The sequence below is a fragment of the Marmota flaviventris genome, chromosome X (assembly GCF_047511675.1).
Source record: "Marmota flaviventris isolate mMarFla1 chromosome X, mMarFla1.hap1, whole genome shotgun sequence".
Lineage (NCBI taxonomy): Eukaryota > Metazoa > Chordata > Mammalia > Rodentia > Sciuridae > Marmota > Marmota flaviventris.
This window is the reverse complement of record NC_092518.1, coordinates 80,085,691-80,157,779: the sequence shown is the minus strand read 5'-3', so window position 1 is coordinate 80,157,779 and position 72,089 is coordinate 80,085,691. Positions and strand designations below refer to the sequence as shown.

General features: G+C 34.4%; 1 pseudogene; it reads right to left on the bottom strand.

Annotated features, from left to right (window-relative positions):
* Positions 1-23,914: 23,914 nt before the first annotated feature.
* On the bottom strand, positions 23,915-41,666 carry LOC114091430 (large ribosomal subunit protein eL19-like; annotated as a pseudogene).
* Positions 41,667-72,089: the final 30,423 nt, after the last annotated feature.

Here is a 72,089-nt window from a genome sequence, read left to right as displayed (position 1 = left end):
ATTAATAGAGATCTTTGTGTGTGTGTGTGTGTGTGTGTGTGTGTGTGTTGGGGTCTAACATTCTGAGGTCATGGAAAGTGAACCCTGAAGAATCTGAATACGGAGTTCCTCTTTATTAGCAGAAGTCAAGGAAGTTGGGATGCTGAATATGACAGGAAAGCAATAACTCCTCACATTAGGCTAATTCTTGTACGGCATGATGATCCTGTTTTAGAAGAAAAATAAAACCCCAACTGTGCTACTGCTGTGTACTTTCGGTATATGTTTCCTAGTGGAAATTTTGTGAGAACATATACTGTTTTGTCACTGGGAAAAATGTTTTCTTAGTATTAGCAAACAAGAGTTGTTTTCAATATGTTATGCCATAGTTAATGTTTAACTTCACACTGCCCTATAAAAGATGTGCTGTGCAAGAACAAAACAGGCTACAGCTTTGCAGGCTCCCCAGCTCTACCCAATGAATAAATTGTCAATTGTTAGACTCAGAATCTTCATGCATAATTGGAGGACTGAACACTCAGCAGTAATTCATTTGTGGCATGTGTGTGTGTGTGTGTGTGTGTGTGTGTGTGTGAGAGAGAGAGAGAGAGAGAGAGAGAGAGAGAGAATGGGAATTAAATAATCTACTTAGAAAAAAATAAGGTGATTTGTAGTTCTAAGGAAAGCCAAGATGAAACAAAGCTAATTTATCCATTTTATCTTTGAAATAACAGAAAGGAACTGCATATTGTAATGGAGTAGAAGGAAGAACGACAAGAAATTAAATTTCACAAATTGCTGGAGGATGGGTTATGTATATTTTTGTAGGTTGTTGACAGAGTTTGAATATATGTTAAATCTGATAAAAAGATTGAAATATACAGAAAAGAAAAATATTTTTAAAGGATGTTATTTTAGTATATTGATCAGATATTCAAATAATCTGTTCTATGTAAAATAGCTAGAAGTTTAGTTGTAAAATCTACCAGCAATGTAAATTTGAGATTTGGCAGCATGAAACTGTATTTGAAATTATGTGAGAGGATTTGATTACTGAGGGAGGAAAAAATAGACAAAGTATAGGAAAGTTTCAAGGATTAAGCTTTAGAGACTTCAACATTTATTGGTCATAGAGTTTAAAAGAAAACAGGAAAGGAAGATGAGAGGAAATATTAAGTGAAACAGTAAGGAAACCTTTACATGGGGCCTAAAGCCAAGAGAAGAATGCATTTTAGGAAATATGGTGTTATGATTGTGCCTAAGGCCCTTTATCAGTCAATACGATAAAGATGGAAGTGTGACTATTGGGCTTTGTAATATAAAGGTAATTTTTGATCTTGAAATGAGAAGTTTGATTTTGGTAGAATGATCATTTTAAAGATAAATTAGAATATATTCAAAGGAGAATAAAAAGTTGCTAATTAGGGAGGGTAATAATACATTGTTATCTTGGGTAATTTTTCTTTAAAAGACAATAGAAATACTGGCAGTAATAGAAAAACAACAACAACAATAATCACATTAAAATTGATTCTAGACAAAAGAGTCCTAACAGGATGTCTAACAGAATATTCCACCCAAAAGCTATGAAATATGCATTCTTTCTAATTACACTTAAAACAAATTCTGGAACAGATCATATATCAGTCCATAAAGTAAGCCTTAACAAATTCAAGAAGACTAAAATTAAATGTCTGCCTACAGTGGTATAAAACTAGAAATCAATAACAGGAGAAACTTCAGAAATTTTATAAATAAATGAAAATTAAACAACTTGTTCTATACCCAAACCTATAAGATTCAGAAAAAGCAATGCCAAAAGGGAAGCTTAGAGCAATAAAATGCCTACATAAAAAGATAAAAAAAGATCCCAAATAAGTAACTTAACATTTTACCTCAAGGAACTAGAAAGACAAGAACAAGCCAAACCCAAAATTAGTAGAAGCAAAGAAATAACAGAACAAAAAATGCAAAAGATCAGGAAAATTAAGAGTTGGTTCTTAGGAAAGAGTTGGTTCTTTGACAAAGATACCAAAAATATATTTTGAGAAAGGACAGATAAACCTTTAGCTCCGTGGGGGAAGAGGGAATACCAAAAAAATAAAATCAAAGATGAATAAAGACATATTAAAACTGATCAAATAGGGGCTGTAGCTGTAGCTCAGTGGTAGAGAGCTTGCCTGGCATATGTAAGGCACTGGGTTTGATCCTCAGCACAACATAAAAATAAATAAGTAATAAAACATTTCCTAGCAGAGGAATTCAGGACCCAATAGCTTCACTGATGAATTAATCCTAATATTTAAAGATGAATACAAATTGTTCTAAACCTGGAAAAAAACAATAATTGAAGAAAAAGGAACACTTAAAAACTTACTTCATGAGGCCAGCAAGATCCTGATACCAGGAGGCATCACAATATCTGATCTGAAATTGAATTGTACTATGGGACTGTAGAAAAAAAAAAAAAAACAGAATGACATTGACATTGGCATCAAAATATATATATGAAGACCAGTGGAACAGAACAGAAGACAGAGAGACAAATCCACATGAATACAGCCATCTGATATTTGACAAAGATGCCAAAAATATATTTTGAGAAAGGACAGCCTATTTAACAAATGGTGCTGGGAAAACTGGATAGCTATATGTAGAAAAATGAATCTAGTCCCCTATCTCTCACCCTGCACAAAATTCAAATTGAAATGGACCAAAGGCTTAGGAATTAGACCAGAAACTTTTCAACTACTAAAAGAAAACATAGGATCAACACTCTATCATACAGGTACTGGCACTTACTTAGTTAACAAGATCCCACATAAGAAATAAATTCAAGAATCAATAAGTGAGATGCCATCAAACTAAAAAGCTTCTGCACAGCAAAGGAAACAAAGCATGAAGAGAAAGCCTACAGAATTGGAGAAGATTTTTGCCAACCAGTCCTTAGGACAGTAACATCCAGAATAAAAAAACTAAAAATTTTTAACACCAACCCAATAAATATATGTGCAAAAGTGCAGAATTTGTAAACCATACTTTCTCAAATGAAGAAACACAAATGGCAAAGAAATATATGAAAAAAAAATTATTCAACATCTCTAGCATTCATAATAATGCAAAGCAAAATTACCCTATGATTTCATTTAACTCTAGTCTGAATGGCAATTATCAAGAATACAAATAAATGATGGTGAGGATGTGTGGCAAAAGGTACACTCATACATTGTTGGTGGAACATCAAATTAGTAGAACCATCCTGGAAATCAGTAGGGAGATTCCTCAAGAAACTAAGGATGGAACCATCATATAACCCACCTCTCCCACTCCTTGATAGTTTCCCCAAGGATCTAAAATTATCATGCTACAGTGATAGAGCCACCTCAATGTTTACAGCAACCCAATTCACAATAGCTACATTATGGAATCAAGCCAGTTTCCCACCAATAGATGAATGGATTAAGACATTGTGACAGGGGCTGGGGTTGTAGCTCATTGGCAGAGTGCTTGCCTCACACATGTGAGGCACTGGGTTCGATCCTAAGCACCACATAAAAATGAATAAACGAAATAAAGATATTGCATCCATCTATAAAATATTTTTTAAAAAGAAATTGTGATATATATATATATATATATATATATATATATATGCAATGAAGTTCTACAAAGCCATAAAAAAGTATGAAATTATGGCATTTGCCAGTAAATGGAAGAAATGGAGAATATCATAATAAGTGCAATAAACCTATCAGAAACTCAAAAGTCAAATGTTTTCTCTCATATGCAGAAGCTAGAGTAAAATAGGGGAAGGGGTGGGGAGGGATAGAATAACAAAGATAAAGGGAAGATAAGTAATGTAGAAGAGGGAAATGGAGAGGCTGAGTGGATGGAAGAGTATAGGGAGTCACTTGCATGATAGTTCTTTAAAAATCATACTATGTACATATATAATTATATCATGGTGAACTTCACCTTTAGGTGTAGGTAAAAAGAACCAATCAAGGGCTAGGATTGTGACTCAGCAGTAGAGCGCTCGCCTAGCACATGCGAGGCCCTGGGTTCAATCCTGAGCATCACATAAACATAAATAAATAAAGATATTGTGTCCAACTACAATTAGAAAATAAATATTTTTTAAAAGAAAGAACCAATCAAATATAAACAAATATATGAGTGAAAGAAAGTCTAGTAAAGTAAAAGTAGGACATTGGAGAGGGGAGCAAGGATAGGATGAAAAAGAGGGAGTCATGAACTGAAATTGAATTTCATGCAAATATGCGTTTGTTGGGATGACCCAAACTACTATATGTAGTTATAAAGCTCTAAAAATAATCTGATACAAAAGCCAGACAAAGATATAAAAGAAAAAGAAAACTATAGGTTAATACCCCTGATAAACACGTATTCAAAATTCAACAAAATACAGGCAAACCAAATTCAAAAGCACATTTTTAAAAGATCATTCACTGTTATAAAGTGGAATTTATCCTAGAGATGCAAACATGTTTCAACATATGCAATGTGTTATGGTTTGGACTTAAGGTGTTCTCCAAATAGTCTTATATTAATGTCAAAATGTTCATGGGTGAAATGATTAGACTGTGAGAGCTGTAACCTATTCATTCTATGATTGGTTGAATAGACTGAATGATTACTGTATGCAGGTGAGTGTGGCTTAAGGAAGTGGGTTTCTGGAGGTGTGCTCTGAAATTTTTCATCTTCCCTATAATCCCTTCCACTCTTCTCCTTTATGTTTTTGGCTGCCATGAATGGAGAAGCACTCCTCTATCACACTCTTCTGCCATGATGCTCTTCCTCACCTTGGGCCAAGAGCAATGGACTCAGCTCACAATGGACTAAATTTATAAAACTATGAGCCAAAGTAAATTTTTCCTCCTCTTGATGTGAGGAAAAAGTTATATTCATACATTGCTGGTGGGATGGCAAGTTGGTACAACCACTCTGGAAAACAATATGGAGATTACTCAGAGAACTTGAAATGGAACCACCGTTTGACCCAGTTATCCCACTTCTCAGCATATGCCCAAAGGAGTTAAAATCAGGATACTATAGTGACATGGCCACATCAATGTTTATAGCAGCTTAATTCACAATAGCTAAGCTATGGAACCAACATAGGTGCCTTTCAACAAATGAATATATAAAGAAAATGTGAGATATATGTGTATGTATGTACACACACACATACATACACACACAATGAAATATTACTCAGCCTTAAAGAAGAATGAAATTATGGCATTTCTTGGTAAATGGATGGAACTAGAAACTATCATGCTAAGTGAAATAAGTCAATCTCAGAAAACCAAAGACCAAATGTTCTCCCGGATACACAGAAGCTAACTCACAATAAGTGTGGTGGTGGGGGAATAATAGAAGTTCTCTGGATTAGACAAAGGGGAATGAAGGGAAGAGATGGAAGATGGAATAAGAAAAGACAGTAGACTGAATCAGACATAACTTTCCCATATTCTTATATGAATACACAACTGGTGTAACTCCATATCATGTACAACCACAAAAATGGGAAGTTATACTTTATGTATGCATGATATGTCAAAATACATTCTATTGTCATGTATAATTAAGATGAACAAATAAACAGTTAAATTCCTCCTTTTAGTTGTTCTTACTAAAACAGAAATTGGTACTAAGAGTAGAGTTGTTGCTATGATATATGATGTAGTTCAAAATTCTTTGAAAATGGTTTGCAGAAGGAATTTGGAAAAGTTGGAGATGAAGCCTGGAAAAGCCTCAGAATTTTGTAAGCACAGCTTAAGTGGTGATTTTGGTGGAAGCTCAGAATACCAAAATGTCAATAAGAATGTGAACTGTGCTTATGTAGATTCAGAGGAAAATGAGGATTCTAGGAAATGGAAATAGAGGTGATTTATATTACAATTATGGCAAATAATTTGTCTAAATTTTATGCCTATCCTGAGACTCTGTATGAAGCTGAATTTAAGGGTGATAGACTAATTAATCTGGTAGAGGAAATTTCAAGGCAAAGTAACATTTAGATTGTGGCATGAATATTGTTGGGAGTTCTTAGCCGGTTTATTGTGAGAATGGGGAGGAGAGAATAAAGCTAAAGGATTTTTAAAATTTGAATTTGGCTAGAAAGGTATGTGTAGAGCTAGGGCCAAGGAAGGTGTGCTTGTAAGTGAATGTAGCCACTAAGGAGATACTAAGTACTTTGTACAAAGACAAATAGGCAAGATGCCTCAAGGGCATCTCAGAAATTTGAGTGACCACACCCACCACAGGCTCAAGGATGTAGAAGGGAAAATTCCTTTGAGAGGAAGACCTTGCATAGGGGCCCTAGAAAGTTGATGCACCAGGATCAGCCATTCAGGTGCTCATTGGCCATAGGATTTGTGATTTCAGGTGATCCAGATACTGCAGGAGCTGGCAGCAGACCTTGACATTATCCATGTAGTGCTGGTTCTGCAAGGAAATTGGATGCTAAAGATAAGATATCATGTAGACTTCCACCGATAATTCAAAAGAAAGTCTTGGAAGCCAAACAAATTGTAGCAAGGTTGGAGTCCCTGCAGGCTTCCCCTGAGAAGGGTGATGCAGAAAGCTATAAAAGTAAAGCTAAAGCTAAAATGGGAACATCACTAGGAACTGAAAGATGCTGATAATGTGCACTATCTGCTGAGAAAAGCTGTTAGTGAATAGTGCCAAACTAAAAGAGATCCCATATGACCTACAACCAGCATGGCCAATAGGGTGGGACTGTTTAAGACCTTTGGAGAGTACACCTTGTAGCCATGTTTCATAGACTCTGTACAATAATTTATGGGCAGAGTTACAGGACCTGTTTTCTCACCTGGGTTATGGTCATGTTTTGGTCCCATCACTTATTTCTATGACCATACTGCTTTTTGGAATGAGAATGTTTACTCTGTGTCACTATATATTGGAGATATATGAACCAAAATAAACTTTTTATCTTTTAAGTTGTCCTTGTTAGATATTTTGTTCACAGTGATGCAAAGCTTGCTAAAGCACAACCCAATGAATAATCCAAACTAAAACAATGAGCAAAAGACCTAAATACACATTTCTCAAAGAAGACATACAATTTACCAACAGGTAAATGAAAAACTATTCAATGTCACTAATCATCAGGGAAATGCAAATCAAAGCCACAATGTGATATCTTATCACTCTAATTAGAATGGCTATTCTATGGAAAGTGGTATGAATATTCCTCATAAAACTTGGAATGGAATAACCACTTGACCCAGCTATCCCACTCCTTGGTTTATGCCCAAAGGACTTAAAATCAGCAAACTATAGTGAAACAACCACATCAATGTTTATAGCTGCTCAACTCACAATAATAGCCAAACTATGGAACCAACCTACATGTCCAAACTATGGAACCAACCTACATGTCCTTTATTCATTCATCAACAGATGAATGAATAAAGAAAATGTGGTATATACCCACAATGGGATATTACTCAGCCTTAAAGAAGAATTAAATTATGGCATTTGCTGGTAAATGGATGAAGCTGGAGAACATCATGCTAAGTGAAATAAGCCAATACCCCAAAACCAAAGACTGAATGTTTTTCTGACATGCAGATGCTAATTTACAATAATGGGAGATGAGGTTCTAGGGAAAAATAGAGGTATTTTGGATTACGTAAAGGGGAGTGAAAGAGGGGTATGGAGGTAGGAAGGATAGTAGAATGAATTGGAAATTATTACTCTCTCTGTATATATATGACTACATGACTGATATGATTCTACATCATTTACAACCAGAAGAATGAGAAATTATACTCCATTTATGTAGGATGTGCCAAAGTCCATTCTACTGTCATGTATAAATAATTAGAACAATAAAAAATGAAAAGACATAACAAATGATGGCAAGAATATGGAGAAAACAGAACTCTTGCTCATTGTTAGTGGGAATGTAAACTAGTACAGCCATTATCCAAAACAGAATAAAAGTACTGTTTTTAAAATACTCAAAATACTACCAAATTATACAGCAATTCAACTACTGGCTATATTAAAAGGAAACAGTATGTTGAAAAGAAACCTGCCCACCCATGCTCATTCAGCACTCCTCACATTAGCAAAGATGTGCAATCAACCTATGTGTATACCATAAGATAAATAAAGAAAGAAAATGTGGCATATATACACAATGCAATGCTTGTCAATCATTACAAAGAAGGAAATCCTTTTATTTGTGACAACATGGATGAACGTGGAGCACATTATTTTAAGTGAAATAAACCAGACACAGAAAGACAAGTAACATATGATCTCACTTGTATGTGGAATCTAAAAAGTTGAAATCGTATCTGTAGAGAGTAAAATGGTGTTCACTGGAGGCTGGAATGATTAAGGTGGAGGGAAGCATGGGGAGATATTGGTCAAAGGATAAAAAATTACAGTTAGGAGAAATAAATTCAAGATATCTATTGTACAGACAGGTGACTATAATGATATATTATGCCTTGTGAAATGCAAAAAGAGTAGATGTCAAGTTCCCTCATCACAAAAATGATAACTTTTTAAGGAATGAATTTGTTAGTTAGATGTAATCATATACTATCTTTCAATTTAAAATTAAGATAAAAGGAAAACATGGTTATATGCAAAATAAAGTAGTATTCAGTGTTTAAAAATGAGAAAGAAATTCTGTCATTCATTTGAAACAACATGAATAACCTAGAGGACATTATGCTAAGTGAAATAAGCCAGACATATAAAAATGAATATTGCAAGATCCCAATTATATATGAAATTTGAAAAGGTTGAACTCAGAAGTTATGCACAGAATGGTGATTGCTATATGCTGAGGGAAATGTTGGTCTAAGGTGACAAAGTTTCAGTAGAAGAAATAACTTTTTAACATCTATTGTATAGCATTGCGACTATAATAATAATGTATTATATATTTCAAAGTTGCTAAAAGAGATTTCAATATTTTCATAAAAATAAGAATATGAAGTTATTAATATGTTAATTAGTTCAATGTAATCATTACACAATATATACATATAACAAAACATTTTAACATCTCCCATATTTTATACAATTATTATTTGTCAATAAAAAAAAAATTTAAACAGGAAAAAAATGGCCATGAATACAAAGAAAGTATCAGTAATATATTCATTCTAAAAGCTTTTCAGAAAACATTTCCTAGTTTAAAAGAATGTCTTCTAAGGATGTTATTTCTTACCTCTTCTCACAGTAAAACTGGTGCAAGATTCTTTGATCAAATATTACATATAAGGGTAAGCTTGAAATATGCTGTCATGTGAATGCATATTTTATCAATGAAAATATCACTGGTACTACTTTTTGCAGTGTATAATGTGACAGCTGGTATTTAAAAAATAATTTGCAGATTCATCAAGGCTACTGTATGGTTCATCTTTTCAGACAGGATTAGCTGAAATTTTAGTTGCTATTTTGGCCACAGGCAGACAATATAGCAAAGACCCCAAATTGCCCTTTAGCCAGTTTTATGATTGTCTGGTGATGGTGAATGCAAGCAATGAAGAAGTGACTGTCTGGCACTAAAAGATAAGCTTTCAGTCAAGAAGCAACTAATCAGTTTCTGTTGAAAGAAAATTTGACAATATAGAAGTCAAAAGGTTGCATGTCCTGTTTTTCTTCAATGAACATTTCGCAACATTTAATCTTGAACTTCTAAATTAGGGTCTGGGAACACTCTCAGTGATATTCTCTCAATTACTATTCATTCTGATCAAACATTCCTGAATCAGTAAATTTTAAGATGGTGCTGATATAAGAGTATATAAAATAAGACCAAAAAGTGGAGTTGGAAATAAAAGACCTATTAATAATATGCCAACCAAAGTCTCAAAAGTCTTGACTCAGTATCTGTTCACATGTAGAAAATCATTACATCTCCCTGACCTAAGTTTGCTATAATCAGTCTCAGCTCTCATATAATCATGATCTTAAGATTACAATTTTAATAGTCACTTTCTAATTAAATCTTTTAATTTCATTCCTTCAGTAGATGAACATATCTGAAGCCCAAATCAGAGATTTGGCATGGCTCATTCTATGTATGATACAAATAAAGCATGGTCTAATGGAAAGAGCAGTAAAATAAAAATAACAATTTCCACACCTTGCTCTGTTATTGTTAACAATAAATGCACAAGTATAAAATAAATGTAGAATGATAATGGAGATGGGGTAAATAAAAGATGAACTTGAAAGGTAGCCAGTGACTGAATCACAAAGACCCTTGAAAATTCATTATGAAAGCCATTTAGTAGCATCAATATTTAAAGCCTAAGGGTGGTTTGGCTAGGTGTTTCAGAAACATTAAAGAAATAGTGCTGTGGACCTATGTTGACACAGGGAAGAAAATGGACAAAGAAAAGTTTATTGCAATAGTTCCTTGGTAGTAAAAACTGAATATCTGTGGACTAGTCCATTAGACATGACGAAAACTCTATATTGCATCACAGAAGGAAGAATATATTGCAGTGATGAGTCTGAGTCAAATTGATAAGATTCTGGAGAGGATGGTGGAATTCAAATGAATGAATGAGCAAAACAAGAAAGGCAGAAAGGCTCAAACTTTATGAAAACATAAATATCCAGACCCTACTTTGAGAACACTAGCTACTGACTTTCAGACATCAGGATTAAATTTAGATTCTTCCCACCAGAGCAGAAGTAGTTTCTGATGTTAGTAGGATATCCACATAACTTTTCATCAAAAGTGAAACATTTATCAGAGAGAATGAATGTGCTGTTAATAATTTATACAAGAATATCAGATAAAAATCAAGACCTTTCCCGGGAATACAAGAACTTATTATACTTACCTATTTTTTTTTTCTATGAGGTTTTGCTCAAGAACTTTGAAAAGTATAAGCTGAAGTTGAAAAGTCTCTGTTACCCTTTATCTTTAGGCAACTGGAGAAACTCCTGGGGGAGAGGGATGAATCTTCATGATAAAATAGGTAGAATGCTAAACTATTTCACATCTAGAAAGTACAATTTGAAGTGAAATATACAGTACTTCTTTAAAAATCTGGATTCAAGTTTTTGCTTTAATTTACTATATGTGACCCTGGAAAAATCAAATCTTGAAAATCTCCTTATATTATTTGCAAAAATAGGAATAATAAAGCTTGTTTGTTGTATACAACTGTTTTAGGGATCAAATAAGTTAATGTAAAGTTTTCAAAATTTTTGAAGTTCTATGAAAGTATTAGAACATTACTAATATTAGATATTATTATTATCATAACAATAAAGTGATTAAGTCTATTGAGTTAAAAGATATTCAATACCTACTATGAGAAGTAATTTACATGCCAAAAATAAAATAACTAATAGAGAATGAGAGTTTTTTGTTTTGTATTGTTTTTTGGTCCCATTTATGAGTTTGGTGTTAATTTGAGCAATGTGTATAATTCTAACTTAACCAGTAGTACACAGTATGGGAATTTCTACCATGTTTTAAACAGTTCTTCTCTAATTTTATTATATAAATATATGCAGTATACTAGGGACGTAAGAATCTTATCTTTCATCTAAACTGAACCTTTAATTATTTTAGTGTCACACAGTCAATGAATAAAAAGGGTTATTCAGTTGAAATGAGATGGCAAAGTAAAAAGTCAACTGTCTAGGAACAGTGTTTTTAAAATGTTTCATAGCACCATGCATAATTTCATTCATAATTAAAAAAAAAAAAACTATGGATCTTGTTCGCTTTCTTCTTTGTAAAAATTCCCCTTTCTACGTTTCCACATCAATTGCATATGAATCGTGGGTAGCCTTTGTCAAAGAAGAAGAAATATATGCATGTAAATGTAGAACTTGTCAGAATGAGATAGTAAGTACAATCCTGGTCCATTTTGAAGGGGGATGTGACCTTTAAAAGTAAAGAAGTGCTTCAAAGTAACAATGAATTGTCATATAGAAGGAGAAGGTTTGATTAAAGATTTACATCATAGGCTAACTAACATACCTAGTAAGTGTAACTTGAAAGAAAATATATTGGTCTGGTTATAGATCATCATCTCCAGATTATTAAAGAAATATTCTGAAATTAACATTTCATTTATCCACCTTTATAGGGAATTATGCTATTTTAAAAATGAATGGTAGGCTTGGAAACATTCAAAATAGAAAAGATATCAGATAGCTCTGACCTGCTGCTTTTGGATAAATGCTAGAAAGATGAAAGTAAGCTAAATGTCTTCTACTAGGTGATAAAAAAATTGCTTATGAACCTGTTGTGGGGAACTTTTAATGCCTAATAAGGCATCACTTAGGAAAAAAAAAACACTTGGATGATGAAATAATAAAATTCTGATAGTCTTATAAACCTTCATTCTAACATTATTCTCATTATACTATTTCAACTTTATCTATTTATCTGTTAATAGGTTGCTAGTAGCTTTACTTTCTCCCAATTTCCCTTATGATATTTTTCCTTGTAGTAAGGGATGTTTTTACAGATCTGAGTATTTGGAATGCAGAGCTTTATGAAAGGTGTAGATTTCTCATTTCAAGCTGTGAAACTTACACAGGAGAGAACTCAGTGGGGAGGATTTATCTGGCTTCACAGCTATGGCTGAGCTGTCAGAACAAAAGGATTGCACCAGAATAAGAATTGCACAAGAAGAAGGAAAATACCAAAAGTAAAATCTCTTTGCTCAGTATAACATAGCTTACTAAACATGAGCTACTCCTAGTGTTACTAGGGCTGGGCCTTCCAGGAAACTGAGGCAGCATGAAGCCCCCCCCTCCCAACCACCCTTCAAATGCCGATTCTTGCTATTAAATCAGAAAGATTTCAGACACGTTGCTTAGAATAACTGGCATGCACTTATTGGAAGGGTTGTAAAGGGGAGAAAGGGGACACTCTCAAGGGAGAGATTGGATCCTCTCAGAGAGAAGAGGAACAGCATGCTTCTCCTGGACTCTGGTTTTCCAGAGTCCCACCCAGTTCCACCTCTTGGCTTTGGACAGCAGGATGACATCACATTTTCAAGCCTCCACTGCCTTGACCACTCTAGGTCACATTTGCATATGCTGACCAGTTCTAATTAGAACCTGTTCATTGTAATTAGCCTTATCTCCCTGAATTGTGTTGTAATCTCCTCTGTGTAAGGTTCACAAAAGTTCCCTGTTTCAGGGTAACTTGTGTTCTTGTTATCAAAATTATTTTGGGCCTGCATTTTCTCCTGCTGATAACAGGTAGTTTCTGAGAAATATGATATACCCTGTCCACTTAAGCCAGACAGAGCTGCATGTATTTTTTTTAAACAAATCATGTGGGGGTCAGCTTAGTGGGACAATTTTATAAAACTATTCCCTTAATCTCATGTTTCCACCACTCACATCTGTCTGTCCCCATCACTGGAATACTAAACGTGTAGCTACATTATTTGGATTCTAGTGCGTTAACACATGTAGATAGTTTTAATATATACATAACTTTTATGTAGTTTAATCCCAGAGTGGATAGAACTTCTCTGACTAGTGTAGTGGCTGGCAAATTTACTGCCCTGGGCCAAAACTAGTAAACTACCTTTTTGGTGGTGTGGGGGGGTAATATTTGTTGATATTTTATCTAAAAGTAGCCAGGATAATTTTCATATCTATTGTCTATTACTGCTTTTGTGTTACACTATTTGAATTGAGTATTTGCAACAGAAACTATATAGCCTGCAAAACAAACTATTAAATAAATTTTCTGATGGTTGCTCTAGTTTTAATTATTCCTGTACTCTTTCTTCCATCTCAAAGTGATAGAACTTTAAAAGAAACGATACAAGATGGAAAATGGTGGATTAGAAATATCCACCACATAGTAGCTACTCCTCGAGACTGGGTAGGAAAGTCGTGAGAAAGTGTTTCACTGCAACTCAGCAACCAGGTGAAACTCAAACATATTGGTATTTGAGAATTGAAAGAGATTTAATAAAAAAAATAGACTGCATTTGTGCTAGGCACATGATAGCTGAAAGAGTTTCCCAGGGAGTTTAAGAAGTGCAGATTCCACTGCCAAGGAAAACTACAATCTGAGTAGAAAATAGGCTCCTGATACTGCAAAGCCAGTCAGTGTGGGGTGCTTCTCAACAGACTTAGTGAAAGCTGGAAGGAGAGTCAGCTTCAACATCAGGACATTGCTTAAGCTTTCTGCACAGGAGACTAGAAATTCCTACAGTTTTCTCTGTGTGTATTTGTGTATGTTTCTCTCTCTCTCTCTCTCTCACACTCTCTCTCTCTCTCTCTCTCTCTCTCTCTCTCTCTCTCTCTCTCTCTCATACCAAAGACCCAATGGTTAACTATGCTTTACTTCTCACTGCATTGGTAGATGCACAACCTGTGAGACTGTGACACAGATCCAGGCAGCAATGGACTGTGCAGTTGCTGATGTATGGGTCTGTGAAGCACATAAAGGCAGAAGGCACTTTCTTTAGAAACCGGCAGTCGGAACACTGTAACAGGCAGCAAAACCTGCTAGAGTGAATGTGGGATCTGTGTGGGTCAGGATGAAAGCTGCTACTCAATACAGTCTTCCTGGGCCTGATTACATTCCCCATGCCCAAGGTGTTTGGAGGATCTGTTGCTTCAACCTGGGCACTTCCTACACAAACCCCTGAGTGCAGAGACTGAGGCTCCTTGAAAGACATATGTAGCACATTTTGGATCAGTCCACAGGCTACCTGAGAGGGCTGGCCAGCAGCCCCTATTAGATCCATACACTGGTACCTGGGTACAATAAAACCGTGCAATTAATGTGACTTCTGCTCTGAAGTGGATAATGCTCTCTTTTCCCCCCAGCACTTGCTGGCAGGCAAGGAGGTGGAGTTCAGCATATAAATTCCCTTAAAAGGTTTGGCTGTTTGGGGCCCAAACTGGGAATAAGTTGAATGATAATTGCGTCCCGTAAACCTCCTCTTAGATGGGGATTCTACAATCAAAGTTTCAGAAAGACATGTCTCCATTTTAAATATTCCAGCAAAGAGAAAGATGAATTTTTTTAATTTTTAAAATTTTCTTATTTATTTATTTATTTTAAATTTATTCTAATTTGTTATATATGACAGCAGAATGCATTTCAATTCATAGTACACATACAGAGCACAATTTTTCATGTCTCTGGTAGTACACAAATTAGGGTTACACCATTCGTGACTTCATATATGTACTTGGGCTAATGATGTCCATCTCATTCCACCGTCTGTCCTATGCCCCTAATCCCTCCCATCCCCTCCCTCCATTTTGCCCTATCTAAAGCTCCTCCATTCCTCCCATGCTCCCCCTGCCATCTCTATTATGGATCAGCATCTTCATATCAGAGAAAACATTCATTTGATTTTTGGGACTGGCTTACTGCACTTAGCATAATATTCTCCAACTCCATGATTGATGTTGCATTCATTTTTTTTGTAAATTGTTTTGTTATGTATTCCCTCATTATTTGTTTTTTGTTATAATTCTATATAATTTTACCAATTGGAGTTTTATAAATAACTCTTGATTTTCACCTTTATTCTCTTTCTTTCTAATTTATCCTTGCTCATTTTCTTTATTCTCCCTTCACTCTCTCACTTTTTTTCCCTTTCTTTCAATATAATCTATTAAGTATACTATCATTATCAAAGTTTCAGCATTCTATATTTCTCACCCACTTTTCTCATTATCTAGTAGACTTGTAGAGATCATCAGTAATAAGTTTTCTATTACTTGGTGATATATAGTTTGCCTTTAAGTTACCACTATTACTTGTGATTACTTTCTGCTTTCAGTGAAGAGCTGGTAGTTGAACCTATCAGTTTGAGCACACTGATTGAGTGCTTTGACACTAAAGAAAATGCCCCCAGTCCAGGGAACAACATAAAGAGATGACTGCTCAGTAAAAGACCCTCACAAAATAGAGAAATAGGAATTCATCACAACAGATGTAAGATCAAAACAGAATCACAGGAGACATAGAAATAAACCAACAAGAGACCTTCAAAAGTTTAAAATTTACAAATAATTGAATCCACAGATATTAAAGTAGATGGAATGTTGACCATTTTAAAACTTTTTTTTTAAAGAAAGAGTGAGAGAGAGAGAGACATTTTTTAATATTTATTTTTTAGTGGACACAACATCTTTGTTTGTATGTGGTGCTGAGGATCGAACCTGGGCCACACTCATGCCAGGTGAGCGCGCTACCGCTTGAGCCACATCCCCAGCCCCTTAAAACTTGATTACTATAGTAATTAAAAAATTAGAGTAAGAAATAAGGAAGGAAGTAGTGTAGACAATACAGTATATTAAAAATATATAAAGAGATTTTGAAAAAAAATAGAAATCTTGGGAATGAAAGTAACAATAAGTTAAACAAAAAAAACTCACTTGAAGGTCTCTATAGATTAGATTAATAAAAGATGGAATTTCATAACTTAAAGACAAGGTGGTTATACTGCACCATTTAGACTCTATTAAAGAAAAAAAAATAAAAAAATATGATCAGAATATGAAAGAACATTGGAACATTAAGAGAACTAATTTAAGACTCATAGATATTGAGAAAGTAGCAGAGATATAGGCTCATGACATTGGTAACTGTACAATAAAATAATAATAGAAAATTTCCAAACCTTGGGAATGAAATGGACATCCAAATTGCTGAAAGCATTTAGCACCATAAATAGATAAGACCAGGAAAGAACCTCTTCACAATACATTATAGTTTGTGTTAGCTTTTTTGTTGCTGTGATCCTAATACCTGAGAAGAACAGCTTAAAATCTGGAAGATTTATTTTGACTCAAAGCTTCAGAGGATTCAATCCAGCTGACTTCAAGGCTGGGCAAAGGAAAGCTGACAAGCTCACAGTAGCCATGGAAGAGAGAGTGAGAAAGGGGGAGGGAGGGGCTAGGAACAAAATAATCCTTTCCAGGGCATATCCCCAGTGACCTTTGCTTCCAACTAGGTCCCACCTTCTAGTAGTCCACTCAGCTATCAGTGGATGAATCTATCAAATGGATTTATTCACCAGTGAGGTCAGAGACTTCATGATCCAATTATTGCCTAAAACCCCCACATCTGAACCTTGCATACTTTAGAAATATAGACATTCCCATATTTATTATGGTATAATTCCTAATAGACAAGTTATGGAGCCAGCCTAGATGTCCATCAACAAGTGAATGGCTAAATAAAATGTAGTATATATACACAATGAACTTTTAGTCAGCCACAAAGAAGAATAAAATTATGTCATTTGTATGAAAATGGATGAGAGCGCCATGTTGAGCAAAATAAGTCAGACTCAGAAAAAAACAAATGCGGTGTGCTTTCTCTCATATGTGGAAGCTAGAGAATAAAAGAGGATACAAAAAGTATTCTCATAAAATTAGAAGAGAGACCCTTAAGGTAAAGGAAGGGAGTGGGCAAGGAGAGGTAATATGGAGTGACATTAATCAAGTTATATTATATGCATGTATGAATATGACACAATGAAACACTATTTTATGTAACTAATATACACTAATAAGAAAAAAGAAAAAAAAGCACACAAGATTCATTTAGGTTTACACATATTCTACAAGGCAGCTGAAGCAAATCCCTAAGAATCCAAATTGAGGACAGGGACATTTCACAACAGGAACCACATTAGTGAATATCCTTTAGAGTCATCTCTATTCCTCCATATGTCACTGTTGCATGGATGCAAAATTTCAAGTACATTGTATACCATCAAGCTGGTAACCAAACCCTCTTCTAAGTTGTACTCATTTATTCATTTGGTCATTCTATAATTGAGCATCTTCCTTGAGATTCATATTTACCTGGGAATAATCTAACCTAGAAGTTCAAATGGCTATTTAAACAAAAACTTCATTATTATTAAAATGGGGCCATGCTTGCTGATGCAGAATAAAAATACAAATACCCTTAATACCAAGGTCTGACCTTGATTATTTGAGCACGAGAGCTATAGGTAGTTTCTAGTATGATTGAATATCTAATGTATAGCATAAGCAAAGCATTTTTAGTAGTTCATTTCATGTAAAATTGATTTATTGCTGATTCATAAGAATACATGCATGCACAAACACACAAACACACATAAAAACACATATTCAACAAATTAAACCAAATACCTGAACTAAGAATTAGGTGACTATATATATATATCTCCTAATACTTCAATTCTTTTTGTCAGCTCATTTCACTTTTTAAGGTGCTAGATTTCCCCCAGAATGAATATATATATATATATATATATATATATATATATATATATATATATATATATATATATATAAATATATATGATACACATACACACACACACACACATTTTAGACTTTGAGATAGGGTCTCATTAAGTTGCTTAGGGCCTCACCATGTTGTTGAGACTGGCTTTGAACTCACAATCGTCCTGCCTCAGCCTCACCAGCTGCTGAGATTACAGGCATGTACCAACTTGCCCAGGAAGGGGTCAATAGATCTAAAATATGTTAATGACTTTTATTTTATTTTATTTTTGTGGTTCTGGGGATTGAACCCAAGGCATTGTGCATGTAAGGCAAGTACTCTGCCAACTGAACTATATCCCAAGCCCATTAATGACTTTTATTTTATCATAAATTATTTATTTCCAAATCTTCAACTTTTTAGCCTTTTTGCTTTTATTGATAGTCATTTGTAAGATACGATCAATAATACCTGTATTTCAGAGTTGTTATTTATATTCAGTTTTCAGAATTATGAAGATTAATAGCAGAATATGCAGATTAATAGCATGAACACACCGTACCACTCTGTTATGGTTTGGATCTAAAATGCCCCCTGAGAAGCTCTTAAGGAAGCATGATTCCTATTGCAGCATGATTCAGAAGTGAGGCTTTTAGGCAATGATTATAATCTTATTAGTGGATTAATCAACTTGATAGATTAACAATTTGGATAGACTACTGGGTGGTTTACTGTAGAAAAATGTGTTAACTGGAGGAGGTAGGTAACTAAGGGTGTGTCCTTCAATTTTATGTGTCCACGCCACCTACATTTCTCTTCTCTCTGCTTCTTGGCTGCCATACACCAAGTAGTTTCCTTCTGCCATGCCCCTCTGCCATTCCTTTCCACAAATTGTTTCTGCCTTGGAGCCAGCTACCATGAACTGAATCCTCCATGAGCCAAAATAAGTATTTCTTCCTTTTAGTTGTTGTTGTCAGGTATTTTGGTCACAGTGATGAAAAGCTGACTAATGTTTCCCAGAATGAAACAGAAAGGAGAAGTTGGGAATTCTTCAACTCTGCACATACATAAACCCTTTAATAATGCATGTCCTATTTTATTATTAACATGAAGGATATAAAGTAGCTTTTATACACATCATATCATTGTGAACAGTAATTTTAAATACTTTTTGAGTAACTAACTTCTTGAAGACTATGGTAGAGAAAGACAACTTCCTTCAAAAAATATGTATATGTCTAAAATTTCTCAGAAAAATCTCTGGAGCTTCACACACCATTTTAAAGTCTATTTGGTACTTCAGTTTGGATATTCCTGCCATAGTACAGTGTGTTAGGTAGTTTTGAATTGCCGTGTCAAATACCTGAGGGGGTGGACTTAAAAGACAGAAGGTTTATTTTGGGTCATGGTTTCAGAGGTTTCAGTGCATGGTCTGGTACATCCATTTCTTTAAGCCTGAGGCAAGGCAAAAGAGCATGGATGAATGGTGTAGCAGAGGAAAACTGCTCAGCTCATGGCAGCTGGAAAGAAGAGAGAGAGAGAGAGAGAGAGAGAGAAAGGCTAAAGACAAGAAATGTCCTTCCAGATCATATCCACAGTGACCTACTTCTTCCAAACATGCCCACCCACTAATGAAGTCACAAAGCCCTCATGATCTAAACATTTCCCAAAGCCCCACCTCTGAACATCAGTGTACTGGGGACAAATACTTCAACAAATGAGCTTGGGGAACATATATGATCTACACCATAACATACAGTTTTAAATAAAAGGTTGCATAATTTTTACTTTTCTTATTTTTTTACTCAAAACTTATTTTGTTTTCAATATTAAAATATCACTTCAACCTCAATCTTACCTAATATCATCCATAAAATGGATACCAGTCTGTCTTTTTTGATACTTAAATTACTACTTGGCTGCGTATAAAATCCTGTTCTCTTTCTTTTTAAACATTAATTCTTTTAGTTTTGCTTCTCATTTTTTACAGATTAATTCAATACATGAATACTAGAATTCTGAATATCTTGTACAAGAAGGTATTGTAAGGGTCCAGCGAACGTCGGAGGAAGAGACCACCAAGAGACCGACTCATGCAACCGCAGAAGGGGGTTTATTGAGAATCCAGCACGCTGGGGATCCATGCTCACTCAACAAGGGAGAGAGGCCCAGAGCCCCGAGCAGGGGTTGAACAGTGCTTAAGTACACTTTTTGGGGAGGGCGGGGACTTTACATACATCACAGTCTCCTTTAACAAATCACCATACACCGTAGGAAAATTAAACAACAATTCTTAGACATGATTAGTACATTCATTGGCGGGAACAGGTCGGGCGGGAAGGGGGGGTACATTCAAACTGATTGGTTTGGGCCCTGAATGCCTACGTGCCAAACTGCACAGGGTCCAGGTTGTTTATCTACTGGACAGTCCCGGGAATTGTTTTAACAGCTACAGGAATTTCAGGTTTGGGGTGTAGCATAGGATCTTTTTTTTTTTTTTAATTTTTTTATTGTTGGTTGTTCAAAACATTACAAATTTCTTGACATATCATATTCCACACTTTGATTCAAGTGGGTTATGAACTCCCACCTTCACCCCATACACAGATTGCAGAATCACATCAGTTACACATCCATTGATTTACATATTGCCATACTAGTGTCTGTTGTGCTCCGCTGCCTTTCCCATCCTCCACCATCCCCCCTCCCCACCACTCCCCTCCCCTCCCCTCCTCTCTATCTACCCCCTCCACTGTATAACCCTGAGGGTCTCCTTCCATTTCCATGCAATTTCCCTTCTCTCTCCCTTTCCCTCCCACCTCTCATCCCTGTTAAATGTTAATCTTCTTCTCCTGCTCTTCATCCCTACTCTGATCTTAGTTACTCTCCTTATATCAAAGAAGACATTTGGCATTTGTTTTTTAGGGATTGGCTAGCTTCACTTAGCATAATCTGCTCTAATGCCATCCATTTCCCTGCAAATTCTATGATTTTGTCATTTTTTAATGCAGAGTAATACTCCATTGTGTATAAATGCCACATTTTTTTATCCATTCGTCTATTGAAGGGCATCTAGGTTGGTTCCACAGTCTTGCTATTGTGAATTGTGCTGCTATGAACATCGATGTAGCAGTGTCCCTGTAGCATGCTCTTTTTAGGTCTTTAGGGAATAGACCAAGAAGGGGAATAGCTGGGTCAAATGGTGGCTCCATTCCCAGCTTTCCAAGAAATCTCATACTGCTTTCCAAATTGGCTGCACCAATCTGCAGTCCCACCAGCAATGTACAAGTGTACCCTTTTCCCCCACATCCTCGCCAGCACTTGTTGTTGTTTAACTTCATAATGGCTGCCAATCTTACTGGAGTGAGATGGTATCTTAGGGTGGTTTTGATTTGCATTTCTCTGACAGCTAGAGATGGTGAGCATTTTTTCATGTACTTGTTGATTGACTGTATGTCCTCCTCTGAGAAGTGTCTGTTCAGGTCCTTGGCCCATTTGTTGATTGGGTTGTTTGTTCTCTTATTGTCTAATTTTTTGAGTTCTTTGTATACTCTGGATATTAGGGCTCTATCTGAAGTGTGAGGAGTAAAGATTTGTTCCCAGGGTGTAGGCTCCCTATTTACCTCTCTTATTGTTTCTTTTGCTGAGAAAAAACTTTTTAGTTTGAGTAAGTCCCATTTGTTGATTCTAGTTATTAACTTTTGTGCTATGGGTGTCCTATTGAGGAATTTGGAGCCCGACCCCACCGAATGTAGATCGTAGCCAACTTTTTCTTCTATCAGACGGCGTGTCTCTGATTTGATATCAAGCTCCTTGATCCATTTTGAATTCACTTTTGTGCATGGCGAGAGAAAGGGATTCAGTTTCATTTTGTTGCATATGGATTTCCAGTTTTCCCAGCACCATTTGTTGAAGATGCTATCCTTCCTCTATTGCATGCTTTTAGCCCCTTTATCAAATATAAGATAGTTGTAGTTTTGTGGATTGGTTTCTGTGTCCTCTATTCTGTACCATTGGTCCACCCGCCTGTTTTGGTACCAGTACCATGCTGCTTTTGTTACTATTGCTCTGTAGTATAGTTTGAAGTCTGGTATCGCTATACCGCCTGATTCACACTTCCTGCTTAGCATTGTTTTTGCTATTCTGGGTCTTTTATTTTTCCATATGAATTTCATGATTGCTTTCTCTATTTCTACAAGAAATGCCGTTGGGATTTTGATTGGCATTGCATTAAACCTATAGAGAACTTTTGGTAATATCGCCATTTTGATGATGTTAGTTCTGCCTATCCATGAACAGGGTATATTTTTCCATCTTCTAAGATCTTCTTCTATTTCTCTCTTTAGGGTTCTGTAGTTTTCATTGTATAAGTCTTTCACCTCTTTTGTTAGGTTGATTCCCAAGTATTTTATTTTTTTTTTGAAGATATTGTGAATGGAGTGATTGTCCTCATTTCCATTTCAGAGGATTTGTCGCTGATATACAGTAACAATACCTGGTCCTTTACATTTTAACTCAGGCTTTGCAGCTTAGAAAATTTACAATACCCGGTCTTTTACACTTTAACTTCAATTTCTTTTACTCTTACAGTGTTTTCTGGGTTTTTTTCTTTATTTTGTAGCTTAATTCATTTCTTTACTTTTTGAAAGTTTTCAGTTGAATCTATTCTCCCTTTTAAGCCTGTTATTCTTTTTTGTTTCTGGAGCATCTTTGTTTTTGTCAACCCTTATTTCATATCTTCCTGAGGTTTCTTGTCTATTTTCTGAATTTTTGAATTTATGATTTGAAGTTGTTTTCATAATTTTAGAACTTTTACTTCAAGCTGAGATGGTATGGCAGGGTTTTTTTGCTTTGATTGTGTTATGCTTGGTTTCCGGAAAGAGTTTCCAACATGTAAGTTTTCATTTTCATTTTCTATTTTCTTCTAATAATAGTTCCCTATGGTTTTTGGTCTTCTGTTTGCTGTTTATTCTTTCAATGTCTCATGTTTTCAAAATGAGCAATAGGAGTTGGGGGTGAGATGTTTTTGTGACTTCTTAGTTTCTTAGTTCACTATACCCAGAGTTTTGGTGAAATGCAATGCATTTTAATTCATGTTATTTTTATTTGGTCAAGGGAAAAAAACTGATGTGCTTTATCACTTTGTGACTTAATTTTGTTTCGTAATTCATTTAATTTTCATCACTTGTTCGTTTTTTTTTTTTCTTTTATACCAACACATTAAGTGATATCTCCTGTTTCTAAATTGTCCCATTATTCCCTTGAAATAATCCTTCCCTAAGACTTCTCATACACTTTCAAGTTTTTTTTTATTCCACTTCAATTATTTTCCTGATTTTGTGCTATATATCTCACCTGTACTAAATATTTCCCCACCCAGGTCAGGTTCCTCTTTCCCTGGGAATGATTTTATCCATGTTCTGCCATAGGTAGTACATGAGACCTCTACTTTTCTGTGATTTCTTTGCTGAGTCTGGTGTGGCATGGACTCAAACTGACTCTCTAATTTCAAAATATTTATTGACTACTATCTCTTTTCTTTAACATTGCTGTAACAAATTACCATAAACCAGATGGGTTAAAACAATAAAAATGAATTTTCTCTTAGTTTTTGAAACTAAAAATCTGAAATGAAAGTGGTAGCAGGGCCATGATCATCTCTCAAGTCTCTAGGAAAGAATCCTCCCTTTCCTGTTCCTTGTTTCTGGTCGTTGTCAGCAATTGCAGGCTTTCTTATACAAGTGTTTGAAGACCCCACAAAGTGAAAGACCTAAGCAATTTCATTCTGCTTGGGATCTTATTTTGCTCTGAAACTTAACCTCTGACTTATTGTAGTCCTAAAGTCAGGAAAAAAAACCACAGAAAAGCTCTGTGGAAACAGTTCTCAAAAAGCCGCAGATAGGCCAAGATAACCACATATCTGAAATTCCAGATGGCTTCCACCTAGGTGTGGTGACCAGTATCTAAACTAGAAGCCCTGCAGTTTAGCACGTACACCCCTCTTGGCTTAAACCAATCAGTTTAAATGAATCCCCCTTTTGTACTGACCAATCACCCCTACCAAACTTTTTCCCGCCAGTGAATGTGCTAATCATGTTTTAGAGTTGTTATTTGATTTTCCCGCGGTGTGTGATGATTTGCTAAAAGAGGCTATGATGTATGTGAAGTCCCTGCCCTCTCCAAAGAATGTATAAAACTGCTGCAAACCATGGGCTCAGGGCCTCTCAGTGTCACCAGTTGCTGTGTGTGCACGTGGAGGACCAAGCTAGCTCGCAATAAACACCTCTTTGCTGCTTACATCGATCTTGGGTCTCTGGTGGTCTTTGGGGGTCCCGAATTCGAGCATAACAAAAGACATTCAGATTTAGTTAGCTGTCACTGTCTTAAGGGGACCTGGATCACCACAATAATAACGAAAACTAAGAAAATAATTTCTGGAAATACTTTAACAATTTTGCCCAAAGATGGTCTTATCTAAACCAACTGAAAAGCCAGCTGACATAATGGACCTTGGAGATTATCTTGATGACAACATAGATGCAGGATGCTAGTAGTAAATTAAATTTTAACAGTTGGTTAGCCAGTGATTTTTATTTTCATAAACAATGTCTATATCTGTTCTATAAGTTGACAGATTTAACACAATTTCTTCCCTATCCTTTGTACTCTATAGAATCACAAACATTTTATCAAAAGATAAAGTTTCTGGTTCATTTTTTTCTATCCACTCACATGTCTCTATATTTCTAAATCCCAATGTGATGATACTTAATTATCATTATTGTATTCTTTCCAGCTAGCCTCAGGCAGAATCTTGAAGTTAGTAATTATCCTAGGGAAATTACATAGATTCTTAAAGAACAAAATTGCTAAAAACCCCCCTTGTTACTTACAAGGAATTTATAAAATTATTATGTGTTTACAGATTGGATGAATCATGGTATCCATTTAAAATATTCATTCTTTAGTGCATTATTTGCATTTGAATGATATATGTTCACATTTATGATTGATATATCTTTCTATAACAATTACAAAAATGTGTGGTGCATATATGCACAGTTCTATTTAATGAGTTATCTAGTGAAGAAACACTTTTCTTCAGCAGCTATGTGGAAAGTATGAGAACAAGTATAAAATGACAGATGATTCCTGATATCAACATGTTTGTGAAATAGGGATCCAAAGGCAGGGAATTGACGGGGTTTTTAGCCCTCCGTTTCCTCCTGACCTGAGGGAGAGATGGAGAAAGCACGCCCTGCCCAGTAGACTAGCCGCCCATACCCAGCCCTCCCTCACCAAGGATAATCAGAAGCATGCCAGGGAGACCAGTCAAAGCAGGATCTCAGTTTATTGAGAAAACACACACAGCTAATATAATGTACAGGAGCCAATCAGGGTAAAGGTCAGCAGGGTGGGGAGAATTTACATCTACACCCCTCCTACAGGCAGTAATGGGAGACAGGAGCTGTCCTGTCCCTGAGGGCAGAAGAGTTCTGAGCCTATCCTAGGGGTGATCTGATTTTTTGTCACAACCCAGGCAATGCCTCCTGGCTGATTGCCAGGTGTCATCTAGCCATGTGAGGCCCCAGGACCAGAAAGTGGGTAGCAAGTTAGGTTTCTTCCTTTCTGATGCAACATGCCCCACATGTTACATCATGCCCTACAGGGAATATATCCAAATATTTTTAGGCTACTTTTTTTGAAACCTAAAATCTTTGCAAATCATCCAAATAACATGATTTATGTACATATCCATTATCAAAATCATGCTACAAGGTAACCTTATCAAGGGAAATAGTAGTGTGATGTACACACACACACACACACACACACACACAAAATACAGCTCCTGTCTGTTTATATGAACTTAGATGAAATAAAAGCTGAATTAGATCTCCCTTATCTGGCAATCTTTCTCTGTGTTTCAATGCTTATTCTCAGAAACATTGCAGCACAGTTCTTCTCACCTTTTACTGTAATATGTGCTGTGAATACCATTAGTCCACGAACTTCCACATTGATAGAGCAATTGTCATGGGACTTCTTGTGTATATAAGGAGTAGTCAGTTTTAATTTTTCTATATTCTTTCCTACTTGTCCTACTTTGAACCTGTTTATCTGTATATTCATTAGTCACTCTGACTCTGCTTTGTTCTGTTTAGAAGGTGGCTAAAACACTCTGGATTTTCCAGTCACTCCTCTCTTCCTAAGGGAAGTTATCGTGAGAGATTGGACGGTAGGACAAGTAGCTGTTTTTCCACTGTGGTTCCAGAACTGCCAGATGGCCAGATAGGTCTGCCATAGCTTAGCTTTCATTCAGCAAAAGTATCATATCTCTTTACTGTAGAATTGGCTGGGGATTCCTGCTATTGCCAATATATTGGTTACCTCACTGCCTCTCATTGATTTTTCAGTTCTTCCATCAACTGGGAAAAAAATCAACTACATCAACGCCCATCTGCTTTAGGGGCTGGGGTTCTGTCTCAGCGGTAGAGAGCTTGCCTCGCACGTGCAAGACCCTGGGTTTGATCCTCAGCACCACATAAAAATAAATAAGTGAAATAAAGGTATTGTATCCAACTACAACTAAAAAAATAAATAAATATTTTTTTAAAAAGACCATCTGCTTTAAATGCTATGTTATATTTCCTGGTTTCATCTTGGTTGGTCAGACCAGAATTAATATACACACAATGAGGCATTTCAGTGGAATGGTTAGACAACAGGGAAAGCTTAGAAAATAAACTACAAATTTCAGGATTTTTACTTTCTTCTGAATAAATGTATCCCTAAACACCACAATAATCTTGTATTTTAAGATGCTATTAAATAGGCATAGACTTTTTGTATATTTTGACAATAGTAACCATCTATGAGCATGAAAATTTTCATTCTTAGTTATGTTGTCTGTTTTCTTCCAATGGGAGAAACTATTTCAATGAATTATTAGTTGAGATTTAACCAGTACCTTTCCCTGTAGTAAATCAACCACTTACCATATATTTGTTGAATTCTTTCTGTGTACAAAACATGGCTATTGGATAAGAAAAAATAAAGACATAAGAATTTATTTATAAGGAAAAAAAGTGAAAAAACAAAAATGTACCTTTGCTGTGAAATATTTACCGATCTCTAAAGAAAAACATTGGGATTTCAATTTAGAAACTTTTTCTTGATTAACTTCTACATAAGGATAAAAATGGATTAACTTATTTTTTTACAAGCAGATAGAACCTAATACTCACATGTTTAACTGCAGCTCCTAAATTCTCCCTTATCTTTTTTCATGATAGCATTTGTAGGCTAACAGTTAGCTTGGAGTGCCTTTCATTCTACTCACATTTTTGTATGAGAAAAACTGAAGCCAAACAATCAGTTTGAAGAGAACTGTAATTTACATCCTGAATCATAAAATACCATAGTTTACTTGATTACAGTGTGCCGTTTTTTGTTTTTTTTTTTTTTAAATTCAGAGATTTAAACATGTCTTCTTTGACTCTATAGCACAAAATATATATAATTACAAAATCCTCTGGATTCTGCATATTCTAAACAAAGGACCACTTTTACCACACACATAAGACCATAAATGTAAAGCTGATATGGAGCTACATTTAGCTCAGTGAAACAGGAAGATAATGAATGCTAATTTTCTGATCTGAAGGTATTCAAACACTCCCCCAAGGTAACATGAACAATGTAACATGGTTTAATAGGGCACAATGTTGAATATTTTATTGTTAAAATTTCTGATTTTTCTTCCTAAGAAAACAAGTGGTGAAGTGCTTTATTATTTTGTTTATTTATTTTGCAATGGATAAATCCTTGTTTCATTTCAATGGCTGATCTACATAATCACCAAGGTTACTTGTACAGACAAGAAGATAACAAGAAGAGATTTATTTTTGTTATCTTCTTTCTTAACAGAGTCTTGATGATCTCCTTGGCCTGTATATGCTCCTCATGGTACTTGTCCTGCCTCCCTGATGGTAGATCTACTGGTCTCTGCTTGGTCAGCTAGGAGCTTCCTGTTGGTCTTTTCTGCGTTTAGTTTGTAGATGTAGTCCATGAGAATATGCTTGTTTTTGAACACATTACCCTTCAAGTACAGGCTGTGATACATCTGGCAGTCAGTTTTCTTAGATCCACAGTATTTCTTGAGAAGCCTGTAAAGAATCCTCATCCTCCTTATTTGGGTTGATTTCTCCAGCATTTAAGGATTGGCACACTCTTTCCTTGCCTATGTCCATAAACCTACCTTTTTGGGAAGCCAAGGCACTTTCCTGGTATGAAGTCTGGGAATAGACAGTCACAAGCTTGTGGATGAACAGCTAATCTTTCATCAGATTCCAGATCTTCTGCCAAAAGTTGGCATTAGCTATTTAATCTGTCTCATTGGGATCTAACAGACCATTTTGCCACAGCTGAGGACACTGAGGCAAGCCACTTCTGAAGCCTGAGCATACTTATGGTTGTGGCTGTGACAACAAAGGGAAAGCTTATGAAGTACTATAAATGTGTAAAGTATTAATCAAATATGCTAGAAAATTAAAAATGAGATTATGGTTTGCCATACAACAGATATGATAGGCAGTTAGAAAGTATACATTATTTTTGACTGTAAATACACAGTTTGCATATAGATTTGAGTGGTTTTATAATCAAATTACTGCCTGTTCATTTGAAAACCTCTTAATTAATATTCTGCTTATATATTTTATTGTAATTCAGTTTTAAAAATCATACCAAGCAAAAGAAAGCCACATGAAAAAGAAAATATTTCTGGACAAGAGAATATGAGTTTAATGTTATCTAATGGTAGAAATTTAAAATTAATTAGTTGATTTCAAACAAGAAATTTGACAATAACTATCAAAAGAAAAATCGTTTAGGAATACAAAGAAAATTTTATAGAGATTTTTTGTTGTAAATTATTCTAATAAATGAAATATGTTTCTTCAAAAGTTAAATTGTATTTTATAGTCTTCTCCCATGCTTGAATAATTGGGAAATATAAAACATTAACATTAGTATAGATGAAAGTGAATTTTTATCACTACATTGGATTCTACTTACTTTTACTTCTTTGGTATTTGCAATTAGTACAAGGATTTGAAATATGTCTTATTTTAAGTATGAGAGCTAATCATAAGCAACAATGAAAAAAGAAAATTAAATTAAAAAAATAACAATTAGTAAGACTGAGGTAAGGTTCCAGTTTGCAATAGAAGGTTATCTATGAAATTGTTACTTTTATGTCAGTTTTCTCCTTCTCTTTTTGTTCTCCAATGTCTGGAGCATTTCTAATGTTCCCTGTTGGAAATCATTTATCAGTTTAATGAAACATTCAAGAAAGGCTAACCAGAGGGGAGGAGGAGGGAAGATCTGATCCTTTTGTAGCACACATAGTATAACTACCCATCTCTCAGTGTATCTGACAGACTCCAAACATTAAATTAACTGAAATGAAAACCTCATTCTGAACTGTGATATCCCATACATACCAAACAGCCTGTGAAATGCCTGAGATTTTATGTCCAAATCCATTAAACACACTGCAGAGAAAAGGATAGCAAATGCATGGTTGAATATATGCTCATAGAAAGCTTCCATACTTTGTTAACTTCATAGCTGAATTGATCCACAGGGTGCAAGGCCAGGCAATGAGTATAGTAAATGGCCTGGCAGAGCTGGGAATGAAATTGCATTCTGAATGAAATCGCAACATTGGAAAGAAGCTCAAAATCAGAATCATTTTCTATTTTGTGATCTTTCTACTGTTCATGTGAATTTAAGTATGTGGAAATGGAGCTTGTAAGTGATTGCTGCTCAAAGGCAATGACAGTTGTTGGAGTGATGAGGTTTTCATAAAGACTAGAGTTTGATGGAAACCTTCTCAAGCATCCCTCCCTTGATTGTTTGGGTATTTTTGGTATCTTGAAGAGCTTCACTAGATCACTAACATGATTTATTAAATTCTTCACTTCTTTTATTATTACCTTCATACTTTAACAAGTTTCAATGGCATACAGAGAAGTTTTCATTTTTTTCTGTCTTGATGAAAGACCATATACAACTATCTAAAAGTCAGCAGCATGAGGTTAATGGCAATGAACTAGAATAAAACTAAATGTCACCACATCTTACTTTTTTCTAAAGCCTTCTAAGTAGATAAGACATGTTCAGAAAGCTGTAAAATGTGCCCTTTGCTTACAAGAAAAAGGTCACTTCTGCATTAACAAATTGTAATAGGTTACTCATAAATGATCATATCAGTGACTGAAATATGGTGCCTTGCATATTTTAAATATTGGTACAATTACTTTGACCCTAACTAGTGATTCTTTTTTAAAAACCTGATAGGTAGTACTTGAAAGATTTGAAAGATTGAATGAATAAATATAAATTCAAGAATCAAATAAAACAAGTCACAAAGTCAACATAATCACATTTTTTGTCACTTACACAGCTTACCTTTCAAGACTACATATTTAATTTTGCATGACCATAAACCTGAAAATTATCATACTCAGGATATACACAACCACCTTTTGGACTACAACAGATATGATAGGCAGTTAGAAAGCATACATGGAAAGTTTATAAGGGCATGCTCTTTTGTAATATATTCTTTTGAAAAAATACATTGTAAAATACCTGTCATGAAAGGGCAGCTAAAAACCAAGTGTACATCTTCAACTAACAATTTCTATTTGAATTTTTTTGATACATTGAAAAAAATGGAAGCAGAACTATGGCTAGGCCATTTGACTCAGTCTCGCTGTCTACATCTTAAGTTTTTGTTTGTTTGTTTGTTTGGTGTTCATTTTTATACCATCTACTGATTATTGAAGAATTTCAGAACTCCTTCATTAGAGCCAATTCTTATGGTCATGGAAAATATCCAACTTGTTACTGTTAAAGTTTTGAGACCCTTTAAATGAGAAAATACAATTTACAATTGCATACACTGGTCACTAGGATTACAACAAAAATAACAGGCAGCAGGTTATGGATAAAGAATGACAAATATGCTTGGATAGCAGTCCTCACAACATTAAAAAAGAATTAGTATTTATAATCAGAACATTTGCAGAACTGGAAAACAGAAGCTCTGCTGGGTCTTTAGTTCCATGGTGGAATGCGTGGCTAGCACATGTCTGCCCAGCTGGATCTCCAGCACTACAATAAATAAATAAATAAGCAAAGTCTTGATTCTAGTAAATTGGGTATTCTAGTAAATAGCTATTAAACGCAATGCCAGTCCATACCCCAAATATCTCATGAAACAAAGTATTTAATACAAGATTAGAACTTGACAAGAATTTGTAAGGTAAAAAGCATAGCATCATTTTTTTTCCTGTGAAGCTTTCCTAAATAACTTTTATTTATTAACTTATGAAATAAGTATCTGTTGAATGCTGACCATATGACAGGACCTTGTTTACTTTGGATAATAACTGAAGAACAGAGATATGGTTCTTGTCCTCAACAAATATACAAAAAGAAATTAATCACTTCTTTCTCTTTACTCAAATAGGTGTTTATTCATGTTAAAAATAATTACAATCACTGATGTTCATTTTTGTGTTTTCCACTAAAATGTGAGCCCCTAGCCAGATCAGGACAAATGCAATATTTCCTGTTTGGATTTCCACCACATTGTTCAGTAACTAGTCATGATAGTTTCTTTGAAATGAACTATGAAGATAATGAATAAATGGTTGATGACAAATATATGCTTGAAACTTTCAGTTCAGATGCTATTAAATGTATAAGAAAAAATTTATGCCTAATTTTCTATTCTATTGAAATGCTTAAAATCATTTCCAGGACTAAGGGTTCAGTGAAATTTGATTGACTAGTGTGAAAACTTCTTTTCTTGGGAAAGAGATATATATGGAAAGAAACTTTAAGGTCAAAATAAGGAACTTTCCTCATACTTTATCTCCATGTTTCTTATAACTCCTTTCTCTTAAAATATTAAGGTAGGTTAATCTCAATTGAAGAAAATATAACAAATGTGTAACTGGTTTCAGAAAAAAAAAAAAAAAAAACTACTCAAAATTGAATGGTAAACAAACCATTAACAAAACATTAGGATTTCCACTGAAGTTCATGGTTGGGAAAAAACCCAAACAACAACAGCAACATAGAAAACACCATGCTGTGTGTGATTCTAGAAGAAGAGGGGAAAATGAAATGTTATATTTTATATTTTATTTAATAATTTGATCATAATTTTCCCAGTTTAAACAAGATGCCCCTGAGATCACTCTTTCAAGTTCCTTATAATTCTTATGAAGATAAAAATGGAGTTAAAAATAATAAGCAAAAAATAATAAGGTTGATATACTACTTATTGGTATAACTGGTAAGGAATGCATCCTTATAACAAGAAAAACAGAGCTGAAAGAAGTTCTGTAATGAACAATATGCAGAGCAACCCTGCCAACAAAACAGTCAGGATTTTATTAATCAGAAAACTGGAAAATCAGCCTACTTTGGCTTGGATATCATTTCTGAAATACTGTTACAATATTATTCCAAGAAAAATACCTTGCCTTTGGACTATATTTTTCATTTACATTCAGAGAAGTACAGTAATCCTTCTGTCACCTCCAAAAAGGTCTTGAAATAGAGTGGATAATGGCAGTACATTATAGATTACGAAGTATAAGCACCAAAAAAAATTGTGGACTAATGTAAAGCAGGTAAAGACCAAAGGACCATATGTGGTGAGTGCTTAGAATTTAATTTTTTTAGGTAGTTCATAGGTTAGAGTTTTCTAGGATGCTTATACAGTTGTAGTAAATACATGATTTTTTCATAGTAATAATTAGAATATGATCTATGCATATTAACCTTCTCCATTCATTGTTTGAAAAAAATTCACTTAGTATTATAGAATAGGTACACTATTAGTCCATGTATTTATTTGAATAGACTCATATTTGAGCATTGAATCCAACAAAAAAAGGACATTCCCAGAGAAATGAGACATTGTCCTCCATTTGTGTACACTGAGTTGAAATGCATTCTACTGTCATGTATAGCTAATTAGAACAAAAATTTTAAAAAGGATGTGTTATAAAACCATGTAAAATTCTACTTCTAAGTTATAAAATTTATATCATGTGAAAATTCTGATTTTCTACTTCTATTGAATGTGTATGATATATTAGGCTGATCGAAACAATATTCTGTCTTAAGGAAAATATTATATTTATCTCTCTCTTATGATTCCATATATTTTAACAGGAGTAAAAATTCTTTAAAAGGACTCTGAAAAGTACTGTGGATATGAGGAAAGGACAAGTACCCCTGAAGTCTAAGAATACACATTCTCCTGAAATTTTTTCTTACACAAAAGAAAAGTGAATGAAAAAAGAAAGAAAGAAAGAAAGAAAGAAAGAAAGAAAGAAAGAAAGAAAGAAAGAAAGAAAGAAAGAAAGAAACCTGATTGGAATTACCAATGAGATGCTGGAAATGCGTCCTCCATGAAACATGAACAGAAAGTCAAAAAAGTCTTTAAGCTGCAAATAAATGAAAATGAAAAAGTGAGCAATTTATCTGGATATCAGAAAATGGACATTCAATTGAAGATTCAGATATTCTTAGACAACAAATTAAAACTGGAAATAAACATTCAAATTTATAACTTAAAATTGCCCTTAAGTTGAAAACAATCATGTGTATACAAACTGAAAGGCTCCCTAGTAAATAAACCTAGACTCACTGAAAAATTTTAAGATTACAGAGAAAAATTTAAGTCATTAAATTAAAAGGGAAATATGTAACATAAACACATGGAATAAAATTGAGTTAGCCAGGCTCAGTGGTGCACACCTATAATCCCACCAGCACAAGAGGCTGACACAGGAGGATCATGAGTTCAAAGTCAGTGTCAGCAAAAGCGAGGTGCTAAGCAACTCAGTGAAACCCTGTCTCTAAACAAACAACAACAACAACAACAACAAAACCCCCAAACAACACTGGCTTATAAGGAGACTATCCTTTGCCTCTCCACTCTCTCCTCATGAAATAGATTCCTACCCTTTTTTTAAAAATTTTATTTAAAGACCAGGTCTCACTGAGTTGCTTAGGGACTAACTAAATTGCTGAGGCTGGCTTTGAACTCACAATCCTCCTGCCTCAGCATTCCCAGCCTAAGATAAGTTTTAATGTCACTGTTATATTCAACATTTGTTTTTGCCACTGTTACAAAAAGATCTGACAATAATAATTTTAAAGGATGAAAAGTTTATTTCGGCTCATGGTTTCAGATGTCTCAGTCCATAGACAGCCAACTGTACTGCTCTGTGCCTGAGGTGAGGCAGAACATCATGGCAGAGAGTTGTGGTGGAGGAAATCAGCTCAGGACATGACCACCAAGGAGCAGAGAGAGACTGCAGACCAGGGACAAAATCTATACCCTCAACATAAGCCCAGAGTGGCCCACCTCCTCCAGCCACACCCTACCTGCCTACAGTGACCATTGAGTTAATCCCTAACAGGGGAGTGATGCATTGATTAGGTTAAGGTTGTTATAACCCAGTCATTTCCCCCTTCTGAAATTTCTTGCATTGTCTCACACATGAGCTTTTGGGAGACAACTCATATATTACCCATAACAATCACCCTTGTACTCATCAAATTAAATCATGAAATATTTAATGATATTTATTTAAAATTCAGTTGTTCCCATAAAACTCCTTGATAAGTACTGGTAACTACAGGTGTGTAATATTACAATCAGGGAAGGATAGTTTAACTATTGCAATATGAGAAAACCATAATGGAAAAGGTAAATTTGAAAAAAATTGAAATGATATTGTGGGAAAAGTTAAAACCATAAATGCTGCCCTGGCATAGTGGCTCACACCTGTAATCCCAGCAATTTGGGAGGCTGAGGCAAGAGGATCATAAGTTCAAAGCCTGCCTCAGCAAATTAGTGAGGCCCTAAATAATTTAGTCAGATCCTGTGTCTAAATAAAATATAAAAAAGGGCTGGGGATGTGCTTCAGTGGTGAAGTGCCCCTGAGTTTAACCCCTGTACCACCCACCAAAAAATAATAGGAAGAAAAAGGAAAAAAAAGACTCATTGATTTTAAAGGAGTGCTATTTGACACATCTTAAAAATAAAAGAGAAATATGAGCCCCAAATTAAGAGATACATTATAATATTAGATAAACCATGAAAGAAAACAATTTCAAAAGACCCACATATGTGCCCCCATAATATTCTGAAAATGTTTAATCATGGAACACATAAATCACAGACAACACTATCCTTTACTCTGCAAGTTATATAAAGTTTCAGTTTAGTTTGTATTTAAAAATATCATTACTATTGTTGCTGACATAGGAAGAAGGGTGCTTTTAATATTTTCTATGGAGCTAATTTCAATAGACTTTTCTTTTGTAAATATTCTTCCTTTATATGGAATAAAGCTCTGATGCATCTTTCATATAGATAAAAACTCTGGATGTAACTTTTTCTAAATTTATTGGTTTAGTGGTATGTGTTTGTGTGTGTGTGTGTGTGTGTTAAAATACACATACCATAAAATTTGCCATTTCAACCATTTTCAAGCATTCAATTCAGTGATGTTAACATATTAATATTGTGCAAAAAATATCCACCATCTACCTCTAAAACTTTTATCTTTCCAAACTGAAATTCTGTACTTATTAAATAATAACTCTCACTTCTCCTTTAACCCCATGCCACAGCCAGAGGCATTCTACTTTTGTCTTTATGAAATTCACTACTCCAGGTACTTCACATAAGTGGAATCATCATGAAATACTTGTCTTTTTCTGTCTGACTTATTTTACTTAGCAAAGGTCATATGACTCTATATGTAGAATATCATAAGAATCACAAAACACTGTTAGAATTAAAGAATGAAATCAACAAAGTAGTAGGATACAAAGGCAACATACAAATATTATCTACTATTTATTTGAACCAATAACTATCTATCTGAAAAAAATCAAGAAAAACACAAAACATGTTGAAATAAACTTGATGAAAGAAGTGATAGATCTGTATACTGAAAAATGTAAAACATTCATAAAAATTGAAGAAGCCAGAAGTAAGTGCAAACATTTTCACAGAGTGTAAGAATTAATATTATTAAAGTGCCCCAACTATCTGAAGTGATATTCAAATTCAATGCAATCCCTATCAAAATCCCAATAGTAATTTTCACAGAAAGAGAAAAAGAGTAAATTTTTGGAACTACAAAAGACCTTGAATAGTCAAGGAAATATTAAGAAAGAAAAAACTAAGCTGGAGACATTTTTTATTTCAGATTATATTGCAAAGCTACAAAAATATATAAAAGACTGGCAAAAACAGAAATGGAATAACTGAATAGAATAAAAAGCTCATGAATGGGCTTAAATACATATGATCAAGTAATTTTGAAAAGGTCATTAAGAAAACATAATAGGAAAGGGGTAGTCTCTTCAACAAATATTGTTGAAAAACCATATCCACACCAAACAAAATAAATTAATTAATTAAAGTCTTATCTCATCCTATAGCATTACAGGACTAAACACAAGCCTCAAGAGTGTAAAACTCCTCAAAGATTCTCAAAGAAATTAGAGTGTAAAAGATTTTTGATATTAGCCTTGGCAAGTATTTTGATGTCACATCAAGATCTAAGACAACAAAACTAAAAAATAAACAAGTGGGACTATATCAAACACAAAAGCTTCCACATAACAAAAAAGAAAAAAATAATAAATTGACAGAATGAAAAGTGAGGTTATAGATTGGGAGAACATATTTATAAATCTTGAATCTGATATGGGACTAATATCCAAAACATAAGAAACTCACACAATAGTAAAAAAAATAATAATCCTATCAAAAATGGGCAAATGGCTGAGTGTGTTAAAACATACCTATAATCCCAGTGGCTTGGCATGCTGAGGCAGGAAGATCACAAGTTCAAGGCCAGCCTCAGCAACTTAGTGAGGCCCTAATGAACTGAGACCCTGTCTCAAAAGAAAAAATAAAAAGGACTGTGGATGTAGCTCAGTAGTAAAGCACCTGTGGATTCAATCCCTAGTCCTCCCCAACCAAAAAATGAATAAAGAAACTGAATAGACATTATTTTAATAAAATACATAATACTGGCCAGCAAGTATATAGATGGCGCTCAATATTCTTGATTGCTTTGGTTTACGAATGAGATGTTTCATGTGTGAGACAATGAAAGAAAGTTCATAGGTGACATGATCGGGTTATTCAAGCCTTAATCTAATCAACACATAATCCACTTGACTGGATTAACTTGGCAGTAACTATAGGCAGTTAGGTCTTTAATGGAGGCATAACTTTGGGGTACATATTTTGTCCTTGGGGAGTCGAGTTCTGCCTGCTTCCTGATTGCCATGTTCTACGCTACTGTTTTCCACCATGAATTTTTTCCTCATCTTGGGTGCAGAATTATGGAGTGGGCTGTATATGGACTGAGACGTCTCATACCTTGAGCTAAAATAAATTTTCCTCCTCTTTTTATTCCTATCAGATATTTTGGTCACAGCTATAATAAAGCTGACTAAAACACTGATCATCAGGTAAATGGAAATCAAGACCACAATGAGATAGCCCTATCACACCTCTTTAGATGGCTGTCATCAAAAAACAAGGAAACAAATAAGAGAAAACAGGTGCTAGTGAGGGTGTGGAGGATAGAGAACACTTGTTCACTGTTTACATGAATGTTGAATTGTTACAGCCATTATGAAATATAGCATGTTAAAATTTTTATCTTCATCTTTCTCAAAAAGTTAAAAGTATAACTACCATATGAACCAGCAATCTCTCTGCTGGGTTTATAGCCAAAAATATTAAATCAGTACTTTGTAAATATATCTACCTTCTTGTGCTTATTGTATTATTACACAAATAGCTAAGATCAAGAAATAGCCTAACTATACAATAATGGATGAATGGATAAAAAATTACTATCACACACATATCATGAATTATTATTCTCCCATTTACAGATGACTCTGAAGGATATTATGCTAAGTGAAACAAGTCAGAAACACAAAGAAAAACCTGTGTAATCCCACTTACATTGGGACTCAAGAATATATGGGAATAGAGGATAGAACAGTGGTTACCAGGGACAGACTTGGCAGAAAATGGGAAGAAGTAAACATTTGCAGTTAAATAAGATGAATAAATTCAGACATCTAATGGACATAATGAAGACTATAGTTAATAATCATGTATTGCATACTGAAAATTTGCTGAGACAGTAAATTTTAGTGCAAGGACAAAAAAACTGTGAAAAGGGAAAATGATGGATATATGTTAATTTGTTTGAGTTTAGTAATTATTTCACTACATATGTGTATAAAAATCATGTTTCATACCTTAATGTGTGGAATGAAAAATAAATTTAAAATTAAATAATTTAAAGTTTTTACATTTTGCAAAAATGGTACAATTTATGTGAAAGTGGAATATGATAATTTTAACATAATTTAAAAAGCAAAAATTGAGTATTTCTAAATAATCATAAATGTGGGGGAATTACATTCAGAAAAATTCTGAAACCAAATGAAGACAGAAAAGAAGAAAATGAATCAGATATAACAAACAGACAATAAGGATAGTACATTCAACCCAAATATATCAATAGCTACCATAAATATACATGGTTCAAACATTTCACTAAACATTTTAACATAAATTCAGTAATTAATTATGTGAAAAAGGATGATGAAGGGAAGGGAGGGAGGATAAGAAAAGGAAAGACAGTAGAATGAATCTGACATAATTTTCCTATGTACAATATGAATATGCCACAGTGAATCTCATCTTCATGTACCTACACACAAATGGTTTCCTGGGGCTGGAGTGGCTCAGTGAAAGAGTGCTTGCCTCGTACGGGTGAGGCACTAGGTTTGATTCTCAGCACCACTTATAAATAAATAAAATAAAGGTCCAACACTAAAAATATTTGTTAAAAAATGGTTTCCTAACTAGAATAAGACAGATTCCATGCATATATAATTATACAAAAATGGGTTTTCCTGTTATGTATAAAATAAGCAATAAAAATAAATAAATAAAATATACTTTTATCATAAAAAAGGATGAAAAAGATGTACCATGCAAACAGTATTCAAAAATATGATGAAGTAGCTACATTAACTTTCGATCAAATAGACTCAGAAAAAGTAGTACAACCAAGGATAAAGGAGGATATTTCATAATAAACAAAGTCTTCAACAAAATACAATAATACTAATTGTATATTTACCTTGTAACAGTGACAAAATAAATGAAGCCAAAATGTATATATCAAAAAGGAGAAACAGAAAATGCCCAATTATATTTGAATATTTCAGTGGTCTTTTTTTCAATAACTTATAGAACACATAGACACATAAATCAATATTTGGATAGAAATGTTCCATATCATGATATTGTTAGGGATTCCAAGTCCACACATTTGTCAAAATTTGTGGTGAGCCGTTCCTATAGACCGTGGCCGCCATTAGAAGATGGCGCCGGCTTCCACTGTGGCCTGTGATAAACAACTCCTTTTTTGGAGAGTTGGCACGTAATCCCTTATCACCCTATGAGAAAGCTCCACGTGGCAGCTTTGCATTGGGGCTTGAGATGCTTTATTAAGGCTGGGAGGGGCATCCAAGAGGGAGAAGAAGAAATATCAAGGGCCTGAATAAACTGCTGAAAGAAGATTCCTGAGTTGCGTCTTCCTTGCGGGCAAGGGGTCGCGACAAGTGGTGCCGAAACCCGGGAACCAGAACTTTCAGCAGTCAGGGGTGGTGCACCGATTAGTCCCAGGTAAGTGGGATCCGCAACCAAAGCAGGGTTAGTCCCAGGTGAGTGGGATCCACAACCAAAGCGGGGTTAGTCCCTAGTAAGTGGGACCCGCGACCAAAGCGGGGCAGCTCCTCTGTAAACACAGAGAGAGCATTACATTTTATTACAGCTGCACTGTGTACTTTCGCTTCTACTTTCGCTTTTGTTTTTTGTGCTTCTTTTGTTGTTGTGTCATGGGTGCCACATCTTCAAGTCCGCTTCTCCTGGCCCTAGATGGCCTGTTACGTTCCAAGGGCCTAGAAGTGAAACATAGTACTTTACAGAGATTTTTACAGAAGATAGATATCGCTGCACCGTGGTTTGCATTTTCGGGCAGCCTTACTGTACCTAGTTGGGATAAATTAGGCAAAGATCTTGACTTTGCTTCTGAGCAGGGCATATTAGAGGGTGGGATGATACCCCTTTGGAAAATGGTCCGTAGTTGCCTTACAGATGGTAAATGCCAAGAAGCTATGAGTGAGGGCCAAACCGTTCTTGAACAACTACATGAGGAAAAATCTGAAAGATCACATAGTGAAGTGGCAAAGAGTATCAAAAGTAACAGTAGTGAAAAGGCAAAAGAGCCTGAAGATAAAAATAGGAGAAGGCTCTATCCAGACTTGACCGAATTAAAAACGCCTGAGAACACAAGCGACTCAAAGAGTTCTGAGGACCTTAATATATTGTTGCAACAACTACGCAAGATAAAAGTAAAAAAGAAGAAAAAGGAGACACAAGGCGCGCATGCCTACTGTAAGAAGGGGGAAAGATCTAATATTGGTCAACAGAATTCTGAGGAGGAGGAAGTTGAAAATTTAGAAGAAGATATGATGCCTGTTGCCCCACCCCCGTATGTGGGGGGGAGCCAAGGTTCCGGGAGGTCTTTTCATGCGCAAGTTTGGAGGACAATTAATACAGATATGGGACTTGCATACCCTGTATTTCAGGACAATAACAGGGGAAGATATCATGAGCCTTTAGACTTTAAGATAGTTAAAACCTTGGCAGAATCCGTCCGCACTTATGGCATAGATGCCACTTTCACTCTCACTCAGGTGGAGGGACTTACTAGATTTTGTATGACTCCCTCAGATTGGGCTAGTCTAGTCCGTGCTTATGTTTCCCCAGGGAAATATTAAAAGTCCAAAGTTGGCTATTTAATGTTTCTGGCATTACCCAAGACTCGGAGCGAGATAAGAGGCTTAAAATTTTTGCAAATAATTCACAATTATCTAATGCTACATTACCCTCTGCAGCAGTCTGTCTCCAATCTCCGTTCCTGTTTCTTTTGGCTAATGTTACATTACAGGGGATGCTTAATTGTTCTAATGTTACTTGCTACTTGTCTGAGTGTTGGAATGGCTCCTGGACTATGGCAGTGATTATGAAAATTCCAACCTTTGTCCCGATCCCAGTTACTGCAGATCCAGAATCCTTTCCTATTGTTGAATTGATTAGAACCCATAGAGATTTTGGATTTACGGCAGCTATAATGACAGCTGTGGCAGTATCTGCTGCTGCAGCAGTTACAGCTGGAGTAGCCATAGCCAGTCAAGTACAAACTGCTGCCGCTATTAATCAGGTTATTCAACAAACATCCACCATACTTGAATCCCAAAGTAAAATTAATCAACACATTTTATCTGGGATTTTGGCTGCTAATCAAAGGATAGATTTGCTTCAAGCTCAAGTTGAGGAATTGTCTGACCTAGTACATTTGGGTTGTATTGATCAACGTGCACATTTATGTATAACCTCTGTCAGATTTTATGATTCCAGAAATGCCTCCCGCATCATTGGCGAATATTTGGCCGGAAATTGGTCCATGGCAGCGGAAGACATGATCCAGTCTCAACTAACTCAGATTGCTGTTTTGAATAGTACCCATGTCGAACCAGTGACTTTGGGTCAATTCACCAGTTGGCTATCGTCTGCCTTTTCCTTCTTTAAGGAATGGGTGGGAGTGGGCATTTTTGGTGCAATGTGTTGCTTCGGTGTTGTACTTTGTTTGTGGCTTCTCTGTCGCCTTAAAGCTCGCCATGCGCAAGAGAAGGCTATGATTGTACAGGCTCTTGCGGCCTTAGAAAATGGCATTTCTCCACAAATCTGGCTTGCACATCTTAAACAGTGATTTCTGGGCATGGCCATTGCACCCCAAGTTAGTTTCACATTGCACTGGGATTGGCATGCCCTCTTCTTTATGCTCTCCCAGTGCTAAATAGCCTTTGCACTCTGCAGGTCTTGTTACCATTGCACGCAGATGGGTTTCAGGACTGGTACTTCTTCTCTGCTATAGAATCTATACCTTCCTCTAGGGCTTGGGGATGGTGTTGCCAATTTAAATTTTGTCATTACTACCAGGCTACTTGTGTTATCCTACTTCTCGCCGTCGTCACGATGCAGGATGCAAGGCAAGGCACTGCACTTGAGTGATCCCTCAACGGACCTCAAGGAAAGCATGTCCTATTGCATGCGGGTTTGACGTCCATGCCCCGCCCTACGAAAAAAGGCATCAACTGATATGGGATCAGGTCTGGGGAAGGCGCCTCCTTAGGACTGAACCATACATTGCAGCCACTTCTACACAGTGGGATAGGACCTCTACTTTCGCCTATATTGTTTTATAAAACAGAAGGGGGAACTGTGGTGAGCCGTTCCTATAGACCGTGGCCGCCATTAGAAGATGGCGCCGGCTTCCACTGTGGCCTGTGATAAACAACTCCTTTTTTGGAGAGTTGGCACATAATCCCTTATCACCCTATGAGAAAGCTCCACGTGGCAGCTTTGCATTGGGGCTTGAGATGCTTTATTAAGGCTGGGAGGGGCATCCAAGAGGGAGAAGAAGAAATATCAAGGGCCTGAATAAACTGCTGAAAGAAGATTCCTGAGTTGCGTCTTCCTTGCGGGCAAGGGGTCGCGACAAAAATTCATAGGCTTATACAGTTAAAACTCTTCATTTTATGTCCAATCTTCCATAAATAAAAATATAGGAGACCAGTGATGCCAGCAAAATTTTCAGAATAAGACTCTTCAAAAATACTCTCAACTTTAAAGCAATAAGAAAGTTCACAAAAATTGTTTCAAATCAACTTTTTTTTTCATAACTTTGGAAATTAATCAAAGTATTATTATAATCCAGAAAGAATTTTTTTTCAAGAAAAATGTCTAAGAATACTTAGCTTTGTGGCTACAATACTGTAAAAGGGGAAAATGCAATTTCTATGCAATACTATACTTAACAAGATAATGCACATTTTTCCCAAATCCCATTGAATTTTCTCAAGGTTACATCATACAACATGTCTCCAAAGAAGAAAGTTAAGTGGTTGACAATTATATTAAAAAAATGTTCACAATCATTAGTGAAATGCAAATGCAAATAAAAATTGTAATATCACTTTATATCCACTAAGATGGATATAATTAAAAAATCGGGCAAAATGGGTCACACATTGATGATTTGATTTATATGAAATACTCAGGATATGCTGACTAATCAAAGAAGGATGCTACAAGAAAAGAAATTACAGGACACTATCTCTGAAGGACATATATCCAAAAATCCTCAACACAATACTAGCAAACTCAAATTTGACAGCACAGTAAAAGGGTCAGTCACCATGATCAAGTTGGGTTTATCTCTGATATGTAAGAATCATTCAAAATATATACAACAATAAATGTGATACACTATATTAACAAAATGAAGGACATAGCACACGTGATTATTTCAAAATAGGCACAAAAAGCATTTGATAAAATTCAACATTCCTTTAAGATAAAAACTGGAAAAGAAATGTATCTCAACAGAACAAGGTACCCATATGACAGGCCACAGCTAAGAACACATTCAATGGTGAGAAGTTTCTTTTCATGATTAGGAATATGACAAGTATGTCCAATTTTGCCCCTTCTATTCAATGTACTATAGGAAGTCTTAGCCAGAGGAATTAAGCAAGAAAAAGAAATAAAATTATATACATAGTAGAAAGGAATAAATTAAATAGTCTCTTCAGACCACATGATCTTATATGTAGAAAACCCTAAAAACTCCACCAAAAATCTTAAAGCTGATAAATGAATTCAGTAATTTGTAGGATATAAAATCAGCATACAAAAATCAGTCAGTACTACTTCTACACCCTAAAAACAAATGAACCAAAAAAAGAAATTAAAAAAATGATAGTCCTATTTACAATAACATAATATAAAATACTTAAATGTAAATTTAACCAAGAAAATGAAATATCTGCATTCTGAAAGCTTTAAAGCACTAATGAAGGAAATTTCAGACAACACAAACAAATGCAAAAATACCTCATTCTTACAGATTGGAAGAAGTATTAAGCTAAAATGTACATACTACTCAAAGCAATCTATAAATTCAATGTAATCTACATAAAAAGTCTGATTTCATTTTTCATGAAAATAGAAAAAAAAAATAACTATCCTAGAGTCTTTATGGAAACACAAAAGAACCCAAAAAGTCAATAAAATTTTGAGTAAAACAAACAGATAAATAAAAAAGCTGGAAGCATCATGTAACCTAATTTCAAAATATATCGCAAAGCTATAATAAGTAAAATAGCATTGGACTAACATAAAAACAGGTAATTAGAGCAAGAGAACAAAATATAAGTCCCAGAAATACACCCAAACATTTCTGACCAGTTGATATTCAATAAAGTAAGCAAAAACACTCAATGGGGAAAAGACAATTTCTTAACTAAACTTAATAGGAAAAACATGTATGCACATGCAAAAAATTAAATTAAACTTTAAAATAGGCAAATGGCCTGAATAAACATCACTCAAAAGAAAAACATTAAAATGGCCAGTAAGTATATGAAAAAATTCTTCAACATTTCTAATCAACCTGTAGCTTAGGAGAAAATACTTGCAAACCATATATCTGACAAACCGCTAATATCCAAATTATATAACTCAACTAAATAACAGAAGTAAATAACCCATTTAAAAATGGGCAAAGACCTTAACAGTGATTTTTCCAAAGACGACATACAAATGAGAAAATATATATATGAAAAAATTTCAACATCACTAATCATTAGCTAAATGCAAAGCATAATAAGATATCACCTCACACCTATAAGAATGGCTATAATTGAAACTATGAATGATAACAGGTGTTGGGAAAGACATGAAAAAAAATAACCCTGTTACACTGTTGATGGGAACATAAATTAGTAGAGCCCAAAGGGAAAATATTATGGAGTTTCCTCAAAAAATTAAAATAGACCTATTGTATGATCCACCATTCTCATTTTGGGTATAATTCAAAGAAATTGAAATTAATATCAGAGACATCTGTACTCCCATGTTCGTAGCAAAATATGGGAACAAGCTGTGTTCACCAACAGACTAATGGATAAGGAATACACACACAAACATTAACACAATGTGGAACACCTATATGACCTTTAAAATGAAGGAACTCCTTTGTTATTTGTGACGACATGTGAGAAGCTAGAGAATATTATATGGAGTGAGATAAGTCAGACACAGAAGGACAAATGTTTCGTGGTGTCATTTATATGTGGAAGCTAAACAATTGAACTCACAGAAGCCAAAAATAGAATGGTTATTATCAGAAGCTGAGGTGCTAGATGAGCAAAAGAACAGATATTGGGTAAAGGTACAAAGTTTCAATTAGATAACAGAAGCATATTTTAGTGATTTATTGTACAACATGGTGACTATAGTTAAAAATAATGTATTGTTATATTTCAAAGTTGCTGAAGAATGAAAAATATTCTCACCACAAAGAAAAATAATTTAGATGATGAATGCATTTATTAGCTATATCTGATCATTCCACAATGTATATATGAATCAAAATTTTCTATTGCACTGAATAAATATAAAAGTTATTGAAAGGTAGTAGAATACAACAGTTATTAATATGGCATTATGTAAAAATGTGGATGTGTAACCGATGTGATTCTGCAATCTGTATTTGGGGTAAAAACGGGAGTTCATAACCCATTTGAATCTAATGTATGAAATATGATATGTCAAGAGTTTTGTAATGTTTTGAACAACCAATAAAAAATAAAAATAAAGTTATTGTTTTTCAATTAAAATAAAAATAATGTGTGGTATTATGACCTTCTACATAACAAGACTAACAAAATATTTATAGATCATTACTATGTGACAGAAGTGGTATTGAAAAACAGGGACTGGTCAAAAGATTATGCTGTTAAAATTGGTCATCTATGTGGACAATATATATGTGCATTTCTATTCCAAACCATCAATCCAGAAAAGGTAAAAGAGAACAAAATATTTGCTTTTGAAATAAAAGCAAAATTGTAAACTTTTAAAAAGTAATATACAGCAATATTTTTAACTATTAGTATGTGGAGGATTTCTTAAGAAAATAAAAAGTACTAACTGTAAAAATGAAAAAATAAATTTGTATGCCCCATAGTTGACTAGTTTTGTTCATCAAAAGACAGGCAGAAAAAGCAAAAGGACAACTAATATACAGGAAAAAGATATTTGTAACAGTATAAACAAAACAAACAAACAAAAAGGATTAGTATCTAGAATAGGTAGAACACAAAAATGCTGCTGCAAATTCATGACATTTGATTTAATGTAAAAAAAGGGACATAAGACATCATTGAATTTAAAAAAATGAGAATTGACAATATACAAAAAACTCAATTTTATTAGGAAAAGGAGAAACAAGGTAAGAATATAAGATAAAATGTTTATGACAAATATATTTGTAATAATACAAAACTTCACAATACAAAGCATTTGGAGAAAATATGGATAAAAAGAAAATCTTGGAGAATGATGGTGGGGTATAAACTGATACAGGTATATGTTACAATTGTTTGGCATTAGCCAGTAAGGCTGAACATGGTCATACCCTGTGTCTCAGGAGGAATACTACCCAGGTAGAGATTAAAGCACAAATATCAAGGCAGGAATTTATATGCTGTCATTAAAAATGTAAACACTAGTATTTTATGTGTTCAGTAATTTCATGCATGAATATTATACTAGTGAAATATGTATGTATGCCTGGTATATCAAACAATTATTGTGCATTTGTAATAAAGTTTAACTAATATTCGCATGGCAAATTTTAAGGGAGGAAAAGAAATTGAGTCTGTTTCCTGGCATTATTCACTTGTTCTCTAATAAATCACACATTTTGTTAGTCATTATAAACAAAGTCCCTAAAATAATCATAAATGTAAAGTACTAAAGTAATAAAATTCAATACTATAGTGGACATAATGTTTCACTTCTGTGATTATTCACACACAAGCACAAAGTGTGTGTGAAGTGATTTAAGAAGTTTTGTATATTGATTTGTAATTACTTAATTTAAAATTAAAATACTATGTGGAGTGGACTACAAACACTTTCTTAATTTTTTTTATTTTCCAAGAAGTATTTATTGTCTAAATATAAAATGGGAGTTTAGTCATATTCTTCTAGGAAAGGTAGCATTTTGAGAAAATTACATACCTTCTTACAGTTAAAGTTTTTTTCTAAGCAGTAGAATATGAAGATAACTATGTTATGTTAAACCACCTTTCTCTTAGACAGGCTTATACCTATATAGGTGGCCCATTCAGCCAAGATATTTCTGCTCAAGTCACTACCTGTAAGATCAACATAGCAGGGTTCATGTCTTAAAGGGCCAGTAACAACACACACACACACACACAAAAAAAAAAAAAAAAAAAAAAACAGACAAAGAGAGGATCACTGAAATCAGGACTGACAGATGGGAAACTTTAAAATAGACATGCACATACAAATTTCTTACACTTACTTTACCTTTGACCTACTAACCCCACCCACAAGATTGTATCATAATCCAGAAAGTTATCCCAAAGCCATATCTTTACAGTACAACATTATCCTAGACAGGCTTATACATATAGGTGCCCCTGGTACCAGTGATGAGAATCAGGGATAAATCTTATTCCCCTGGAATTGAAGATTGAACACCGTAGAAATGCCAAGGCAAGAGCAAAACTTTTATTTAACGGATAAAACAGAAAGAGAGAAGGATGGGGGCAGGCTCCTCTGCAGAGGAGGGGGGTCCAGTTTGGTTGCCCAAGGTAGTGGGGTGTCTTTCCCCTTTTATATATTTCAAATTTCCTTTGTTCTTGAGCCCCTCCACCCATTCTGCCTAGGTGACAAGTGACCAAAAGATGGAATGATCCAAGGGCTAGAAAGCAGCTGCCCAGGATATAGGCAGGAAGGCAGTGCCCCCACTCCACCACACTCATTAACACCTTGTTGAGAGGAACAATTTTCCAGAGGCAGGTAACCTTGGCAATAGGTGAAGAGAGAGAAATGCTTTGGAAGTATTAGCATTTATTGTTATTTTTTTAATTATTTATTTATCTCCTTTTGAATGACCCAATCATTCATTGCCTACACTGACTGTCCTTTTGCTCTCCCTTAGCCCTTTCTTCAACTTACTTTATAAGCATAAGAGAAAGATGGTTTACTGTAAAACAACCTGTCCTTTAAAAGTTTTTTCTGGATTGTTATACAATCTTGAAGTTGAAGTTGGTCTGTCAGTGGTAAAAGATATGAGAGATTCTGCATATATAAGCATTTATGCAGTTTCATAATAAGGATCTGAACAGTCAAAAACTAAGTTGAAAGGGCCGAAAGTCATTGTCTCTGGTGTGCAAGGATAGCAGGACACCAGAACAAAGGGTTAAAAAGATTTAAATCCTTTCAACCCAGTGCTAGCACTCCCTGCACTATTTCTCAGCCTGACCTCAGGCAGCTGCGGATCATCTCACTGAGCCAGCCTCAAGGACACCAGCCCTAAACTGATGAAAAAAAAAAAAATCCCAGAAAATCTTCATGTACTGTAGAAAAATGACCAAAAAGAAGTTGATTTCTGCCCTGCCTTTCAGCCCTTTTTGCCCATGGAGGGTGGAAGCTGCTGGCCACAAAGAATGAGGCAGTAGGTTCCAGCAGTCTCAGTTCATGACCTGGAGACAGGAATAGTCTCCCCTTTTAAGATCTGACAGGGTACTCCATTTGGCCAGGAGATATACATTACTGGGGGAAATCAATTCTGTTATAACAGTATCCCATCAAACTCAATGTATTGAGAGACTGGAAGGACAAACAGCTGCCCCCTTAAAAGAAAGAGAAAGAAACTGAGGCCAACCCATGTTTGGTAGGCAACCTCTGCAAAAAGGGGTCTTCAAGGAAGCCTTAAAGAAAAGGATGGAGGGCTGGGGTTGTGGCTCGGTGGTAGAGCATTTGCCACACATGTGTGAGGTACTGAGTTTGATCCTTAGTACCACATAAAAATAAATAAATAAAAGATAAAGATATTGTGTTCATCTACAACTAAAAATTATTTAAAGGATGGAATTGCATATTGATATACCCAGTATAATAAAATGGCCCAAAAGAAGCCTCTGGTTACAACTGACAATGGGGGACTCACTTAAAGTTAATGCCATTGTGATAATGATAGGGAGACAGGTCAGCCTCAAAAATATCCTGTGCTCCAACCCCTTGAATGCAACCTGGGAGAAAAAAAAAGATTTAGGCACAGTTTTTATATATGCCAGATTGTCCAATTCCTCTCCTGGGATTGTAATAGTAGTCCACTTTATACTTTAAATAATGCCCTTGCTGTTCTTCCACTGCAACTTATTTTAAAAATGGATATGTTTCTTTCTCTTCCTTTCTCACTGCTCCTCCCTAATCTCTCCTCCTCCCTAACAGTGTTACCTTTATTCCCCTACCTAGGCAGAGTTATCTGTCCTTGAGTACACACCCACCATAAGAACAAAGTAATCCAGACTTTGGGGATGGTACCACAAAACCTCAGAAATGATTATCTCCCAAATAAACAAGTGAAGTACAGTAGAGAACACATAGAATGTAGCCTTTGAATCACCTCTTTAAAAGCTTCCTGTTGGGGGAGAGTGGGCTGGGGTTGTGGCTCAGCAGTAGAGTACTTGCCTAGCACCTTCAGAGCCCTGAGTTGGATCCTCAGCACCACATATAAACCAATAAAATAAAGGTATTGTGTGCAAGTACAACTAAAAAATAAAATAAAATAAAATAAAAGCTTCCTGTTCCTTTTGATGGGTAGAATCACAGCCACTGGGACAGGAGTCCCCAGTGTTTCTCCTTTGCTAGTAAAGCAATAAATGTCTTTTTCCTTTTTCTCAAAATCGTATCCTCATTATTGGATTGGCATTGGGGAAAAGGATGAGCTTTCAGCAACTTGATGAAAATTATTGTGTAAATTAAATGCACAGATATCATTCATAAGAATTGTTTCAGAATATGAGTTTAATAAAGAGTTCAAAACTAGAAAAGATAAAAGAAAGTTATAGGTATGAAAATATATTTTAGTACAGAAAATTAGAAGATAAAAGAAATATTTCTGGATGAGAAAGTATTTTGTCTGATAAAGTAATATTCTTGAGCTAAATCCACGATCAAATAGAAGACAACACTAAGGATGTAAACAAGTTGTTCATGTCTAAGTAAGTCACAGTGTAACAGTGGCTCACTTGATGCTTTGACTATATCCCTTATGGCTTTAAACCTCACATGTTTTTTTCTTCTTTCCAAACTTCTTCTCCCTATCTTCCTTCCTGACCTTCTTTTCCTGATCTTCTTTTTCCTGATATCTCCTCCCTAATTTCATTTTCTGTGAATCACTTCTTTAAACCCTCCCTGTTCCTGCTAATGGGCAGAATCGTAGCCTTTGGGACAGGAATCCCCTGTATCTCTCTCTTTGATAGCAAAGCAATAAACCATCTTTTTCCTTTTTCTCAAAACTGTGTCCTTGTTATCAAATTGACATCCAGGACAAGGACCTAGCTTTTGGAAAAAAAAAATTGGCACCCCAGATGGGAACCCAGAACAGCAACTGCTCCAGGTTTCTTGGGCAGGTCTGGCACTCCAAGGGATCCCCACTACCATTCTGAGGATACAAAGTGACTAGTGAGTTTGTTGAGAGCTTACTGCTGGAGAAATTGGGAGACTGAGACCACGTGAGTTTGACTGGGATAAACAAGAGAGCTGTTCCTGTGAGTGAAGGGAGGGACTTGAGTGATCATCCCAGCAACTGCCAAAGTTCTTTTGCTTCAGGGAGCTCTGCCCTTCTCTCCCTGAACTGCACAAGTTGCTCCATCAGTTGAACTACTTTGACAAAAAGGAACCTGAACTTCAGCAAGATTTGACAACTTTGGCCATTAGGTAAGCTCCCCTGGTGTGCACACCAAGACCCTTGATTCTACACATGTGTTTCCCCTTTGTGGGAACATCTGTTCCATCTTTGTGGGGACTTCCATGGTGCTGCTGGTATGGAAGTCATAGTTAAATGGAAGTTGGGAAGTTGGGATTTTACCCAATCTGTTCTGTCTGTTTTAAAAAGGTTCCTGTATTTTGGCCATGGTTTGGGAATTCCCTGTGCTTGTCTGTTTTGTTTATATCTGCTACTTCCCCTTTTAAGACATCCAGTACTGCATTGATTCTATATGTAACTAATTGAGAAAGATCTCGGTGGGTCAATTTAAAAGTTCCCATCTAATGACCATGGTTTGGGGGCTCCTCTCTGTTTTTCTCTCTCTCTCTGTTTTTTTTAAGATAGACATAATATCTTTACTTCATTTATTTTATTTATTTTTATGTGGTGCTGAGGATCAAACTCCTCACATGTGCAAGGCAAGTGCTCTACTGCTAAACAATAATGCCAGCCTTCTGTTTCTTTTTGTACAATCTTCCAATTGGAGTTGATCTGTCAGAGGTAAAGTGAGTTGAAGAAAGGGCCACATATAGGTATAAGTCTCTCTAAGATAATGTTTTACTGTAACAATCCAGCTTTTAAGTAGTTTTCTAGATTATTGTACAATCTTGCAGTTGGAGTTGGTCTGTCAGAGGTAAAGTAAGTGGGAGAAATTTGTACATGCAGGTCTGTCTGTTTTTTATTTTTATTTTTGGCTGTTAGTGGCCCTTTAAGACATGGGCCCTGTTATATTGATTTTACAGGTATTGGCTGAATGGGCCACCTACAGGTATAAGCCTGTTTAAGAGGAAGATGGTTTCCTGTAACATAATCTGGCCTTTGAATAGTTTTATTTTTTTATTAATTATTATATAATCTTTAAATTGATCTGTCAGGGATAAGTATATGAAAGAGATTTTGTATGTACAGGCATTTATGCAGTCACATGATAAAGGGTCTTAACTGTAAGGAACTAAATTGAAGGTGCCAAAAGGCACTGCTTTTGGTGTGCAAGATAGCAGAACACCAGAACAAAGGGTTAAAAAGATTTAACTCTTTTATCCCAGTGCTGATACTTTTAGCACTCTTTCTCAGCCTGTCCCCAGGCAGCCCCAGAATCTCAGAAAAGCTGCCTGGGCTGTTTAAAAAATGACCAAAGAGAACCTGGCCCCTGCCCTGCCTTTCAGCCCCTTTTGCCCCTGTGGGGGAGGGGTAGAAGCTGAGGCAGTAGGTTTTAGCACTCTTAGTTTATGACCTTGGCACAGAAATTGTTTTCACTTTTAAGATCTAACAGAAGACCCCATTTGGCCAGGGGATATTTATCACTGGGGCAAGGAAATTTTTGCTATAATAGTATACCATCAAACTAAATGTCTGGGGAGAATGGCAGGATAAATATCTGTACCCAGAAAAGAAAAAGACATAAACTAAGGCCAACCTGTGTTTTGTAGGCAGCCTCTGCAAAGGGATCTCAAAAAAACCCTAAATAAAGGGATGGAAAGGGCTTCTTCCATTGCATATCAATATGCTTAGTATAAGGAAAAGGCCCAAAATGATTCTCTGGGTACACTTGACAACGGTGAACTCACTTAAAATTTATGGCATTGTGACAGTGATATGGAGATAGCTCAGCCTCAAAAATATCCTGTGCTTCAATCCCTTGAATGAAACCTGGGAGAAAAAAGATTAAGGCACAGTTTTTTTTTTTTTTTTTTAAATATATATATTCTGGATGGTCCAGCCCTCTCCTAGGATAAAATTTGTTGTGTAAATTAAATGCATGGATGACATTAATAAAGACTATGTCAGAATATTAATTTAAGAAAGGGTCCAAATCTAGAAAAGATAAAAGAAAGTTGTAGATATGGAAATATGCTTTAGTATGGAAAATCAAAAGGTAAAAGAAATGTTTCTGGATGAGAAAGTATTTTGTCTGGTAAAGTAATATTCTTGGGCTAAATTCAAAGATTAAAGAGGTCAAAACTAAGAACTTAAAGTTGTGAATGTCTGTCACAGAAAGTTTGTGGAAGGTAAATCTCAAAAGTTTGTATTTGTGATTAAATTGGATATAATTAGCACAGTCAGTTAAAGTAACTTGAACTTTAATGTACTGATATGAAGCAAAGTCTGAAACACTAATCTGCTCTTATCTATTGGGATAATTTTCTTGCATTTGTTAGGTTTTATTACTTGGGGAAACTAAGTCATAAACAATTAAGGTTTGTACCTGTTTAAAAGCCTTAAATGAGTATTTTGTAACTGGTTAAACAAACAATATAGTTGACACCCTATGAGACTAGGGATACATACACATCTAAGAACTCTATCTTTCTAAGCCTTGTGTAAGTGTTATGTAAAAGTTTAAAAAATTAAAGTTTATGTAAGTTTACTGGCAAGATAACCAATAAGTGCTCTATTTTATACATTATATCTGACATAGAAGGGACACACTGTCATTTGAAGACCTGTCTTATATTTGTTTGCTTTAACTAAGTCAATTTTTGATGATTAACACTGTTTCCTAAATGTATAAGAGATTTAAGGCTATCATTTGTTAATCTGTAAAGACCTGTGATTATTATCACCATAAAGTGTGGATTCTAAACTGTACTTTAAAATTTCAACTTAGTTAAATATAAAACTTAGGAGAGCATTTTGCCAAGTTGCTGTGTAGCAAAAGTGTCCGATTTGTATAAAAATAACATTTTTAAAAATTTATTCATGTAATTTGATATTTTGTGGCTGGATAAAGTACACTGTTGTCAATAAGTTATAAATAAAATTTTGTGTTTCTCTTCACACTAGAAATTGATTTAAATGCAGTTTTGGAAGATAATAAGGAGATCCTGATCTATTTAAGGTGACATGGTAAAACATGGAAGCATTCTGTCACTTCTTCCACAAAAGAAAAGTTAAAAGCTCTCTTAACCTTTCTTTGATTCATGTTTCAGATGTAATTTTGTATTGTGCTATTTGTGAAGAACCCCACCTTACCTGAAATAAGGCTCTGCCTCTCACTTTACTCCATGTGAGAATGGCTCAAAAATAGGAGAGACTTCCGCTCATTTAAAGTTGTGTTAAGAAGACTGATTTTGTTATCAAAGTTCCTGTGATCTCAAATGGGGAATATTATATGTAACTAAGTAAAGGTCTAAGATTATAAAAGTATTTTTCTTGGTTCATAGCTATTAACCAAACTGAATATATTTTGCTCTGCTAATTTCATTTTGTATTTTCCTTGTAAACTTTATAACTGTTGCCTGTTAGTATTTTGCAGAGTACTGCTTCAAAAAAATCAACCTAGGTTAATTTAAGATAATAAGCCATCAGCAACAGGGCAGATACTATAAAATGCTGACTTCCAGTACTAATTCTGACCTCAATTAAATGAAAGAATTATCTGCAAAATTATAGCATTGAAGTTGTAACATGTTACTTCCTCTTTAAGACTGGTGAAACTGGCTTGCTGAGTGTTTAAAACCAAAAACTTGGAGACAAAAGTCAAGTAAGTAAAAGTACCAAGAAAAAAGCTGCTAACATTTTGGTCCTTGCTCTGCAAGGTCAGCCAAGGTCTAGAGAATGTTGGGAACCCTCTCTGGGCCCTGAAACTCTGGTGAATCGCCCAATCTGCTGATTAGGGAGATCAAGAAGATCTTAGAGAACAGAAAGCCAACCAGTGCATATTCTGCAAAAAGGAGGATCACTGGAGAGGAAAATGTTCCTGATGCCTCCAAGAGAAGCCACATATGGTCAGCCAGACCTCAAACCATCCTGGTAAGTGGCACCACTGGTAGAGGAGAGCTAAAGGCTTCACTCATGTCCCCAAAAGTGATCTCTGAGGAATCTCACCTGACTTTTAAGGATAGAAAAGAACAAGGTCAATTTTGACCAACTTGTTCTTAAATATCTTGCCGGAGGGTATAGCCTAAAAGCACAATCCTACATAGACATTTAAAAAGAAAAACAATGTTTTTTTAATGCAATTTAAGATACACATTTATATCAGCCTTACTAAAGTAAGTAAAGCTGGAGGCAATAAAGGAAGGGTACTTGTGTGGTGGTGCCTATAATAATAATCACAAGAGTCGAAAATTTGTCCTGAGTTAATTTGAGTCTGATTTCATAGATCTACAAATCTTCCTAACATCGATGAACTTAAGGCTGCCCTTTGATTTTTGCTTGTACTGATAACCCATGCAGACCTGTGGTTATTGTTACTATTCACTATGGGTTCTAACTTATACTTTAAAAGTTAAACTTAGTTTAATGTAAAGCTTAGGGGAGAGCACTTTACCAAGATGATGTTCTCAAAACTAAAATTATCTGTAGCAATAGTCTCTAATTTGTATAGAAATAACAAATTTGGTTGGTATTTATAAATGACATTTGATATTTTATACCTGGATAAAATAACTATTGTCAATAAGATTCATATACAATTTTGTGTTACTCTTCACACTGGGATAGAAATTTAAATGTATTTTTGGAAAGTAATAAGAATAGCCTGATCTGTTTCAAGGTTACACTGTAAAATATGGAAGCATTTTGCTTCCATATCTTAGCCTTTGTTTTATTCATGTCTCAGATGTAGTGTTGTATTGTATTATTTGTCAAGAGCCATGCCTTACCTGAGATTAGGTGCTGCCTCACTTTAGTCCATGTTAGAATGGCTCCAAAATAGGCTAGACTTCAGTTGTTTTCAAAAGATCATTTTTTTTTGTAAAGATCATTGTGATCTCAAAATAAAAAGGGGATATAATATATAAATAAAAAAGAATATGAAGATAATTGTGTCATCTATTCACGAATAAACTATGAAGACTTAGAGGAGACTTTACTATCACATTCCATGCGTATGTGAAAAATATAGCCAGATACACAACTTTTAAAAATAGTTTTATATTATGTCCTAAGATGCAGAAGTTTTGAACTAATTGATTGATTCATCTTGTATTATTTAGTCTTGAATAAAACAAAAATACAAGACTTTTAGAAAGAATAAGTGTCTTGATTTTAACTTGAAACCTAAAGCTGCCTAAAATTGTTTGTTTGGATTATATGCATTAAAATTTATTGGAAAATGTTTTTGTTTTTTGTTTGGTTTTAGCAAAATGACAACTTTCAAATGTGTATGATGAAGAGTGATATGAATATGTGATCAATGTTTCACTAACATGATTCTGCCTTTTCCTGAGCTATTCTATTCATCTGTGTTCACTCCTCTCTTTCCTTTGTTCTTCTCTTTTTCCCTAGTGTTTTATTTCTGAACCCATTTACATAAATCAGGCTGCTAATGGTACAGTCTTGATAAAAGCCCCAGTCTATCCTTTTGATCATAATGACAAGTTTTCCAAGAAATCATACAATATCTTGTTAAAAAAGCAGCATGGGGTGCTTCAAAATGTGTAGATCTTATTATTTTTTATTACCCACAAGAAAGAACATCACTGGAAAAAAAATAAAAGTATGACTTTTTATTCATTTAGCTTTTTAAAATTGCCAGAGATCACTTTAACATTAAAATGATTGGTGAGAATATGTGTAGAGTGCTTTATAATATTGAAAAATAAAAGCAATGTTATACATAAGGTGCTGCATTAGTCCATTGTTAGTTTATAACCAGAAACACTTGTACAATTCATTATATATACTTTCTTCAACTCTTATTAAACACTTCAGACTTCAGAGGATTCAGCTTCATCATTATATTTACTTTAGAACCTCAAAGAATTTTGGAATGGTTTACCCATTTTTGGAAACACATTATTTTTACGATCATGAATATTTAAATCAGCATCTATCATTAAATATATTATAATTGGTTAATGTAATTGTATTTTCTCCATTGTTGTGTGAGTAAAACATTTGTTTTTAAAAATTACCTTATTTAATTAGTTGAATTGTCCTGAAACCTTAGCCACTGTTTTCCTTTAACAAACTTAAAATGTAATCATAAGACACCTCCTTTGCCTTGCTACACTGTAATGGCTTTTTCCATGATATTCCACAGCAAATTTACATATTGTTTCCTTTTCCTCATGAATAGAAAGTGATTGGCAGAAAAACCTTTGAAAGAACTGTTACAACAAAAATAAAACATTGCAAGTTATGAATTATGTGGTGATGAAATGGAAAGAAAAAGTCTGCTGTTAAATATAAGCAGTTGACATATATTTTGAGAGGCAAAAATTTGGACTACAATGGCATGGTTCACGCATTTGAAGGATGTTAAAATCAGAACTAAAATAAAGTAGCATTTACAAAGCAAGTGAGTATACTGATTTTGAAAGCTGCTAATAATATTTTAAATGCTATTCTTCACATTTTCAGGAAAGTGTTCTTAGAATATCCAATCATGAAAGAAACTAATTTGTAACTAGTAAAAACTGAGTTTTCCATGCTTGATAGTCCTTTTGTTATTTCCTTTGAGCCCAACTCCTTTTAAGGTCCCTACAATAAATACGGTACAGTTTATATTCTTCATCAGTCCACCTGTGTCCAAGAACTTTGACAATTTTGTCCTTCTTTGAAGCTTTCTGGTTCTGTTTACTCTGGGACTTAAATTTTGTGGTGAATTTCTTAAGGTCAGCTTAGGAGATAACAGCTTACCAGCTATTTCTACACGTAAGGCTTTTATTATTTGTCACTTACTTATTTGGGAAAGAATTTTAAACTGCCATCACTTGGATTAAAATGCCTTTAAATTTCTTAACTAAGCATGTATATTTGTGGTTTAACATCTTTGGTTGATGAAGTTTTTCTATAGAGATAAAATACTACCAAGAGATGCTACCTAAGGTGCTTAATAAAATTAAAGCTAGGTTCCAAACTTCAGAATGTTGCACAGATCAAATTAAAGTCTTAACTGACCTAAATGGAAAGATTAAGTGTTACTTCTTATTCTGATATCTCTTCAGGAGATAATTTTTGAGTACTGGACAAAATGGAATCTCCTGACTCTTAACATACAGATGGCTACCCAAAGACATACAAGCACATGCTTAAAAACAGCCTGTATTTCTTTGAATATTACATTGTTGCTATCATTGTAGTCAACTTCATTATGTTTCAATCAAAATAAAAGATTTTCAGAATCTAAGAAAATCTTGTATTTCTCTTTGGGAATATATGAAGAGAGAGAAATATATGAAAAAATTGTTCAACATCTATAGCAATTAGAGAAATGCAAATCAAAACTACTCTGAGATTTCATCTCACTCCTGTCAGAATGACAATCATCAAGAATATAGGCAACAATAAATGTTGGTGATGATATGTGTAAAAAGTATACTTATACATTGCTGGTGGGACTGCAAATTGGTGCAACCATTATGGAAAGCAGTATGGAGATTCCTTAGAAAATTGCTGAGAGAAGCACCATTTGACCCAGCTTTCCCGCTCCTTGGTTTATACCCAAAGGACTTAAAATCAGCATACTATAGTGACACAGCCACATCAATGTTTATTGAAGCTCAATTTACAATAGCTAAACTATGAAACCAACCTAGTTGTCCCTCAATTGATGACTGGATAAAGAAAATGTGGTAAATATTCAATGAAGTATTACTCAGCTTTAAAGAAGAGTAAAATTACGGCATTTGCCAATAAATGGTTGGAGCTGGAGAATATCATGCTATATGAAATAAGCCAATCCCACAAAACCAAAGGCCGAATGTTTTTTATAATATGTGCATGCTAATTCACAATAAAGTGGAGGGCTCTAAGGAAGAATAGCATTATCTTAGATTAGGTAGAAGGAAGTGATAGAAGGGAAGGGGAGGGGATGTGGGGATAGGAAAGATAGTAGAATGAAACAGACATTATTATTGTATACATATAACTACATGACCAATATGATTCTGTAACATGTACAGTCAGAAAAATGAGAAAATATAGCCCATCTATGTATATGCATAAATGCATTCTGCTGTCATGTATAACTAATAAAAAATAAAAAAAATTAAAAGACTGTTCTCTATTTAGTAAGTAAAGTTATTCACATTAAATTCACTTCAGGTAAATCCTGAACATCTATTTGAATATCTATTGCTGACATCATAAGGCTTTCAAATAATATATCCATAGATAAAATTCCAAATGACCAGCAAACAATGCAGTATATTTGCTGAACTGACTAAAGAAGCTAAAGAAGAAAGACATTTCTAGCTAGTTCATGGTAGAAACATCCATATATGTATAGAATTGTTTCTACAAGGACATTTTGCATTTAGTCAAGAAAGTAGTGATGAGAATATTACTGTTATCAAGTTTAAAAATGATTTTTATCAACAAGCTAGACATGATAATATTAAAGGTGAAATATATCAAATGAATATTCTGTGATGCAATAAAAAAAACTTCCAGTTCTGCATTTGCTTAGTGTTACAATTTCACTATTCAGCAAAACCATAATAATTTTCTAATTACAACAATTATATCAATGCATTTTCTTGAGGAATAGTTAAATAAAATGAAAAGTTGATGTATTGAGGATTAAAAAATGACCTACATTTCAATATCAGTTCTACTACTTAGTAGGTATACAAACTTGGTCAAGACATTTTAAGCTTTGTAAGTCTCAACCTTCCTTGGCTGTAAGTTCAGGATAACATAGTATGCAGTAAAGATTCTGTAAATATTAAATAAAATTATTTATGCAAGTTCTAGCCACACAATGCCTGGCACATAAGAGATCCTAAATAAACAATCTTTTTCTCTATCTTTTAGAATAGGAGATCTGCCTATGAAGAAATAAATTCTTATAATTAAGCCCCAAATGTGAAGATTTCTAATGGGAATTTAGCTATGAATCTGCTTTTAAATACTTCCTCTTTCATAATTATCCAAACTGGCATGGACTGGATTATTCAACCTAAATGCAGTGTTTTTTTTTGTTTGTTTTTTTTTAATATATAGCTTACTTAACTCTTCTTAAATTATCCCCTCACTTAAATGAAAGGTGTGGTAGTTTGGCTTGTAAGCTTTTTAAAACAACCTGCTCAATTGCTTATATTAAAGAGAAAAAAAGGGAAGAGAAAAATAATCCTTAATAATCAAAAACTGTGTTAATCTCTGCCTGATAAAAAAGCTTCTTCTTTTTCTCTGTATTCATAAGTTTCCTGTAGAGATTTGTAGTAGGATAAAATCATCTCAAAGTGATTCAGACACTCTAAATTGGATATGTAATACATTTAACAATATCAGAAAGGCCTAATGAACTGGAAAGCTTAAAATTCTTTACACATAATCCCAATTTTTCTAATAAGGAAGTAACCTTTCTGGGGAGGAAAGATATTAAACACATGAACTCTGTTGTCAGATAAAACTAGATTTGAGTCTGATCTGCAGCTTACCAGCTGTGTGACCATAAACTTGTTCACTAATCTCTTCACATCAAGCAATCCTTCCATTTTAAAAGAAAAAAGTGACTAGTCACCTCATATGAACATTTGTGGGATTAAATGAAATAAAAAATGTTAAAAACACAATGTCTGGATTATACTGTGTTCAAAGACATTATTTATTGTTGTTACTATTATTATTTAAGAGCAGGGACATTGAATTTATTCTATTTTGTAAGAAAATTGAAATATACAAATATTAGACACATTGCCTAAGAGCACATATTTGATTGAAAAACCTGGAACTAAAGTGAAGTCCCTATTCCACTAAGCTACTGAACTCAAATATAGATTAGACATGCTCCTTGGTCACAGTTATCTGCAATAATGTTACTTTGAGATATAAAGAAAAATGTATCACATATATTGCTCAGTTATTATATCTTATATCTAAGTTCTCCTGAATTCCAGAGCACAAGTGCATCATTCAATTATAAGAAAGAAAGACTATCTTTTCTTCAACCATGCTAAGTTCATGGTTGAGGTCCTTATAAGAAAAGACAAATTAAAAAGAGAAAAATATGCAGACTTGTTTAATATACATTTTGAGTGACAAAGGAGCCTTCATAAGGAAACGGAGTCACAAAAAGCTATGTAAACCTGTGCATTTCTTGTGCTAAATCCGATGAAGTGAATAGTTAGGAATGCATATGATTGGATAAAGAAAAGCAGGACTGAATAGTCACAAACTAAAGGAAACATAACAAAGCCTGTTTGGTCATATTTTTCTCTGTGCCCCTTTGTCTTCGAAGATACAAGCATTAATTTCCTCTAGGTATTGAAAGGGTACCTCTCATATCAGGTCTGATAAACTGCTTCAGGGTCAAGGTCAGAAAGTTTGTTCCTAGATTTTATGACCTGCTTCAGAGGAGAAGGGCAGGAGAAAGTGAGAGAGTAACCTTCCTACTTCTGTGGCTTTCTCAAATTCCATCAGTTTCAAATATTTTTGGTGCAGCACGCCCCAAATCATATCATTGGATACCATGTTGCTTCTCATATTATTCATGTATGTCCTAGGGTTTTATCTTTAAAATTTTCATCTATAAAAGAATTATCATTGCAAATTAACACATATACTGACAAAATTTAAAATTGGGAAATTCCAGAGTATCTCTGAAGAAGGTTTTTTCTCTCTCTCTGATTTATATTAGTAATCTACATTTCAATGGAAGGATGAGGATTTAAAGTTGAAAAATAATACATTTTAAATTAAAAAAACACATTTATAGCATGTAAATTATTTTGTACGCATACTGTTCAGAATTATATGTGGATTACTTGCTGTTATATTTTACATACAGTTATGAAACTAATAAACCAAACATTTTATTATATAACAATCACTCATGGAATATGACATTATTCTTCCCTATATATGCTACAAAATTTCTTTGGCTGTGTCTCCAGCCACAATAAACCTTTCATAGTTGCCTGTTTCTTTTGTATGGACTGTTCCCTCTCCTCTACTTCTCTGTTACATTTCTTCCTCTCTATGTTGGAAGCCATACTTATCTTTCAAGACCCAATGTATCAAATTCATAATAGCCAGTTGAATGTAGGTAGTCATGTCACTCCAGTTGAGTGACCAACATTATTTTAAAAAATGAAAATTCCTGAATGTATTTTCTAAATAATAGTCAATATGATACACAGTATTAGACAACCGAGTGATAGGTGAGATTTAGAAATAATCAAGTGTTCTCCATGCTAAAAGTTCCAAAAAGGAACAAATGGTATTTAAAATCTTTCAAAATGCAAATTCCAAGTAGTTGAATAATAGTTGTTTATTTGGATATTTCCAAGTATTTGTTTAAATTAAAAGATTCAAATAATACAATATTTAAAGAATAATGTGGAAGGGTTCAAAGACCCATAAAGAGCACCTGAGTGCCAAAAGTAATTCAAATATAAAAGAAGGTATACATGAAAGCACAAAAGAAGACATGATGGCATACTGGTTAAGACAATATGTTTAAGAACTGTATGGGTTTAAATTATACTTCTATTATTTACTAAACTTGACATTTAGAAAATTTTTTAGTTTTGTTGTACCTTAACTTACTCAAATGAAAAATGGAATTAGTATTAATACCTGTTATATTGGGTTGCTCAGGAGTAAACAAATTAATAAACAAAGGCATTTAAACAAATTAAATAAAGGTTACCTATTATTAACCCAAGAAAAGATAAACTCTGGGGAACATTTTCCCATTTTGTTCTCTGTTATGTCCCTAGGGCATAGTATATATTCAAGATTTATTTCTTGGGTAGATAAATCCATTCAGAAAAAAAAGGGATGGAATATATATCTATTTTGGGTCCCTGTTTCCAGTGATTCTATTAATGTGCTAACAATTTTGTCTTCAATAATCATTCTTGCAGGAAAAATAATTTGGATTTTTTTAGGGGAGAATAACAGTGTCTTAAACCATAATCTGGAAAATATGAATGTATTAAATTAAAAGTTGATGTCAATGCAAATATAAAACTATAGTTTCAGAATATTATGAACATGTAGTCCCCAAATTTCAATTTTAAAATAAAAAATACTAGATAACACATTTGACAAAATTCTTAACTTTATGATTGTTATCTAAGATAGGCTATAAAAGCATTTCCCAACATAGGTTCACAACAACATTAAGTTTTTGAAGAGTTCCCTGAAAATGGGGAGGGGTGAGGGATGTAGCAGAGTCAAATAGCTCTGGAAAAGAAACTAGAATTTTCTCATTTTGGAAACACAGAACACCCTCTTTAAGATGCAACTTTGTCTGACATAGTAATAGTAAATGATACCCTAATAATATTTCTTCATGAAAAGTAATAATTTACATGCAAGCAAGTTATGTTGAACTTATCTGTCCAATTTTTTTTTTACTGTAATATTGTATTATAAATTTGGCTGTATATTGAACTCTAGTTTGGAAATCATTTGCCTTCACATTTGGAATGCATCCCCGCGCTCTCTTCTACCTTCCTCTGTTAAGAAATCTGAAACCAGCTTAATTCCCGCTGAAATATATATTATGACCATGTGTTTTTCCCCATCTCTCTCTCTGATAGAACCTCCTCTTTTTCCCTAGTGATCTGAAACTTTACAATGATTTCTCTTGGTGTGGGTTCATGTCCTATATACAGAGTAAGCCAATTATGTCTCCAAATCTATATCCCTCAAAAAAATTATTTGAATTCTTTCTTACATTCAACCTTTCTTTCATTCCCCCTTATTATGTGCAAATGAAACTGACCTCCGTAACAAGACTCATAAACCAGAAGAAGTAAAATCAAGAATCAACAAATGTGATGGAATCAAACTAAAAAGCTTCTTACAGCAAAGGAAAAAATCAAAAACGGAGTGAACTTAAAGAATGGGAGAAAATCTTTGTCACCTGCACCTCAGAGAGAACATAAATTTCCAGGATACATAAGGAACCCAAAAAACTTAGCAACAACAACAACAACAACAAATAACCCAATCAATAAGAGGGTAAAGGAACTGAACAGGCACTTCACAGAAGAAGAAATAACATTGGTCGACATATATATGAAAATATGCTCAACATCTCTAGCAGTTATAGAAATGCAAATTAAAACTACACTGAGATTTCATCTCACTCCAGTCAGAAGGGCAATTATCAAGAATATAAGTAACAATAAATGTTGGTGACAATGTGGGGGGAAACGTACACTCATACAATGTTGGTGGGACTACAAATAGGTGCAACCACTCTGGAAGGCAGTATGGAGATTCCTCAGAAAACCTGGAATGGAATCACCACTTGACCCAGTTATCCCACTCTATGACATACACCCAAAGGACTTAAAATCATCATACTACAGGTGACATAGCCACATCAATGTTTAGAGCAGCTTAACTCACATTACCTAAACTATGGAACCAACCTAGGTGCCCTTCAAAAGATGAATGGATAAAGAAAATGTGTATTTATACACAATGGAATATTAGGCAGTCATAAAGAAGAGTGAAGTTATGGTATTTGCCAGTAAATGGATGGAAATGGAGAATATCATGCTAAGTGAAATGAGACAATACCCCCCAAAAAACAAAGGCTGAATGTTCTCTGATATGCAGATGCTAACTCAAAATAAGGAGGGTGATAAGGGATAATAGAAGTACTTTGGATTAGACAAATGGGAGTTAAGGAAAGAAAGGGGGAATGGGAATGGGAAAGACAGTAGAAGGAATCGGACATTACTTTCCTGTGTGCATATATAGTTACACAACCAATGTAATTCTACATCATATACAACCAGAAGAATAAGTTATATTCCATATATGTATGTAAAAATAATTTCTACTATCATGTATAAAAAGGACAAATAAAAAAATTAAAAAAGAATTATGCTCAAAATTAATACAACCCTCAACCCCCGGTGAAATTTCCTACTGATAACATAGAGTTTTAAAAGCTACTAAGGAATATTATGAGCAATCTGTACTATGCTTGATAATAGTCATCAAAAGATTTACTTTTATATATAGAATCTGTGTATGTTACCTTTTATGGTAAAGTTTTGTAAGTGTGATTAAACTATGGATCTTGAGAAGGGAAGATTAACTTGATTCACCTTGATACTCTCAAAATGCCATCACAAGTATCCTTATAAGAAAGAGGTGAGCTGGGCACAGTGGTGCGCCTGTAATCCGAGCAGCTCAGGAGGCTGAGACAAGAGGATCCAGAATTCAAAGTCAGCCTCAGAGAAAGTGAGGTGCTAAGCAACTCAGTGAAACCCTGTCTCTAAATAAAACATAAAATAAGGCTTGGGATGTGGTTCAGTGGTTGAGTCCCCTTGAGTTCAACCCTGGTACTGGCACCCTTCAAAAAAAAAAAAAGAGAAAGATGTGAAAGGAGTTTTGACAGAAATTAGTGGAAAAGGAAATGGGATACTGGAGCAGAAAAAGATACCTGGTAAAAGAAAATGAAGAAAATTTGAATAAAATATTGATTTTAGTTACTAATAATGTATCAGTGTTGGTCTATTAATTGCATTAAATATATAATACTACTAAAATATTAATAACAGGGGAAACTGAGCATGTCATATATGGACAGTGATCTAACTTCAAAAATTTTCTGTAAATTTAAATTTTTCTAATAATAAAGTCTACTTGAAAAACAAAGAAAATCATCAGGTTAGAAATGATGGTGGAATATTATGGACATTATCATCCAAAGCACATGTATGAAGACATGAATTGATGTGGATATAATTTGTATACAAAGAGATATGAAAAAGTGTATTCTATATGTGTAATAAGAATTGCGATACATTCTGCTGTCATATATAAATAAAAATAATTAAAAAAAGAAAAACAAAGTAAAAGAAAAATAAAATTCATAGATAAAAAAAGACTTACGAGAGGGCTTGGGTATATAGCTCAGTTGGTAGAGTGCTTGCCTTGCATGCACAACACCCTGGGTTCAATACCCAGCACCACAAAAATAATAATAATAAAATAAAATAAAATTAAGAGACATAATATCCAAATATGTCTCTATTTGAACAAAACAATAGTAAAATAATCCTGTTTTGAGACAATTACAAAAAAAATAACATTACTAACATTGAAAACATTAGGAGATTTTTTATTAATTTTGGAGAATTTGATAGTGTCATTGTAATTTTGTGTTTTTAAACATCCTTTTCAGTTAGAGAATATTAAAGGTGTAAGTATGATGTATATTATTTCAAGTGGGATTTACTTCAAAATATTCTAGCTCCCTCCTCCTCTAAAAAATAATGTAGAACATTTATGGATTTTGAAGCTGGGTAATAGTTGTTTTAGTGTTTACTTGAAAATGTTAACAATGATATTATTATAAAAATACAAATAGGGACATAACATATTATAAAAATTCTGTACATGTGGGTGGAACTTGGCAACTATTGGCTTAACTATAGCGTTATCTAGTTTTCCTTGGGACACTGTTAATATAACTAATTTAAAGAAGTTTTTTACACTTATCATATTCTTCCCAGGAAGTTATTATAATTACTTACTTGCACTTTTAGTACCTGAAAATAAATAAGTGCATAATTCCTGGAAGAAAAATGTATTCAAACTAGGATAAATGAAACAAATCCAAATCTAGACAAATCATAAATTATGGATGAGACAGACAATATCTGCCTATGGGAAGTGTGGGAGGATATTGTGATGCTCAAATTTTATTTTTATAAATAACAAAGGGGATTTATTATATTATATAATGAATACCCAGAGGTGGTGTGGATTTCAGGAAAGGCTTGATCTTACAACTCAATTAGGTTACTAACCACAAAAACTGACACCCCTCGTAAAGGGTGTACTAAGCACTCCCTCATGAGCTACTTCAATCCTCATTTACAACCAACAGGAAAAATTATTGTCATTGTAATAGACATTCTAACTAAATTTCTCAGATTCTCTTTGACTGGAACAGGTTAGGTCAGAAACTTCTCAGTAAATGCAACCAAGAAGAAATGAATTAATTTATTCTAGGTCACATGACTAACAATATACTCGGGCTCAAATCAAAGCCCTAAAACCAAATCACCACAAACAAAAGTCAAGAATTTAGAGGAAGGGAGCCTGGATGCTAGGAAGTTGAATGGCAAGAGCTACCTCAGTAGGGGCTGGGATATAGCTAAGTTGGTAGAGTGCTTGTCCTGCATGCACAAGGCCCTTGGTTCAATCCCCAGCACACACACACACACACATACACACACACACACACACAGCCACCTTAGAGAGCCTCTAAGTCATATGAACATTAACAGAAATAGTTCAGAATTCATCTAGGTTGATGTTCACTGTGTCTGCTATCAGATACTCAACTCCTCGCAGCTCCTCTTGTATCTCAAACATCCTTTTAGTGTCAATTTTCTTCTTTGTAAAATGCATCCACAGAAGCCACACTTTTCTTCATAAGTGCCTTCTGTTTTGGTTTATATGTATGTGTGTATTTTTCTACTTTCATTATTTGAAAGATAGTTTCGAGTACCAATTCCAGAGTGACACTAATTTTTTATCAATACTTAGTAAAAAGCATTTTAGTCTTCTCACTTTTTTTATTGCTTATGTGAACTCTTTTAATACTCTGACTGCTAATCCTTTGCTTATGATCTGTCTTTTGCTGACTGCATTTATTTTTCTTGTGGGTTTCCACAAATATAGTATAATGTATCAAAGTGCAAATGTTTTTTTTCATATATACTACTTGTCAAATATTGCTCTTCATTGGGTTTAGGTTTATTTTATCGGTTCAGTAATATTCAAATAATTTCTTATACTTCTTTTGCTTAATTTTCTCTATCTGGAGCTCTGTTTGTACATTTTAACCTGCTAGAGTCAGTCTATCTTCACTATCTCTAGATGTATCTTTAATATTATGTATTAGACTCTCTGTGTTCTATTTTTTTCCTTACCAAATCTTCTCCATCTCATCTGCTGTTTGACCTTTCTGCTGATTTTGGTTTCAACCATTCCATATCTAAATGTTCCATTTGTTTTGGGGCTTTCCCTCAAAATATGTGTATTCATCCTATTATTTTACTGTTTGCCTATTTTCTTACATATAACTTTTATTCTTTTTCATGTTTTGCACTTTTCCATAGAGTATCTGATAATTCATTTATATGTAGTCCTTGGGAACACAGATTTATTATTTATAATCTCTGCTGATTCACTGACTTAAGTTTGGTCTATTAGCATGCTTTTGTGAGATAAAATTAGATAATAATTTGGAAATTCTATTGTTTACTAACAGTGATTTCTCTTTGATTGGTTTCTGGATCAGCTAAGGAAGTTCTGGTCCAGAATTCCCATGGGTTTCAAGTTTACTGCATTCATTTCAAGATACAGACTGAAGGAGGAGAGGTTACCTGGAGCATTCTCTTCTTATAGTGGGAGGCTGGTTTCTAGCCTTTGTTTCTACTTTGAAATGTTATGTATCATTTACAAACCTTATGTCTTTTAAGAAATTCCTCAATAGGTTTATGAAAATAAAATTCCTCAAAGAGAATATATATTCTGTAACTTTGATGTTGTATTTTATTTTATACAAGAAATGTTTGTAAAGGCATATAGTTTCATTTCAATTTAATGATCAGTATTTGTATTTTCATACTCTGAAATGAATTTCTGTCAATGGAGTTCTAGTTTATAGCAACACATCTGTAAGAAGCAAGGATCTGACCCATACCAATTTGACTTGTATCCATTATGAAATAAATTCAAAAAGAAATTGTGGTTATCTTCTATTCATGTTCTCAAAGATGTATGGCCAAACATCAATAACAACCAAGGAACAAACAAACACAAAAGCTGTTTATATCTATTAATGAAAATAATTTAGTTTTAAATTTAAGGGAGACTATATAAGTGATTCTAAATTCTTTGTGTATACTAATATTTACTTTCAGATAGGTAGAGAACAAATTCACACTTTCAAATCTGGTTGCTAAGCTTGACAGAAATATTATTTGCACCTATAGTTGCTTGGATTTCAGTTGCATTTACCTGTTACCTATTTGGTCTCCTTTTACTTTAACACTATAACAGAGGATGCATATTAATTTTTTTTGGGTGCTTATGATATTCTTAATTTACCACTTCTGTCAAAAGTGAGATTATTTTGCATTTGACATTGCTTATAAGTGTAAGAAGTTAAAACTGTTCTAAATATTTCATACAGTTTATGCAATTTTAAAAATATAACTTTATTGAATTCCTTACATAGCAAATTTATAGTTAGGCAACTACAAAAATCTTAGTGATAAATAAATGGAGGCTAAGACAAATAGCTTCCTCCATCTGTTCCTGCATCCAAAGAATGATGATACACATTAACTTTCATTCAGTTCCTCTTTTTTGCCTTGATATTTCTGTAGCACCAGGCTGCCACTATACCATGAATATGTTCTAGTCCTCTAGCATGATTGCTTAGATTGGTATTACTCGAAAGTATTTGGTATTTCTTCTCTATATAGGTTTGAGTGATTCAGAAGTATGTGATGGGACTGGAAAATAAAGAAATGAGGAACAATAAAAAAATTAAGATCAAGATCATTTTCTCTTAAAATATCTCATCCTGGATAAACCTTATACTCACACATTCAATGCATTTTCATCTTCTGTGAACACTGTGCTTAAATAAAAGCCCCAATTCCATATGCCTCAGGATAATATAACTAAATCATGAACTTGTAGCACTTAGGTAAAAAATGAATTATAGGCAAAGTTGGGAATATGGCAGCTATAGATATGGCACCAGCATAACTATAGCATTGGGACTCCTAGAGTGTTATATTTATAACACTAAGGCTATTGAAATAACCTGGAGTAAGGATCAAATAATCTTTATAATCCTACATGTAATGGTGGGAACAGACCACTATAGTCAGAGTCAGTATAGTCAACGGCTAATGTACAGTATACCTATTTCTGGCTTTACCAGCTTTTAAAGCAAACATATAGTAAAACTATTATTTACTGTTTTGGAGTTAACCAATAACAATAGGAGATAGTAAAAATATAGGTCTAATAGAATGTGTTTTAACAGAAAGTGGAAGACAGAGAAATGAATTAATATTAAAATTAAGTTATTACAACTATTCTGATAAGTGAAATTAGATGTATATAAAAGCAAATTATCAGACATTGTTTTCATTTTAGACAAAATAAGATGATATTAGACTAGATTAGGCAATTGGAAGGTAGATAATTAAGTAGACAGACTGGTAGGAAGGCAGACCAGCAGATAATGAATAAGCAGATCGTTTTAACATGTTTTAAATGAATATTTTGAATGGTCTTTTGCAGAACTCTGAATATCTGACAGAATTCAAACATCATGCCCAAACTTGGACTCTATATATTCCATTCTCCAATATTAACTCTTTATCCAATAATACCCATCTCGATTAATGAGAGAAACATTCTCTTAATTTCCCATATAGAAAATTTAGACTCACCCTTATTGGCTCTTTTCTTTTGATTCCATATTCATGCATTGATTCCTATTAACTTGACTTCAGAAGTGTATTTCAAATGTAATATTTTTATTTCTACTACTAAGGTCTTTATTTAAGTTACCATCATTTGTCATCCAGATGACTGCAAAAGCCTCCTGATTCCCCTGCCTCTAATTTTCTCCTGTTCCATTCTACCTGCCAGACTACTTCCAGAATATCTCCCTAAAGAAAAATATGACCCTATCACTTTTGCTTAAAAACCTTCAAGTTTTTTTTAATACATTTCAGGATGAATTCCAACCTCCTTAGTATGTTGTATAGGATCTTAATGATCTGGCCCCAAGGAAACTACTTTCTCAGTTTTCCCCCATTCCAACATACCTACATCCTATGTTCCACCCACAATTACAACTCTATTTTGTAATTCATGCCACTGTACTTTGCAGAGTAGTACAACTCCATCTGACTTAAATATTCATTCTCTAATAATTTTGTTCAGGATTATATCTTGTATTAAAATCTCCATGCTTCGAATTATGGTTTGGATATGAGGGGGTCTCCTGAAAAGCTCATGTGTTAGTGAATCCACAAATGTTTGGAGCTGAAATGATTCAATAATGATAGCTGTAATGCCATCAGTAAATAAATCAATTTTATGGACTAATGATTTAAATGGACTACTGGGTGGTAACTATACACGATGGGACACAACTGGAAGGATTAGGTCATTGGTTGTGTGGTTTTGTACTATAATTTTGTCCTAGTTTTTCTCTCTCTTGCTGCTTTCTGGCTTCCATGAGCCGAGCAGTTTTCCTTGGCTATGCCCTTCTGCCATGAAATTAGCCTCAGGCCCAGAGCAATGAAATTAGCCAGTCATGGACTAAACCTCTGTAATCATGAGCTCATGTTAAACTTTTCCTCCTTTAAGATGTTCTTGTTTACTATTTTGTCTTGGTGAGGTAAAGGTGACTACACACCTCCTTTTGGTAGATATCTCCTTTTTTGTAATCCTATAGCATATTGTTCATTCAGTCACTCATTTATGAATTCAACAAATATACATATAAACACCTATTAAATATTACATATACATATACATATAGATATATACAAACGTAGGGGCATATTCTAAGCCAGAAATATAACACTTGTCTAAGTGTATAAATGGTAATGAAATCCATTGAAAATGTGAACTGTCAAAGGGGAGTTTGTGGAACGAGAGAGATATACTGGAGATTGAAACCAGGGCACTATACCACTGAGCTACATCCCCAGCCCTTTTTAATATATTTTTTTGAGACAGGGTCTTGC